This window comes from Netta rufina, assembly GCF_964035555.1.
Source record: "Netta rufina genome assembly, chromosome: 2".
NCBI lineage: Eukaryota > Metazoa > Chordata > Aves > Anseriformes > Anatidae > Netta > Netta rufina.
Window position 1 is genome coordinate 114,921,232 of NC_140124.1, and position 72,089 is coordinate 114,993,320.

The 72,089-nt window shown below is 37.1% G+C and overlaps 1 protein-coding gene across 1 annotated transcript; it reads right to left on the reverse strand.

The window, feature by feature from the left end:
- Positions 1–623: 623 nt before the first annotated feature.
- LOC311206388 (desmoglein-4-like) lies at positions 624–21,237 on the reverse strand (the record flags this gene model as incomplete). The annotated part of the gene is made up of 16 exons (XM_084281668.1): positions 624–1,589; positions 2,629–2,837; positions 4,451–4,511; positions 5,003–5,151; positions 6,936–7,316; positions 8,481–8,699; positions 8,837–8,979; positions 10,007–10,266; positions 10,446–10,631; positions 10,911–11,045; positions 11,298–11,461; positions 12,300–12,447; positions 12,600–12,755; positions 13,967–14,095; positions 14,436–14,471; positions 21,190–21,237. 16 exons carry the CDS (start codon positions 21,235–21,237, stop codon positions 624–626), a joined length of 3,390 nt encoding a protein of 1,129 aa, XP_084137794.1.
- Between the last annotated feature and the right edge of the window lie 50,852 nt (positions 21,238–72,089).

Below are 72,089 nucleotides of genomic sequence, written 5' to 3' on the forward strand. Positions count from 1 at the left end.
AAGCGCACGTTTTACTAAAAACTTCAGAAAGCGATGAAAATACATTGTGTTTATATGATTGTAATTTAGAACTTGCTGGTGATAAGAGAAATAATTCAAAGTGCTGTTTTGCAGCGCACCTGAAATTACATGCAAAGTAAAGTGATATGTTTGAAAGTGCCTATTTAGTCTTGTGTTGACTAATTGCTAATTGCATTCTTTTCCTGTCCTGCCAGTGAGGAACCATTAACCCAAATCTGCTTGTCTTGGGAAATCACTCACCAATATAGTATTTTAACACTCTTTTGTGTGACATTAATTCATGCTGATACTGTATGTGGATCCCTTCTTACTGCTCTCCTTACTTATCAGATCTCTCTCTAAAATCGTTAGTATCTGTTTGCACAAGTTTATCGCTCTGTGGAAAGAAAGAGAAATTTAGAGCTCACCTCAGCTTTCCCTTCACTGACAAAGTTTTTGACCTTGAAATGGGGCACCCTTCTGAGATCCTCACTCAAGGAGGAATTCCTGAAATTTCAGTGCTGTTTTCTAGTTGTAAAAAATGATGATATTCTTGGTGGGTGGCAGCTAACAAATGCTGATGCAAGTGCCAATTTCAGTGGGGAGGTGCGCTGGCAAAAGCCTTACTGGCTGGAGTACTGCACGGTGCTGTACTTTGTCACTCTTCTCCGGGAGGTGCCAGGGGATGCTGTGCTCATTGCCTGGCCAAGGTGGCAGTCGGTATTGAGCATCTGACCTGTGCTGCTCAGGCCCCCCAGGTTTGCCCCCCCTAGACCTCCCCCTGCTAGGCCGGTCATCCCAGACCCTGACACTACCCTCTCAGTGACCACCACATTGTGGGTGTTGGATAACTCTGAGGGAATATTTATTAAGCTGCCCGGCATGCCAGAGGCAGGCCTGAACACCCTTTCTGTCACCACCACATTTGACCCATCTACCAAATCGGGAATGCTCAGAGACGTCGGAAGCCGGGAATTAGGTGCAATGACTCTTTCCGTGACGATAACGTTGGACCCGTCTGTGAGATCGGGAATATCTAACATGCCACGCAAATCAGAGGCAGACGCGGGACCAACGACCCTTTCTGTTACAACAACGTTGGATGCGCGCAGCGGGTCAACACAAGGAGAGCCGGAGGTGTAGGTCTCTGTCACCGTCACATTGCCATGGAGCAAAGGATCAGGCATGGGCCGTGGGGGCTGTATGGTAGATGCAGATGTGTAGGTGTTTTCAGTAACAACCGTGGTAGTGCCAACCGGGGGAGCCATGGGTGCAGAGCCATTGACAAGGATGGTGGTTCCAGGTGGCGGGAGGTTCAGGTCACATTCAGGGTTGGGAAAGGTGACATTAATGCCTGGCCAAGGTGGGTTGACATCAGGGAAAGGTTCGATCTCCTTGCCCAGACAGATCTCTGCCAGGGTCTTAAATTTTGGTCCTAATGTATCCAAATACGTTTCATCTGTGTCTTCTCCAATAAAGCTGCAGCAACCAACAGAGCCGACAGGAGTACCTATTCCTTCGTGATCATATATTAATAGGCAGTCATTTGCTGGCCGACCTTCATCTTCATCTGCATACACAAATGCTTTCTGTAGGTTGCAAAAACAGAAAGGTGAACAGAGTGACTTTTTGTCAGGTTGCTACCTGTGATGACTAAAGATGTAGTAAAGTTTCCCCAAGCACAATAAGGCCCAGATGACTTGAAAAATGGAACATCTCAAGACAAAAAAAATAATAATAATAATTGTGTGACCTTTTGAAGACATATGCAATTATAGTATTATGCATCACAGTTCATGATAATTGTAGAAATATATCCATTAAATCCAATTTATATCCAATAAATCCATTAATCATGTAAACTCCATAGGATTTTATCCCATATGTAAAGTCAACTTAATATTTTCCCAGTTACAAAACTGTGTGTTTGTGTCATTTGCATTTCACAAGTCTTTTACAGAACAAAAAAGGTAATAAAAATATGGAAGAAAGTGAACTGGTATTCACAGTTCCTTAAGACTTAAAGTTACTACATTTAACGATCTCTGAAAAAGTATTTGTGAACAACTTCACAACGTTATTATATATCTGTACACTGAAAACGGTGGAAAATGGATACATTTGATGGTCATTTATTAAGCTGAAATAATTTAATTACTGCCCATACCTGCAGTGCGTCCATCAGTTTTACAGAAATGAATCCTACTGAACAATCAAAACTTCTGTGCCAACAGCTCAAAAGCAGCATTATTAATGTCCTGGTTTTTACTACTAGTACAGTGAGCTTTGCTCTTACACCAGTCTAGTATCATGGGAGTTTCAGTTGAGTGGAGTTGTTTGTATTTAGACATTGGAACAGACTGCCCAGAAAAGTGGGGAGTCACCACCCCTAGACGTATTTAAGAGGTGGTGCTTAGGATGTGGTGCTTAGGAACATTGTGGACATTGTTTCATGGTGGACTTGGTACTCTTAGGTGATGGCTGGACTTGATGATCTTAAGGGTCTTTTCCAAACTATGGATCCTAAGATTCCATGATTCTGTGATGTTGTATTTTCACAGTGTCACTTGGGGAGGATAGTGTAACAGCAGACTCACAGATACAACACAAAAAAGACCACATAATTACCTCAGAGAAGTAGTTGTCTAGGAAGGCCATGTTCACCCCTCCTTCTCGATACTCTTTTATCGTTCCTCCCGTTGACCCTTTTACTTCCCCTGTTCCAGAAACTCCTCCAGCTGTTCCATAACCAGTACCAGTGGCATAGCCAACCCCTGTAGTTTCTTCAACACCATGACATACTCCTCCTCCTCCTCCATATGTGTTTGTATATATATCTGAGAACAAGAAAAGAAAAATTCTGTCTCCTGTGTTCTGTGAAAATTTTCACAGAATTTTCCAGTTGTTTTTGCAAATAATATAATGACACTGCTGAGATTCTAAAGATATTTTAGAATAATTACAGGCACAGATCTACACACATGTGCCAAACACTAAAACTGCAATAAAAATTAAGTGCATACTAGCAGACATCTAAAAATTCGATTTTATTTGTGATGTTAAAGCTAGACATACGTGCTTTAAGAAATCATTGTTTGGCTTATGCAATTGGAGAGATTTCTGTCTGGTGTATGCATATGCTGCCATGGGATTTGCATTGGCAAATATGGTAATGCTTATGGATATTTATGCAAATGCATGGAAGCATATTTATAACCCCACAGGGGTTAAAATTGTTTTGTCTGAAACTGTTTACTAAAAGAAATAGCTTTTTAACTCCTCTCCAATTTTCTAGTTCTTAGATTGTTAAAGGGAATTCAGGAGAACAACAGCTGATCATAACAACTGCTGGTGTTAATAATACAGAATGAAAATAACCTTTATACTAAATTATAAAATCATCCACACAGTTTTATCTTTTCCACATTTTTTCATATATTTTAGCAATGAATGCATGGCCTTAAATATTAAAATGTAATATAATAAAACAATTACATGCAGTAGTCTTTTTGACAACCTATAATTACATTAAGAAATATAGGCCAAATTCTGTTGTTTTTCTATTTAATCTCAGGTGATAGAATTTGAACCTGGGGCTCTCACTGTAGCAGTACCGAACAGTGGAAATAACTAAATCACAGGTGAAAGTCTTAAACATTTCTATTGCCATGGCAGCAGAACTTCTCTGAGAACAAAGACATATTCAAATTTATGACCCAAAATATTCTCTTTTCTTTTTGTCTAAGGATAAGAACATTTTTGGCTAATCAGTGCTCATCTGAGAAGTTGTTGCTTGCACAGTGACATTTCTTCCTGTCAGAAGCTAGAGGAAATGGATCTGTGCCAGCATCGTTACTTCCTGTTGTGGAGTAAGGAATGGGGAAAAAGAGAAAGTGGAACTGCAGAGCTAAAACTGCAGAGCTAGAGTCTATGCCCATCAAATTCCTGGGGGAACCTTATCACAGAAACATGTATTTATTATATGGTGTGCCAGCTTTGTATTTAGGTTGGTGCACAAATGGGCTATTTGATAAGTCCTATTCTCCCTTGTGCTAAGGAAAGCCTTGAAATTGGCAAGGGACAAATCTTCCACCTCTGAGTTATGAAAGAAAATATCCTTATTTTCATCTTCAGATTCATTTCTGCTAAAACTGGTATCTTCAAAAAGGCCTCCATACACTAGCTGGAATGATCAAGAAAAAATGCCTGAGATTTGAAAACCTCAGCAAATATTTCAAAAGAAATGTATCTGCCCATTTTCAAGGCTCTAGTCTCAGACCCTTCACTCATGCTGGAAGTTCTACTGGCATCAGTTTGACAATCTGCAGAGGTAAGATTGGAAGGGTTGTGTTGTAGCTGAGAAACCAATGTGCTCCCTGAACCAGAAGACATGAAGTGCTGAGAGACAGCTTTATGATAGCACAGATAGAAAATCTTTGGATATTCTTACCAGAAGGTTCACCAAAATCACCTCCAGCAGCTGTTGTTGGGGCAAGAATGTGTGAGACATCCTGGAAAACAATATTTTGATTCCTTGAATGATAACTTTGAAATTTCCTTATGAAGGTCAAGGCTTTGTGAATCATGCTAAGGAATTACCACTCTAAACTGTTAATTATAGCTAAGAGTCACCACTTCCATTAAAAAATAAAATAAAATAAATAAAATTTTCATTTTCAAGGTAAGAGGTGATCAGTGAAGATGGTTTGCGTTATCTTGCCCTAGCTTGCACAGGAAAAGCTTGCTAATTACACTTCAGCTGAGGGAATCGTAAGATCAGACTGTTGGGCCAAGATAACCAAAAACAACTTAAAGCACACAAGCTCCATCTGCAAATCTTAATTAAAAATCAGCTTTCATACCTGCCTGGCAATGACTGACAATGCCAGGCTTCTTTTACAAGATGACATAGTAATATAAACACTTTCTGGCTTCTAGACAAACGTAGTCTTTTCTGTAAACAGAAATTACTGCAGGGTTTTGAAACATGGGATGTACTGACCCTATCTTCAGGCTGTGCACCTTCTATTCCCCATGGATGAATTGCCCCTTCTGTGCATTCAGGTACAGGTTCAAATCCAGTTCCAACTCCAGCTGCAGCTCCAGGTCCACAGCCACAACAGTCACTCATTGACATCAGAATTGGAATCACTTAACAGGAAAGAAAGAATACATAGGGATTTAGGACATCCTTTCTTCATAGGAATTACTGTTTTACCCAGAGGACAGGTGCTCAAGAACTTCAGAAAAAAAGTCTTTTGAAATGTTTCAAACCAATCAGCCTGCACGTCTGCCTGTCAGAATCATTATCTGTTTTTGAAAATGTATGCATTTGGATATTTGGAATAATTTGTACCTTTAGTTATAGCAGAGTAAAGCTGGGGTGGAGTAGGGCTGTTACTCCAAATTTATAGCTATACATCCAGGAACAGACTTTGATGTACCTCAACTGAATGAATATAAGATGTTGATTTAAGAAAATTAAACAAACAGAACCAGTCTTGCTATGTCTTGCAGTCTTGCATTCAGTGATATTCATTCTTGACACATAAGCTTATTTTTCTCTTCAAACATTGTAATTTCTTTTCAGAAATACACGTTAGTAACAATAAATTTATAAAAATCAATAGGATACTGTTCATGTGGCTACAGTGATCTTTAGCTAACACTCCAGTTGCAATATTCCTTCCCATCACCTATATATGATGCTTATTTGAAAAGCAAGAGTCAAACCCTCAAAGCCTGGCTTTAAGAAATGATTAGACACAGTGAGTCAGATTTCGCAGTGTGGTGCATTATGCTTACTTCTTTCAAGAATTCAGTGTTGGAAATTGCTGGAAAAAAAAAAGAATTGCTCATTTTTGGAAGGGGCTGCAATATTCATTCCATCTGTATTTAGACTATTTACCTAGATAGTTAAGCTAAAAACCTAATATTGCTGCAGAGTTACTGGGGAGACTCACTTGCTTACAGCAGACTAGCCAAAGTATCTAAAACTCCCAATTTAACATCAAAGTGAAACAAAGACTAGAAAAAAATTTCTGAAGGCAGAAAGGTGGCCTTTCCTGTAGATTAACCAACTGGGAACTACAAACAAAACAGTCTTTTTTGCAGCTTCAAAATTTTATCTTTGTTGATTCCCATTTAATCAGAGACCAAAAACCAATACGATCACTCTCTTCAAGAGTCAGGTTCTCATAGTTATTTTAGTCAGTACTTCTGCACTGGACAGTTTCAGATGTTGACTGCTTGATGCCAATGCCATGAAAGAAGAGCAACCACATCTGACTGCAGCAGTCAGAGAAGTAATTGCTGAAGCTCACATATTGAAAATCACATATTGATCCTTTATTGTATACAGTACTGTTTTTTAACAGATGTCATATTTAGCAGCAATGGCAAAAAGTTAAGATTATGATCTTCCTCATTTTACCACTGTAATCTGTCCTACAGTTCAAAGGAAACTCGTTCCTTCCTTACATCTTTTCATACCCAGTTTGATAGTTGCCCATTTTTTTTAGTAATTTAACTGAAGTTCAAATTGCAAAGTGTAAATTGTAAAGTAATAGGGGCAGCTTTTGCCAGAGTCTTCTGAATCTTCTACTAAACATTTCTACTCTTCATGGTAGTCTGAAAACTGAATACCTAAGGAATAAAACCCTAGATCTTAGGATAGAGAGAGTTATTTCTGAATGAAACATATGTATGTATCCTATATTCTACATATATATACCTGTGTTAGTACATGTACATACATCCTATATGTGTCCATACAATTCCTATAGTTTTTGATTTTGTTTGTGTTTTTGTTTTGCCAAGTTGCACATGGGAGCCCATGAGTTAACAAATGACCAAAAAGTCACCTTACTTTAGAAGAATAAAAAATACACTTTGTAAAGGTTAAAAAATATATATTTTATAAATTTAATACTTACGAACAAATATTAAGCCACCAAGAAACATCAGGCCAATGGCAGCACCGCTAAGTGTAGTAGAAGATGGGCCATATGTGAGAGGATAACCATTTCCATCCTCACCAGTATATGGCTCATAAGTTTCAGTGTTAACATTCCAGTATGTCACGTCTGTGTAGTCTTCAGTAACAGGCCTATCAGTCCAACCAGCTCTGTCACCACCACCAATGATAATTATTTTTGTGGCCCCACTGCTGCAATAATTGCGACTGTCACAGCGACAAGCTTGTAGAGGAATTATGTACGGTTGTAAGCAGCTTCGGCCTTGGCTATCTCTTACTCTAATATAGATCTTATAAAGGTAGAAGTCCATGTTCTGGCTCACTAATTCTGCAGAGGTAGCTTTAGGGGAAAAAAAAAAAATAAAAAATATTTAGATTAAGATGTTGACTTTAAAAACTGCTCAAATCTATAATTTTGGTGAATTATGTTAATAGTACAGACTAAGCATTTGCATTAGATCTTCTTATGTATCTACAGTACTTATTCAAAGCTGAAACATGATCTATGCTGGTAGTTTTTATTTGTTTGGTTGGTTATTATTTTTATTAATATTTATTTATTTATTTATTTATTTATTTATTTCATTTGGAGAACCTGAGCAAGATCAATCTAGTCATCACTTTTTAACTTGAAAAATATAAAAGGGACAAATGCACTTTTTTTATATATCTACTGCTGATTTTCCTCACTTTTATTTAAAAAATTGTTAACATATAATTTGCAAGATTTACACATTTTCTTTTCTCTCACTAGGAATTTACATGCCAGTTTTGCTTTCTATTTTTTTTTTTTTTTTTCAAACGGTATTTCAGTTATTTTAAAATATTTAAAATTATGAATTTGCATCTGTTTAGGACAAATAGGAGTTACAAGGATAGTTGCAAATCTGATATTTACCGTTTAATAAAGCCTTCTATACATACAGTAAATTATGCAAATTCTGTCATTAAGAAATGTATGAGATATGATTAATCAAAAAGCAAGCAGAATTTGTACCATACATTGCAAAAGCTGTAATCTTTATTTACCATTTTCATGAGACTCTCATAAAAATAAAAATTACAAAGAACTTTTGCTCTCATATAATTAAAAAAGCTTTGTCATATGCTTAGAATAAAAATAATTAAAATAATTAAATAATAATATAGAAATAAAAAATATCAACCTGTCTTTTGAATTACCTCATTAGGTTTAGACCAATAAAGCTGCTTATTGTAGTTATCACACTCACATACCATTTTGCTGCTCTATTTGTATCAATATATTTTTAGTTTCCTTTAAAAGATAACTAGGTAAAATGCATGTAATAATATTCATTCAGTACTAACATATATAGAGAGCAACTCTTTGGATTCAAATGAATATAAAATCATATTTAAGTGAGAAGAATTGATTTTAATGACTGTTTTGTATTGTTTCTTATGAAAACATATCCTACTCTGTAATCTTAGATAGGAGGTAATTACTATGATTTATTCTGTTATAAAATGTAGTTTAACTTACCATTTATTGATCTGATAATCCATGTAGTTTGAGGTTCACCATGTATGCTGAATGTAAAGGGGAGCCCATATAGATCACCATTTACGCTCTTTGCTGTGATGACCACTGATGGGGAATGCATACATACTTTCCTTAATGCTGTATTAATAGTTGGACAATTGTCATTAATGCCTTGCATTGTAAGCACAATGGTGCCAGTGGCAGTATATTGAGGAACCCCTGTAAGAAGAAGATATTTGTAATCAGGAGGCAATGTTGATACTATAAATAATGCAGTTCAGGTGGGAAAATTTGGAATGGAAAAAAAAATTGTACAAAGTGTATTTTATTTCAGAAAACTGAATCTGTTTTCTTACCTCTAGTAATAGCCAGAACCTCTGCTCTGTACTGCCCATGGGATACATAGGAGGATTCCCAGTCAATAACTTTGTTCAGTGTGATTTCACCAGTGTTTTGATTGATTCTGAACCAGGCACCTGGATCACGTCCTATACTATATCTGTATTTGTTCAAATAAAAATATTCAGAATTATGTTTAATATGAAACAGTATAAATGCAGACCTAGTTATGTGGGTGGAATAAATTATTCCAATTAATGTGGACTCCGTATGGTATAGTGGTCTGCTATATATTCATTTTGCAAATAATGTTTGTCACTTTGGAATATTTTTTCTTTAGATTATGCTAGACGCCATTGCATTTTAGCCTTTTCAAACAAAATTTTTGTAGGTGTCAAAAGATATACACCATAAAAAATAATTGTCAACAAAGGAAATGCATAAAGTTCATTATATTTTGAAAGTGCTATCATAGTCTGAAAGTAAATAAAATCTGTCTGGTCCCTGTAAACTTTTAACAGAACCTTTGATAACATCAGTAGCCACAACTCTTCCTACAACATACTGTGGTCGTATGTGGTTATATTTGCTAATATTTTTGTCAGTTTTATGAAAGCTTTTCAAACCTTGTTAAATTGGGTACATTTATTTCTGCATATGTTAATAAAACAAATTATTCGTATTAATTAACTTTCATGAATTTCATCAGAAATAAATGTCAAACCATTTTTTTTTTAAACTATAGAATGACCTGTTAGTGACCTCTTGTGTTCTGATTGTATAATATTGCCCATTATTGTGGTTTTCTGCTTGCTTTTTTTTAGAGATGCAGGCAGATTCTCTTTCTGTGTTCTTAAGTTGGTTTATAAAAAATCAGTTTTGATTTATTTAAATTACAGATTGAGAGAAGAATGATATCTTGTTTGTGTTGTGCACAAGGCTAAGGAAAGTAGGTCAGGAAACAAAAACAACCATATCATAAGAACATAGTATTATATTTCTATTATTCTATTGCTATTATTATTGTCATTAATTTTTTCCTGTTATTTTAGGAACCCTTTTTTTAACCCTTTGCAAGATCCTTTTCTACTTCTTTGGCTGCAGTAGAGAATACCTATTCCTAATCTCATTGTAATCTCAATTAAAAGAATTTTTCCATCCAGGAGTTTAAGCAGATCAGAGCTTACACAACATTGGTTGCAGTAGTCCCTGTGTCCTCATCGATAGCTGTATATGTTCCCACAACATAGTTCGCCCTCATTTTTTGTGATACAAAAAAGATAATGGAAGATGGATTAAACCTTGGAGGTTCAATCACATTTTTTACTTCTACTATGAGGGGTGTTCCGATGACTTGGTACTGAGACATAACAGAGTGGTGGAATTCAGCTTTGTTCCTGACACCGATACTCAGTGAGTGAGTTCGGATATGTTCATAATTCAGTTCCTAAAAGATAAAACATGGAAAATCAGAAAATAAATAAAACTTCCTGGACTGTAATCTTATTTAAATATCTTATTTTAAATGGTTGAGTGTCATTGTTGTTAGTGATATATATATATTTAACAATTAAAATTATTTTAAGATGATTATTTCAACAGCTGAATCATATTATTTATCCATACCTTAATTACTCTAAGGATTCCTTGATTTGTAGCTGGATCTGTAACAATTTCAAAGCAATTATCTTCATTACCAGATATAAAGAAAAACTCCGCTAACCAATTGTCAGTAAACTCTTCATCAGCATCCAGAGCTTGTATTCGTAGCAGTTCTGAACTGAGTGAATTTTCTGAAATAGCTGCTGAGAACTGTAATGACAGATAAATACCTATTAGCAAACACTGACATATATAATGAGGGAGATACAGCTGACCACAGAGAAATCTTTGAAAAATGTTCTTCCCTCAGTTAATACTAACTTTAACAGTAAAAAAAAAAAAAAAAAAAAAAATAAGTATTCTGTGTAAATTGTGATTCTGGTTGCAGATCTGAAGAGCTGCATCACCTCACATTTTTGCAGATGCAGTTTAGCAGAAATGGATTTGTGCTTTCTAACAATAATGTTGCATTTGATATTAAAAACTTACGGAGCTTTGAGCAAGAGTTGGGAAGTTGTCATTGACATCAATAACTTTCACATGACAGCTACAAAGGGATGAAATTCCATCTCCAGCTCCATCCCGATCTGATGCTTTCACAACGAGAGTGTAGCTACTGTGTTGCTGTCACAAAAAGAGAAATGACTATGTTACAAGCATCTGCACATCTTATAAACTACAAATACTTATGTCATGCTACTGTTTCCTAATACGGGAATTTGCTGTAGATATTTTAACATATATAAAGAAATGCATTTACCAGTTTTAAGAAACAAAGAAAACACACTTTCTCACTCTCTCTTTCTCTCTATTTTTTGTCACTCTCATAACATGCACACACCATGAAATCATGTTGTTTGACTTTGGAAATGTTACCTCTCTGTCAAGATAATTTGCCAGGTGGAGTTCTCCAGTAGCCTTTTTCATAACAAACATTGGTGGGCCTGAAGGTTCCTGACTCTCTATCTTGAAGGCAATTTTAGAATTCAAGTTATTAGGTTCATCTGCATCTGATGCAATTATTTTCATCACCAGTGTGTCTAAGAATAACAATCAAAAAAAAAAAAAAAATCAGAAAAAACCTGTTCTGAAATCAGAAATACTTCATGTATAAAAATGACTGAAAGCTGTTTGTTGACATTTCTGAAGCAAATGGAAGTTTAATTTCCTAGTACTGATTTTGACTGAATGTGAATGACTGTAAAATGCATTACAAATTAAAGTCAGGTGGAGTTAGGTACATTTTCTCTGAACTTCTTTAAGTCACCATAGGGAATATGTAAAAATTGTAAGTTTTGAGCCTGAAGATATTCACAGAAGATATCTCCACAGTTTTAAATGAGAATTTCTAGAATGTAGGACATGAGTGTAACACACTCAGTGTTGTTCTCATGTTTAATGATGCTTGCAATGCTTTTGGTAAAAAGAACCATTTTAGGTATTTAAGAAAGAGCTTGTTTAGTAATACTCTAGTGTAACTTCAATACTCAGGCTGAAAAAAAAAGTAATTTATGTACCTTCACAGGAAATAAATGTAGTTGTAATGTTATTATTATTATTTAATGAGAAGAAATGGACCAATTTATTTTAAGTTGTCACATCTAAAGGAATTTCATGATGGTACACTTAGGAACTAGAATATTCAGCATTGTTGTGTGGGAGGAAGGGGGAAGCATTGCTGTTTAATTTTAGGCAATGATCTTGGGCCCTACTCCAGTAACACTCTGAGAAGCATCTCCTGCTCCTTCCTCTGCAGTAGCCTTGGGAAAAGTACGTCATTGCCTAAAAAAATGTTGAATGAACACCCCAGGTTTATATCAACTGTACTATTGGATCTTCACCAACTTTACTATGATAGGCAATAACATAGTTACTTACTGTCCATACTGCATTCTTCAACAGCTCCTGTAAATACAGATTGTGCAAATATAGGAGGATTATCATTTATATCCAGAACTCTGACTCGAAGTTCAAGAGGTGGTTCCAAATCTATACCCGTCACTGAGTGTTTAGCAAAGCAGCGTATCTAGATAAAGAGATTACTCATTTTAAAACCAGAATTGAAGGAAGCAAAGCTACAATCTGAAACAAATGAATTAGAGCATTATTCTCCTTGTGCTTCCCCTGCACCACCCTGAATTCATCATTTTAAAGGAAAAATAAAATGGGAGTACTTACAACAAATACTGGGGTCACTTCCCTATCCACTATTGCTGTTATATTAATATCTCCTGTTCTTGGGTTAATAACAAATATTCCATATGGGGCACGATCAATTCCGACTCCAGAGATGCTGTATGTGATTGGATTGTTTTCTTCACAATCTGATCGAATCTACAATAATACATAATGTTATTACAAAATATGACTTATACCATTTTACTGAGAACATCTGCAGTGTTTTCATTTTTCTGTAATTAGTCTCCTTAAAAAAAATGTGTATAAGTTTAGTTTTCCTCCTAACCACATTTCACAAGATTCAATTTATAGAACAAATTGAAGGCTCTTCTACAAAACAGGCAGCCTATAGCTATGTCTGCCCTTAAATACTGGACAGGTTTTCTCTTTCCTTTAAATCTTCTGGTGGTGAAGTGAAAATGCTTGGGGAGAGAAATTTCCACGAGTATTATGCTGTGGCTGGACCTTGGAAGCGGTATGGACAGGGGGAGAAGAAGAATCACAGAATCACAGAATCTCTTGAGGTAGAAGGAACCCACAAAGATCATTGAGTCCAACTCCTGGCTCCACAGAGAACTACCCAAAATCAGACCATGTATCTGAGAGCATTGCCCAAATGTTTCTTGAACTCCAGCAGGCTTGGTGCCATGACCATTGCCCTGGGGAGCCTGTTCCAGTGCCTGATCACCATCTCAGTGAAGAACCTTTTCCTAACACCCAGCCCGATCCTCCCCTGTCCCAGCTCCATGCCATTCCCTTGGGTCCTGTCCCTGGTCACCACAGAGCAGAGCTCAGCACCTGCCCCTCTGCTCCCCTCATTAGGAAGCTGCAGGTCACCATGAGGCCTCCCCTCAGCCTCCTCTGCTCTGGGCCAAACAAACCAAGGGACCTCAGCTGCTCCTCATACTTCTTCCCCTCCAGACCCTTTACCATCTTCATAGCCCTCCTTTGGACACTCTCTAATAGTTTTATGTCTTTCTTTTATTGTGGCACTCAAACTCTTTGCTCTGTTGTCCACAGGAGTCAGACATCATCCTTGACTTGTGCTTGTTCAGGGATTTCTCAAATTGAGAGAGAAAAGAAAAATATCTCTATCTAGTACAGACACTAAAGAGACTATGGTTGGAGCTCTCCAGGAAGGGGTCTGATTGCAATGTTCTAGGAAGCCTTTGATCACTCCTCAGCGGCTGTGTGGTTTCACATATGAGACTGTCAGCAGAGCTGGAAATACTGTATCATTTTTCTTTTATTCTACATTCCTTGCCTTGACTAGTCTAAGCAAATGTGCTCTTAAATTTCTCTGCTTTTATCTGTCTTTAGAAAAAGCTTCCTTGTCAGTGAACAATTCTGCTATACTTTCTACTTACTCTGGCAATTGGATTCCTCTTAGAATTATCTTCTCCTTCTCTACAAGCTGCAGCAAATTTTATCCATTCACGTTTTTGTCTTCTGAAGGTTTTCCATCTTGCTGTTCCATTTTCACTCCATTCTTTTACCTTCGACATAGAGTACCATTAACATATGACCACCAACCTCAATACATTTTAAATTAATTCAGACATAAAGAATTTCCCACAATAGGGAGGAGAAGAATACATCCACAGGTCCCAGACTCTAACACTGTACATGTGTACTTTAAACTTATTTCTAGGTATTCATATAGGTTCAGGAGAACTTCTGAGAGGATGAGCAGGTTATTACTACCTGTAACCATTTAATACATACATATGTTTTCAATCTTCAAGTTCAGAAATATCTTAGTCTAGTATTTTCCATGTCATTTTTACATTGGTTACATTTTATCAGAAAATTAGTTTCTAAAGAAATATATATTACCTCTACATGAAATCCTGTGCTGAAATCCAAGAACACCTGCAAGAATGATAAGATGATCAGCATATAAAGACACAGGACATAATTCAATAACCAAAACTTGGCTGCTATACACTGCTAAATTGCGGAGTAGGAGCAGTATGTTTTCTGTAATCTATCGTAATAACTTATATAGGTTGTAGCTGAAGAATTTCCATAAATTACATTACATGGTTCTTTTTTTTTTTTTTTTTTTTTTTTTTTCCTTTATATATCGCTGTAATTTTTGAAAGTTAATGCTTTTAAAATTATTTCTGTCTTTCAAGGCACTTTCAGTTTGAAGGGATGTGCCATACAAGTTATATCTATATAAAAATGCAACTTTTACACAGACTTTACATTATACCATCTCAGCTGAAGAAAGAAGGGATTGCAAGATTTGTTCTAAAGAATGTGTATTTTATTTTTTGTTATTGTTGTTGTTGTATCTTATTTAGAGAGTCCGCAGTAGACCTGTAGTACTTTGATATACAGTTTAACCAAAAGGAACAAAAAGTTTTCTTCAAACATCCCACTGAGGTTAAAGAGATTCCAGGTAAAATGGAAAAGCAACTGGAATAAGGCAGATTTTCCTGGAGTTCAGTGGGCTTTAATTTGAAGTATAACCATGCAACTAAAGACTCATGTAAATATAGTTTACAGAGTCAGATGCAATGAGTAATTACTTTAAAATCATATAGATTCATCAATTTCTTAATTAGCACAATTTAAAAGAAAGCACAGTTTAATTAATCTTCTTCCTAAATAAATTGTGACAATAAAGCTCACTTGGTCAATGTACTTTTTCAGAGCACTGTTTTTGATTCAGGATCTACCTTTGCTCTTTTCAGATGTAAAGGTTGAAGAACATGGGATCTGAATGACTGGATTCTGGTTTCATAATTGGGAGAAAACATAATATCTATGTGACTCAAAAAGCGATGCAGAGTTTGTCTTTTCTCACCAAACTTGATGAATGGTTGTAGTTTTCAATTTTTCATGTTTTTGTAATTTCCCAGTACAGTTCAAGTTTTGATTGTTTTGTTTCTTGGTCTGACGCCTTTTGTCTGGTAGATTTTGTGACAGATATTGTATGGATATAATGTGAGATAACTTTTCTGTTTGCAGTATATTTACCTCATGGGACTTTCCACACTTTAAATGTACTGCGTTGCTGTTCTGTCAAGGACTTTTTTCCACTTATTTCATGTTAAAACAATCTCTTACATGCAAAAGATAAATGAACAGCACCTTCACCTTCATTTAAACGATGTCTCTAATGAACTGATCTTCCCAAGAACACTCGTTGAAACCTCTTGTAAAAGCTGCTCTAATGTCTATGAAGGAGGGTGTTTGGGCTGTGTATCTACCTCACATATATATATATATAAAACATTTAAATTTAAGGGACCATTCATAAGTAATATGAAGTACTTAATCATGTATAAGTAATAAAGTAATAGGAAATAAATACTGAAGTAAGAGTAAGTTTTTGTTGTTGTTGTTGTTTTTTTTTGTTGTTTGTTTGTTTTTTCCTGTTTGTTTCTTTCTTTGAGCAAGTTATTGACACAAATTGTTAAGAAAAGTTCTCTACGGGACAATCATTACAAAGCTGCATTAGGTCTTTGGAAGGGAAACAGATATGTTCATATTGTATTCAAAACATCAATACAGCTTTTAATCTGAGTTTATATCTTGAGGACTGTTTAAATCTTTGGCTTCAGAATGGGATTCATATGAGTCATTACCTCAGAGAAGGCAATCTGCAATATCGGACTCATTTAAAGTGTGGAGTGGTTTCACCTCAGTAGAACTTAAACCCTAAGCTTTTATAAAACCCCTTGTGGCTTGGGAAAACATGGGAGAGTAGAAGGTGCAGATTACACCCTCACCAGAGAGACTGACTGACAAAGTCCACCAGAAATGGCACTGATTCAATGTTTCTTATCAGTTGATCCCACCTGCACAACAGAGAGTCCTTTAGCAAGTACAGTGAAATCCTCTCCACCCTTAGGCTGAAATCTCTTCTGGCATGCAAGCAAGGAATTGTCTTGACCCAGAAAAGTATGGCTATACTAATGCAATACCACTGAGTCTCATCTTCTGACTGCATCCTATGGCCTATTCTGTCATTTAAGAGTGAAACTGTATCACATCTGTTCATGTCACTCTTGTGTTTAACAGGGCTACCTGAAAAACTGTGTTGGACATTTCTGTAAAGAAAAACTTGTGGAGAATTCTGTTCTTTAAAGACATAAATATTAATTAAAAAACTTGATTTCAGTCCATAGAGAGTTCTGCTTCCAAGCAATGAAAATATCCTTTTTACACTGCAGTTTCATCCACTGGAGCACTGATAATAAGAATGCCAAGAATTTGGGAATTGTAAATTAAGGCCCAGTATTTCCAAATTTGTCCCCCACTGACAAAGGACCCTGCTGCTACATGCTGCTAATTTCTCTTTAAAGAAATCTTGATGGTTTTGAGTACAGAGTCCTTAGTACAGTTTGTCATGCATCTTTAAAATGCTGATCTAACAAACTTGAGGTATGCATTCAGCAAGACTTTCTCAGTTACTGCTGTATTATAGGAAGGAGGGCAGGCATACACCATATAAAATTTTCTCGTTCATCAGATAAACCTAGACAATTTTGAAGTGACATCTATCCAACATGACCCAGAGATGCCTCTCTAAGCAATGTTTTCTAGATCTCCACTATTATTAGCAGTTAAAAGGCTCTCCCCAAAACCCAGCTGTCTATTTTTAACATCCGTGTGATGCAAATTCTTTATCTAATGGTGTTTCGAGAGGAGAAGTACATTTAGTCATCTGTCTGCTAGCAGCTAACTTTGGTATTCTTGTACATAATGAATGAATTTCCTTTCCAAACTAGTATCTGAGTGCCTGCATGCAATACTTTCCATAGATTCAGTGCTTAACGATAATTAAAGCAATAGAAAGCACTGAAACCTGTGAGATGTATCTTAAGGACCTTGGGGCAAGCAAGCTGATCAGAATGAAACCACGATTTCCTGTCCTGTTTGTCTCTGAGACACCCTGAAAAAATGGAAACTGTGCTGAAAAGCTATAAACTAGTTGCACAATCTGCTTCTGGTATGGACTAAGAGAGGTGCAAGCAGAAGACATATTTATTGTGGCTGTCATTCTCACAGTAGCCTATCTGAAAGCTTGTATTTTATTGCAAAGAACCTTGTATTTAAAATGATGCTTTAGAATCACACTGGATTTATGCTGGATTTATTCTGATGTAACTGGGAAGAGAATTAGGCCTATAGGATGTGCATGGTTCTTTGCACCTTCAAAGCAATTTGCAAACAAAAATTAACTAATCATTAATTGACTGCCAAGCAATATTATACGCAATTATGGAATCCTCCCTCCTCCACCTACTTATATCTAAATGACTGAACACGCCTGTAACATCTTCCCAGCATTATTCATATTGGATCTGATTCCCATTCTTTGAAGTCAACAGCGGTATTGTTATTGGCCATGATGGGAGGAGTGCTGAGAACTCACATATATTATATGAGTCATCAGGGTGCCATGGTAGCTCTGGTTGTGTCAGCATTTTGGGACTTTTACGTCTTACTCAGCCAAGCTCTGTCTAGTAAAAGGTTGAAATAATTAATCCCTCTCTTTATGCTTTCTGCACCTCTTTGAGAAAAGATAAATCTGTGCATTAAGTAATAAGAAGCACACCTGAAATATAAGACACAAACTCATTTTAAAAAGAAACAGTATATTCACTTTTAAATCAAAACAAGGATAAGTTTTTGTCTGTACTTTCCATTTTTGCAGGTCACTAATGATGTGCTTTCACTTTTAAGGGGATGATTTTCAGGTTAATTTTTCATTTTTCTGTCAATTGCTTTTGTAATTCTGCAAAAGTTAGGTGTTTCTGTTGCTTCCTGTCTTAGGAAGTGAAGTCAATATTTTGTATTGCACCTGGTATGGAGGACCCACTACTATTTCAACAGAAATATAATAATGTTCATGTCAGTCAGAAGAATAAATTCTAAAGTTGTATTTATTTTAAAATATATTTACTCAAAGAACTAACCACTTTGGGAATGTTTCTGAGAATGTTTCTTTTCTACTGAGAAATACAGCAGAGGACAAGTCGTACAGAAATAATGAATTTCCATATATTACCTGAGCTTAACCATTAGAAAAATGAATAGAAAAGTAATTTCAATACAGGGTGTAAGCCATTATCATTCAAATTTTAGTTTTTCAAATTACACATGCTCTAATTGTGCTCTCCTCAATAAATATCCTCAATAAAACCTGAGTTCTAGTTTAGAGTGCTCCAGGTGCAAATACACATTTACTTAGGGGTCATTTTTACTCAGGAATGTAACTGCAAACTTAAGAAACTCATCTTGCATGATAATTCCTGGTGCAGAATTGCTTTAGTTTCTATTTCTATAATATTTTTTCTTCTGCAGAAGGGCCTGCAGTTTTATGGCTACATCCTTGCAGATATTTAGTATGCAAGTGCAAGTAGATTATATGGTTCCTTAATATTTTTATATGCAACCAAGTTATGAGTAGGAGGTGTAACCAGAGCCTAACAACTGGGAAAAAAAAAAAAAAAAAAAAAAAAAAAAGATAACACATGGGAAAATGTAGCCAGACAAAAGTGCATATGAAAGATGCGGTGAATTTAAAATTATTAACAGTCACCTGATGGCTGGCAGGAGGAGAGTCATACCTGATCAAACAGGTTATTTCCATAAAACGTGTCTGTGCAAGTACCACAAGCAGAACTCCCTTACTCATGAGAATAACACCTTTGAAGTCACATGAGCAAGGGTTGCAGAATCAGTCCCACCAATGGTGAAATGCATATGGAAAATTATTAGTTTCAGAGCTCGTAAGTTTTCTTTTTTTTGAAAGTGTGCTAGCGTGCTAAAATATGTGTAATTCCACAGCCATTTTATTTGCTACAACTTATTAGCAATATACTAAGCCGATACACTATTGAGACAGGTAATTTTCATGAAAGATTAATCAAGCTGAAAGCCAAGACACTTTCTCAGAATGCACTAAAATTATATACATAATTTATAATACGGTTATTCTCTACAGTTTCTCTATCAGCTTTCTGTACAGTGCTGAAAAATGCAGTTAGGCTGTACAGGCCACCATAAATGCTGTCATTCAGGAAAGCACACAACAAGAACAACAGTTGTTTCCTCTGGGTAGTAAAAGTTCATATATTTGGTACTTGTCTAAATGTAGTGGCAGTTTTCATAGTCACTCCTTTTTCTTGACATGCCCTGGTTCAGTCACAATCATAATGATAATATACCAAAAGAATGAAAATTGCTCCAGAGTTGACAAGAAAAGTTAAAGCAGTAAAAGCACTTTTGGAAAGACAGATTTTAAATACAGTACAGCAAACTTGATTTTTATTATTATTTTTTTTAAACTTCAATACATCAGAACTATGCATCACCAAGTAACAGAATAAAATAAATAGTCAGTATTGTAATATAAAAATCCAGCACTGTTAGTATCATGTGCAACACGCCAATCTCACAGATCTGCATGCTGCATTGAACAAGCAGAAACTCATCCGAACCATAACTTGCTTTTGCCAAGTTTTGACATTGTTTGCTTGGCAGCTGCCCTGCGCTGCTTAGTTCTACTTTACTGATTGCCAAACTGTGACTGTTTAAGCCTTGGGATTTCATACACTATAACAACAAACCCTTCTTCCCTGACTACCGCATTTCCAGAGGTGTCAATAATACGGAATTAACAAACATTTGCGCTTACTAATATGTTGTGTAAAGTGAAATACACAAAAGGATATGACTATACTCTAAATTCTACCTTTATCAATCTTCAGGACCTTAAACCTCTACATAGTTTTAAAAGAGCAGCACAGATGAGTGAGAAGAATCCATGTAAAAATCATAATGTGGGAGTAGAATTCTTTTAAGTCATTTCTCAGTAATTTCTGTGCCTTGATGAACACACTGCACAACTGTTCCACTTGACCATACCAACTACTTTCCTTTTACCATAAGAAGAACAAACCCAAAGAGCAACACTTTCATCACGCATTCACTCACTAAGCACATGGCTGCTCTGACACAAACGCACACTACAAGGTAGGAATTCTTTGTAACGTGAAATCATGGGCCAAGTCTTAATTTTTGCTTGGCTACAGTCTTCACTATTTTTTTTTTTTTTCTTGAATGTAGCCATAATACTCACATTCAGCTCTGAAACTTATCAGTTTAGGAAACAATAGTTGCTCTCCATCTTCTCTCAATTGATCAGAAAAATAAAGACATAGAAGGAAATAATATCCAATCAGACTTCGGGGACTTTTTAAAAAAAAAATATTTTTATTAAGAAAAGCAACTCCTTAAACTGTACCCCTAAACATTTATCTGAAAATTCATGCATTAAACAGAAAGTTATATATTAAGCGTTAAAAGACTGCAAAGTCATAATCAAAATAAATATTTGCCAGCATTTAATGAAAACCTAAGCTACTTGTATAGGATCTTCAGAAACTGAGTTTAAAACAAGCAGAGCTTTATTTCTTTATGCTAAATTCACATTTATTTATTTATTTTTTCTGTGGGGAGTTGGGAAAGTCAGATTAGTTTACAGTGTGAAAAGTAATGGTCTGCTGAGGAGATTCAACTGACACAATCATAAAGTTTACAAATATTGTTTTAAAATTTCACTTACCAATAAAAGGAACAGAAAAGCAGTTGTTCGGTGAGGGAGCCAATCCATTGCATCTGACTTCTCGGATACAAGTCCAACTGAGTTATGGTTACAGGTCTGTTCCTTTTCCCTCCCCCCCCCCCAGCTCTGATGTCTATGTAAAAAGACACTCGGTAGATGTCCTTATACTCAGCCTTTCAAGGTGCCTCTGCCTCCCTCTGAGGGAAGAACTGAAGATGCTGTATAACACAGTGTGTTTCCCCACCCCAAAATCCTGGGCTGGTCTCACCTGAAACGCTTGACAACATCATTATTGCTTGCAGGTAAAAGCTAGGAGACACACCTTAATGCTTATTGCACTGAAACCCTTTGTTGGATACAAAAGGGTACGTTTTAAAAACAGAAGGCAAGCTTTGCTCGGAAGATACTGAGTGATTTATAAATTACTCACAACATAAGGAATCATTAAAATGGTAACTTATCATTGCTTTGAATACAGTTGCCAGTTTTCTCCTTACACCAAGTATAATAGAGGAACTACATGAATATTGGTGTGAAGAACACGGACTTGAAGAAATGATTAGTCTGAGAAAATGCACGTCCATTTTTTTTACTGTCAGGTGAGAAGTTAGTTCTAGTCACATTGCCAATGGAAGTGTAGTACTCAGAGCAGAACAGGTTGCCATTAAAAAAAGTAACTTACTCATTTGAGGAAAAGAAAAGAAATAATAATAAAAAAGAGTGTTTTCTTCTTTGGCCCACAAGAGTATTCAGAAGCAGAGAAAGGAGACTTTCTGCTTTCACTACCTGCGAAGTCTCCTCATGCCATACCTCTCCCTTCCTATGGGTTGTGCTCTTGCTGACATAGCCAGCATGGAGATGTACACATGCCTCCAGAGAAACTGGAGAGCTGCTCAAACTGACAGGCAGTGGAGTGCAAAGGGTCCTCCCCTTTTAAGGGTCCTCTTCTGTGTGCTGCACAAATGAGAACAAATATGTGTGGGATGGATAAATCTCTGCTCGTCAGTGTACCCCTTTGCTCTGCACTGGAGGCTTTGTAAGTGCTTCCTTGCATATTTTGGACAACTAAATTGTCCCATGATGGGAAAGGTGGGCATCTGCTCTGCTGGTGGACCTGTGAGGAGGGTACAAGCTCTGTCCCCTGAAAGTGCAATACAACTGGCATGCTCTTGCTCCTTGAACCCACCAAGGTGCTCGGCATGTCCCAGGACTAACTTCAAGCTGGGAAAAGAGGTCTCAGCACTTCTGGGGCTATGCAGCTGCTACCGGGATGAAACCCCATGCTCTTGCTGGGAGTATGACATGCCTACCTACATGCCTCTTTGCACAAGTGCCTTTCAGCCTTGCAGCTCGCTTAGGCTGCCGAAGCCTATCACACATCTCCCTGCTGTCACTCAGCCTTTGCCACTGAGCGCAACGTGCCTGGCAGTGAGTTAGTGAGGAAACCAGGACAGGAAATGTTAAACAGATCCCACCTTGAGTTCTCTATTTTCTGGGAAATTCTTTTGGATAAAGACAAAATGAAAAGTTATTTGTTGCACGTGTAGAATGTGCATACTCCTTATGGACCAAAATAGCTTATTTCAGAACTTTTGCTGAGTTACATATTCCAAAATATGTCAGTTTTGAAACATTTTCCTTTCTGGGTTTTTCACCTGTTTGGTTCAGAGTTTTATTTCATTTAGCAGAATTATTAACATTGTTTTCTGTAAGTTTTTGAATATTTCATACCCCAATGATATCATCATTAGTGCAATAACATGAAAAATATTTGTGTTACTATCTCAGTAGTAGGTGAAGTGAGCCAATGTTTTGGCAGTTCAGAGTTAGGTCTATACTTTCTATATAGGGGAAATATATTAAAGAAGGGCAAACACAGTTTCAAAATGAGTACTCTTCTCAAACTTCTCTACAGATCATCGGAGAGAAGAGTCAGTAGATTATTTTTTGAGTATCCTTTAAAGAAGTTAGATAAAAAATATGTTATATTTTAGATTATCAATATATCACAGCATGTGAAAACTATATAGGAGACATGGTAGGAACAATTCAGAAAACAAGAAAGGCTGAAAGTATTACTCAAAAATGCTATTGCTATTTCTGTATTTTCATTTTGACCACTGAATAAAAGTTATTTCTTGCAAATATAAAATATACATATTCTTTTACAGACAAAAGCATCTCATGTTTGTTGTGTCAATATTTTTATTACAAGAAAAGTTAACATGATATATGAAAGATGATAAAATTCCTCAAACAATAGTAATAGTCCCAGCAACAGTGAAAACAATCCCCTTCCCATCCCCCCTCCCCAGCTATTACACTGTATCTCTCTGTGACATATCGTGTTATGAAGTACACTGTATGTGGACTTATCAGAGAGGATAAATAGGAACAATTGTTCTGTGTGAAAACTTGTTGCATGAAATTTCAAATGTGGCTTCAAAAAAAAAGGTCAAAATTGGCAAAATATTATTTGCATATTAACAATTACTAATAATAGTTTAGTCTAAGCATAATGACAAAAGAAAGTATAATGATTTGATCTAGCTTGAAGAAGAACTCCTAAACCACTGATCATTATCCTTTGGGAACACGAGGGTTGATATGACAGAACTGGTGACATTCACCTAACAGACATTTTATGCTCTGAGAGTCTTTCTCTCTATTATATTTTATCTGAAGATTTTTTATTTTCTTCCTCTCACACCTCTTAGCACCTTACAGAACAGCAGAAGGAAGGACCTTGGATCAATGTGTAATCTGAACTGCATAATTCAAAATACAACCGGCATATAATGCACTAAGTTAAAATTTCACTTTTCACAGAAAGATTTTAAGACATGTTTTGGTGTCTAAAAACTCAGCCAGTTGATAATGCAAAGGGGTCCAGTTTCTACTGACCTCTATTTGCATAGGGTAGCTAGTTCAAGTGCTTTAGAAAGCATCCTTTTCCTACTGTGATGGCCTCATTACTTTTAAGACTGTTCTTGAGACACTTTTGAAAATAAGGTGTAAGCTCTTATACATGAAGTCTACATCATCAGCCCAAGCCTACAGCCAATTTTAAACTTGGCTCATCTATATTTGATACAGCCTTCTATCACATACAGGTGTATACATACATTGGAACTGACTTTCTGATTATCTCACAGGAAAAAAGTTTGTTCCTGAACACCTCCTGGCACACTCTTCAATATAATTTATGCATGTTCTTCTGCTGTGGCTCTGGAAGTTCTTGCTTCAGACCTAGTCCCCCACTCTGCACCTTTCTCCATGGTCAGAAAGACTTCTCTACCTTCTGCCCAGAAATAGAATTTATTTTCATACCCAAAGACATTGGATAACCATTTTTTTAAACATTTTCCAAGGTACAAGAGCAAAAAAATCACTCCAGTTAAAAAAAAAAAAAAAAAAAAAAAAGAACATGAAATAACAAAAGTTAGATGATGAAGTAATAAGAAATACCTTTGTCAAGAAACATAGAGATATTCTCTTATTCTGATAAAATGGTATTTTTGAACCTTGGATATTTGATAACAATTTAATGTGGTGGGGTAGCTTTCCTGTAAAATGGCCAGATCTCATTAAAAAAAGGCAGATTTTTTTTCTCAGAATCTGTAAGATGTCCACTGAGAGGGAGATGCTCAAAAAAAATTGCAAGTTGTAAGTTAGTGTTGTAAGATATATATAAATGTAGAAACAACGGTAATGCTATTTTGCTCTGCACCAGTGCATTTCAACAGAAATTTTTGATGGTTAAAAGTACAACAGTTTGTGTCTCATCTGGACGGCAAAACAGGATAAATGTTTTCACTTGACAAAATTTCTGACAATACTCTGTGATTGCTAACTGCATCTCTATGTTAGTGCTCTCAACTGAAAAAAGGTTGATCAACATAACCTGTCATTTGCAAAATGTGTGAAAATCAAATTAATACGATCTGAAGTTATCCATGAGCCTGTTCTTCCTCTAGTTGTGTTGAAGAATCAGTATTATCCTACAGTGTGATACAACTACAAAAGAAAAGGCTATATAAATCTTTTTTTGCTTGTTTGTGTCACAGATGAAGGAGGAGGGAGTCACTGATGATGAAGAGATAACTGAATTGCAGATAAGAAATTCCTGCTGGCGTAAATCCATTGACAGCACTTGCTTCAGTGTGGAGGCTGGCAAAAAGCCTTTCTCAAGGAGAGCTGCTCAACAACTCCTTACCTTCAGGCCAAGTGATGTGGTTACATGTTGGGAGTGTTAGTGGATGCAGAAAAATGGGGTGGCAGCTAGTGATCTTCCTATATTTTCTTTTCATGCAGCATTTAAGTAAGGCAAACAACAGCTCCAGGACAATAGCACTTTTCCTCTGGAGCACAAAATACTTCCTTCTGTTCATCACCTGATAAGGCCAGCAGACACTTGTGAGTCTCAGCCTATGTTGTAGGTGTTTTTGCACGTGCCTGATGTTAATGTTTCTGTGTTTTTAGGCTCAAGCTCACAATCTTAGTTGAAGAGTCCTACTATAAAGAGAAAATACATGAAAAGTTTTTTTTTGTTGTTGTTTTGTTCTAGAAGTCTATGTTAAAACAATGTTTTCACTTAAATGTTTTTACAATTTTTCTGTCTGAACTAAGCGTATGTATTTATACAATTTTACATTACCCACATCTGTAAAGAACGTGTATACTCTGCTTGTTTGAGAGGATGTGTACTATTTTCAGATTTCCTACATGGCTTAAAGCCTGCACTTTCTAGTGATACTACGCCTACAAAGCAGATAATGGTAAGGAGGAAGGGTTAATGGTGACAAACCAGGGGCAGAGAATGGGTAGGCCAGCCCCTTTGGGCTGTAGAAAGAGCTTGGATCTACTTGAGATAAACACAAAAACACACCCTAAAATTGAAGTTTGAAACAGTTCTCAGACATAGCCTTGAGTGAAAGACTCCTGTGTGGGAAGAATAAAAAAAAAATTAAACTTTTCTGCTACAGTTTTACCTTCATGATTAAAGGACGTGTGTTTCTCCAGCAGTTACCTAGAGGATCTGTCATTTCTAAGTCAATACAGACCTCCATTCAGAAAAAGCAAGCCAGCCTAGGACTTTTCTGGGAAGCAAGCAAGAACATAGATTTAAATTATTTTATCAATGGCATATTCAGATCTACATGGAAGGTCAAAGAAGAGAGTTTCTGTAATAGAATATGTATGCCCAAGAGAAGGCAAATGAGAAATATCATTAGCTCCATCAAAGCAGTGTATGAAGAAGACAGCTCTATTAGCTTTATTTTAATATGAGGAACCCGAGGAACAGAAAGATGAAGTGACTTGTCTGAAACTCAACAAAACAGGTACAGAAGTCTGTCTCACTTGTTGCATTTTAGGATATATGACAAGTGGCATATGGCAGTTTACTTACTTCTGATATTCCTTATGTTAAATTTATGGAGCTGGAGATTTTGGGAATTGCTTGGAATATAAGACACAGACAGACTCTGTAATCCTTATCATATACGGGGCTATATTGTGTTATATACTTTATATTATGATGTGATTTGGGAATCTGATTTGAATATCATCAGGATCACTTTTGTTGGTGATAAATTTGTTTTTGGAGTATGGACTTATGTTAAGATTACTTACAACTGCTAAGTATCCCTTTCAGTCCAAAAGAAATTCTCTCTGACAAAAATAGTTGCTAGAATGGGTAAATATCTCTTGTTATCAGCCTGATTAACAACATCTTGCATTATATTATCAGTCCTTCCGTGTGGATATGAAATTGGATGTTAAAATTTAATTAGACAGGATTGTGTAAGAGGCATTTTTTTGACTTCCTCAGAATAGATGGTTTTTGCAGCCTAGTCACTTCATCTTACTGCCGATGTTCATAACTGTTATCACAGTAATCATGGTGATAACACTGTCACTTTACAACAAAAGCAGAAAAATTAAACGTGATCCAAGGTGAGGAAGAAAAAAGAAGTATGTGGAAATTAGACTGGTTAGAGCAATACTGTCATGAAACCTCACTCTGAGATGACGTCTATCTTCTCTACCAAACCTTTAGAGTGAACAGAAATGGAAAAATGTTTAAGGTGACCTGGGAAACAGTGGCCTGCTACTTTTTCAAGCAGTTATCATGTCCTGGGGGTCTTCTTATTCTTCTTCTCCCAGTCTGGAATAAAATTTTCCTTTTATTTATATACTAGCTTAAATTTTATTTTTATATTTATTTATATTATTTTATTAGTCTATTTATATTACTAGTGAATTTTGTCTTCTGGTGAAGCCAAATTGAATGATTCCAGGATTTGCAGTAGTGTCTAGGCTTAGCTGCAGTAAAGTGTTGCCTGCATGAGTTATCGCCATGAATCCTTCTGAATGATGAATGCCACCACTGAATGCTCTATGGAAGGTCAAGAAAATCTTAGGGGCCCTCTTTATCTGTCTCTAATCCTAAAGTTATCCCCTGTTATCCCTTATTATCTCCTGAGAAAGAAGTAATTCAGAAGGGAGGCAGAATTAATCTTTCCCTCAGAGCCTTAAGAGAAAATGTTTGGTTATAGAAGGGTATGGGTGGAAAAGCTGTGAATATCTAGCATATTCACATAGCATTTGTGTCTGGATTCTACTACTGAACCATCCACTGTACTTAGAGGAAAGGAGGATAAACAGATTTTTTTTTTTCTCTCAGTGAGTTTACTTAGATTATCTTCATTGTCTAGAAAGAGAGAACTGAAGAGGAGAATAACAGATATCAAAGAGGCTCTAGAAACCAACAGCAAGCCAGAGGCCGTAAAGATCAAAGATCTTTTCTCAGGTGGCAAGGTTAATATGCGGTGGACTCTCAAGTTATCCCTTTAAAGATAGGGGCTACGGCCACCTTAATTTATTTCTCTGGGTTTTTCTGCTAATTGATGTCTTTTTATATATATATATATTTATATATATATATATATGCCCCAGACACAGAGCCTCCCACTCTCTTCAGCGAGATATAAGGCCGTTTGGCCTTGCAGCAACCTGGGTCTCTGAAGTAGTCCCATTTGAGTATGTGTAGCCCCATTACGTATGTAACACTCAGATGTTCTGATAAAACAGGAGAAAGTAAACCTGTACAATTAAGACAGCAGGTAGAGGTTATGTGAGTGCAAAATAGATGGTTTATATTACAGTTTTTTTTTTTTTTTTTTTTTTAATATTCACAATGGTTAAGCATTGTTTGTAATGTATAATTCACTTCCTTCTTGTTCAAGTGTATTTTCTTTGTTCATGGGTGAATTTGATGAACCTTCCTCTGCTGTGCCAATGTCTCCTCAGCAGTTTGAAGCTTCTGGACATAATTCACCAGAAATTTCTATTTTGATGTAGAATTGGAGACAAAGAACCAAACTTGCGCTGCAGATGCAGAGATTCAGGAGTAAAGGTGATATTGATATGTTTGACTTCAGAAATACTGGAGAGCAATAAGTCTCCCCTCTTAAAATGCATGAAAAATAAAACACAGATTTGTAGAAAAAATGTGAAGGAAAAACATTATGATTCTGGAATTATCTTACAAAACATCTTACTTTATTAAAAGCTATTGGGAAGTTTGTCTCTGCATTACCTGCAACATAAGTGTAGACAGCTACATAAATAATGAAGGATTACCAGAATTGAAGAGACTAACGTTAGTTGAAATGTCCACCAGAAGCCACTAGGTGTGCCTTTTGTTAAAGGTCAGTACTCTATTTGTCATTACACTAAGCATCCAAACCAAAGTGAAATCACTCTGCTATAACATGCATAATTGAATCTGTGTGTTGTAGCAGCACACGGAGACTGCCCACAGGCTGCTCTTGGCATCAGGCTCCATTGTGTTCATTGCTAAAAAAAGTCATATTAATAGCATCTCTATTCCTAGGAGCTCACAGTACAGAAAAAGAATTCACAAGTTTAGAAAGGACTTTACAACCCCAAGTCAATGTTTGAAAGCAGTTAAAATCCACTCTTGCACTTCTAATCCTGCTTCCCTTTCTTCTCCACATCAAATTATATAGCTCAGTATAATACCACAATTTCTGAAGAAATTATGTATTCAACCATATGAATGATGTAAAGGTTTTTCAGGTCATATTATGTCCCATTGTAGTGGGTTTACGTGGCAAGGTTTTGGTAGCAGGGAGCCATAGGGGTGGTTTCTGTGAGAAAGATCTAGAAGCTGCCCCATGTTTGGGAAGGGCCCCATTGTTTTCCAGATCCGAGCCAATAAGCGATGTTGTTTTGCGCCTCTGTGAGAGCATATTTAAGACAGGGAAAAAACGCTGCGCCACACAGCAGCCGGGAGAGTCAGTGGAGCGAGAGAACAGCCTTGCACCAAGGTCAGTGTAGAAGGAGGGGGAGAGGTGCTCCAGGCGCCGGAGCAGAAGTCCCCTGCGGCCTGTGGTGAGGACCATGGTGAAGCAGGATGTCCCCCTGCAGCCCATGGAGTACCACGGTGGAGCAGGGTTCCACGCTGCAGCCCGTGGAGGAGACCACGGTGGAGCAGGTGGCCCTGCACCGACGGAGGCTGCCGCCTGTGGAAGACCCCTGCCGGAGCAGATTCCGGGCCGGACCTGTAGCCCGTGGAGAGGAGCCCACGCAGGAGCAGGTGACCCGGCAGGAGCTGCTGCCCGTAGGGGAGCCAGGTTGGAGCAGTTTTCTCCTGAGGGATGGACCCCGTGGTACGGACCCATATCTGGGGCAGTTCTGGAAGAGCTGCTGCCTGTGGGAAGCCCACGCCGGATCAGTTCATCAAGGACTGCATCCCGTGGGTGGGACCCCACAGCACAGGGGACGAGAGTGACCGAGAAGGAGCGGCAGAGAAGAAGTGCTGTAGACTGACCATAACCCCCATTCCCCGTTCCCCTGCGCCGCTCGGGGGGAGGAGGTGGAAGAGGGTGGATGGGGGGGGAAGGTGCTTTTGTTTTTTTTCTTTGTTTTCTCACTTCTCTCGCTTGTTAGTTGTAGGCAATAAATCTTACTATCTCCTTATGCCGAGTCTGTTTTGCCCGTTACAATAATTATTGCGTGATTCTCTCGTCCTTATCTCAATCCTTGAGCCCTTTTCACATATTTTCTCCCCATTCCTCTTTGAGGAGGGGGAGTGAGAGAGCGGCTGTGGTGGAGCTCGGCTGCCCACTCGAGCGGAACCACGACACCCATGTATCCATATCCAACATGTCCAGAGAATCTGTTGAATGGCCTGGAACACAAGTTCTATGAGGAGCAGCTGAGGGAACTGGGGTTGTTTAGTCTGGAGAAGAGGAGGCTCAGGGGAGACCTTATTGCTCTCTACAGCTACCTGCAAGGAAAGGTTAGCCTCTTCTCACAGGCAACTAGTGATAAGACTAGAGGGAATGGCCTCAAGTTGTGCTAGGGGAGGGTCAAGTTGGAAATGAGGAGACGTTTCTTCTCAGAAAGAGCAGTCAGGCATTGGGACAGGTTGCCCAGGGAGGTGGTGGAATCACCGTCCCTGAGGGTGTTTAGGGAAAGGTTGGACTTGGTGCTTAGAGACATGGTTTAGTAGGTGACATTGGTAGTAGGGTGATGGTTGGACCAGGTGATCTTGAAGGTCTTTTCCTACCTTAATGATTCTATGATTCCATATATATACATGGTTATGCACATGGTATGTACAAAGAAGCAGAGCAGAGCAGGAAATGTGTCTCAGAAGCATTGCCCCTTTGCTTCCCTCAGAGAGGATGTAGTACTTTCCAAAGGCTTTTGACTTATCTTTAAAATATAATATACATACACATTTGGTTCCAGACATCTTGCAGCCATTATAACTCATTAAACAAAAAAGCTTACTATTTATATTAAATTATAACAGTTTTATCATTCCTATCTATTCAATTATTTATTTCAGTTTTCTGAAACATCAGAATCACATGAAAGATAATTAGTGGTATCTGATTCCATTTCTGGAATTTAAATAATGTCAAAGGTTTATATTATATACACAGACGCCAAATCAGGACGTATGTGTGGGCAAGGGAAATTAAAACTAGGATTTGGGTATAGTAGGGCTGGGCTGGCTAAACAAACATGGATATGTAAGAGTCTGTTCTAAAGAAATGTGTTCTATATTTTATTGTTTCGATTAGGCCTTTCAGTGGATGAAGAGTGAAACACCAATATTCATTAGAAAACATGCTCTTATTGTGTATTTTGTTTAACTGAAATTCCATTAGAAATCTCATGAGCTATCCTGTATACAGATAAAGCAGAGAGCCTCCATGCTGGAACAAAGAATGGCTATGACCCTTGATTTGATGGAGAAAAAAGCCAAAGAAGCAAGAAAAGAAAGAAGCTCCAGAAGCTATGGGAGCAATCTAGACCTACCCAGAACTGATTCTGTGTCAAATCAAGGCTCAGATTCAATCAAAATTTCCAAAAGCTCTTGCCAGGTAACAGGCTTGTAAAATCACATTCAAACATCTACATGTAAGTGTCATGTCTATCAAATGTGCCAAGCATCACCAGAGTAATGCTGCTAAAAAAGATCAGACTTGCTAATTAAAAAACCATACTGGGTAACAACATCACTGAATCACTTCAAAAGAAATAAGATGATTTTAAGCATCTAACTTCATCAGCCACTAGAAAGAATAAAGAAAATATTGGCTTGGCAATCTAAAGTATGAACCTCTGTACTTATATGATTTGAAGGTGAATCTTCTATAGAGGGTGCAAATTTAGGTATCACTTTCAACACGTTTGACTGTTGGTGAGTGGAAGAGCAAGAGTATACCTGAGTATAAAGGAAAAAGTTATCTTCCTCACTCTGCCATCATGCCTCTCAGCTGACTTGCTAACCTTTTGTACATAGTAAGGAGTTTTTGTTTTTTTGTTTGTTTTCTAGGCTTTTGGAATAATTTCAGTGAACTTCAGTGTTGAGATGTGGGGTATTTGCTTCAATTTTGCAGTTTGTTCTCTCACATAAAAAAGAAAAATCTATGCTGACATTTCACACTTCTACAGTGATGACACTAGGAAGCCCCAAGAACGTGCATTTAGCCTTTTGATATCAGCTGCAGCTAAAAATTCTCATTTTACCTCAAAATAAGCTGCTTTCTGAATGGCAGTGTTACCTCACGTACCCTGATAAAGTTCTGTCTTCAAAAGTGAACCGTATGCAAAGACTCATGTCACTTAAGAACCAGAGAACTACACACCAAGGATAAAATCTGTTATAAGCTTGAAAATTTGAAAAAAAGTGTCAGGATACTTTGGACTTTTTAGATGTATATTCTAAAAAAACATGTGTTTTTTATATATATAAATATATACATATATATACACTCCAACCCCAGGAATATGAATCATATATATTTATTTATATATATTTTCTAAGCCCACGATCAGCCCCAAATGAGCCAGGAAAGAATCTCTAAATTCACACAAGCAAACTTTCCATCTTAATTTAAATATATTGTACTAAAATGTCCATGGTGTCTAAAATACTGAACAATGTTCTATTTTTATCCAGCTTTGCTGTTTAACATACCAAAAGGCAAACAACCTCCCTGAAGCATAGTGCTTCCATTTTTTTTTTTTTTAAATTCTTTTTTTTTTTTTTTTTCCCCACTTTTATCAAAGGAAAGCTGCTGAGCAGAATGGGCAGATGAAAAGGTGCTGAAGACAGGAACTGATAAAGATGATGGGTGTGAGGAGGGCTGTGTGAGGAGTGGCACTAAAGCCAGGCATCTTCAATGGCAATGGCACGCTTCTTCTTACAGGAGTGTTAGCTCTGGACAGCAGCTTGGAGGAGACATCTTCAGGATTTTTACCTGTAGGTTTTAAAAAGCATTTTAACAAAATTGTCCCATCCTAATCTGCATTGGCTAGCACCAGACATATCTCAGAACATGTTGCTTTTAAACTTATCACTTCATACATACTCACTTGTTTTTCTGTTTTTAATTAACAATGAAATTCTTGCTCAGGCTACCTGGTATGGTGTCGCGTCCTGCCTCTGTTTCTAGCACCATTTGATAATATCTCTTCCTCCAAGCCTACATTCGGCTCTGGCCATCTGTTTCCACCTGCAAGCTCTGTGTGCGTGAGACACAGACAGGCATGCTCTTCCTCCTGATCACACTGCTACGGAGCTAGAGAGGGTGCAGGAACTTTCATTGGGTGGATGATCCTTGCAATGCCTTCACATGTGGTGGGAGGACAGCTAATCTCTTAACTGCCCTTTCTTACTAGGAAGAGGGAGGGGAGAAAGGAAACCTTTCTGTAATGCTTGCAAGTGATTACAGAAATCTCAACAAAGGCTTCAGATAGAAATAACCTGATATATGTACACAGTGCTGCAGGGCATGGTCAGCAGTCTTCATGTACTGCTTTGCTGAGGCTCAGTAGGCATTTACTTATCCATAAAACTAACTAACCAGCTGTCATGACACTATTGGGAGTGTGATCCCTTCTTTTCAACTGATTGTATACAGCAGGTAGGTGAACCACGAGCAAAGCATGCAGTTTCTTGTCTAATCTGACTGCTCAGGCAGTGATTGTTGTGTGGATCACATGACTAATAGCAAAAAGCCATTCTGAATCCATCTTCATTCAAGTATGAACCGGGTCTCTCAAGAAGTATCTGTTTGCTTAGATGTTTTGCTGTCTTAGTCATTATGGCGTTGATAATAACTTTAGGTTCTGCCCTGCCCCTCCAAATTATTTTGGAGGAGATGGATGTTAAATGCTAAATTTTTAAATTTAAAATGTTAAAGTTATGTCTTTTATTAAGAGCAGATCTTTGTGGTATAGCTTGCATCTGAATGCTGAGGCAATGAAAAAGTGGAAATCATACGGCTCAGCAAACATCAATAAAATACCACCATTGGCAACAGCAAAGCAAAAATATTTATCTAATGCAGTAGTTTATTTAAAATTAGACATTAGACATGAAATGACTGAGTAACATTAAGATTATTTTCTTTTACCTCTGAAGAGGGAGAATGGTGGTATCTCAATATATTGTGACCAATGGAAAATACTGAATTCCTAAGTACCGTTAATTTTAGCAACTAATTTTTGTAAAATGATCACAAATTTCTACATCATCCACCAAAAATATTTTAAGATGTCAGAATTTTTTATTTAATTTATTGGGAAAAAGACAATGTATATTTTAGTGTTTTCTACAATGTAATACCTATTTTACATTTTATTTATATAACATATTGCACATCATCTTCTTTAGTGCAAGAGCATTGCTATTTTCTGTTTTTGTATGAGCACTAGTAACACCAGCATCCAAACTCTTCTTGTGCCTCAAACAAAGCCTATAAAGTATTATATCTGGCCAGGGATCTTTGCATTTTTGGTGCTTTTATGCTGAATTTGTAAGATGTCTGAATAAAAAGTATTAAGTAGAGATAATGACATGAGTATGCATCACATCACTACCTGTAGAAATCAGAACAAGTTTCCCTCTAGCCTAACAGCTTGTCTTCAAGAGTGGCCAACAGCAGTTGCTTAGTATAATAGTCCAGCTCAGAAAGGAACTCCCAGAAAAGGGTCATTGGTGGTTAGGAACTTCATGAGCTGGAAATTGCATCCATATGGCTATGTCTAATTGTATTTGATGCACCTTTCTTCCATTAATTTGTTTTAACACTTTTATGCCACCAAAACATCCTCTGGCAATGAGTTCCATAGATTTATGTAATGTTAGGTGCAATGTGAAAAAGTCCTTCCTTCTGTTGTTTTAAACATGAGGACTGATTATTTCACTGAATGTACCCTGTTATGAGAAGCAGCAAGTAGTCGTTCATTAGTCATCTTCTCCATGTCACTTACTGGCATCCTACTGAATGGGGACTTACACAACAAAATGAAATGCATACCTTCTAAGAATGGCAGCTGAACTTTTCTTTTAATCAAGATTCAACCTTCCCTGTAAATGACAGCCATTATGCACCATTAAGGATGAATATAGTGTGCTGCTGGAAATTAAGATTGGCTTGTTTTATCTTCCCAGTCATTCTGGATTCCATCTTTCATCTGCAAAATGACCGACCCAGAGTATTGAATTTACAGGATCTCTTTGAGTTTGCTGAACTTTGGAACAGGTCCCATGAGAGAAAATCTGCTTCTGTAGGTGAGGTGGGTATCCCAGATTCATGTAATCAAGAAGAGCAAGACGGTTCTCTACAAGAGGACTGAATACAGATCGATGAAGACTGAATCCTAAGTTATGTGAATCATCCTTTCAGTTGCAGCTTCTGAGCTGCCACAGTTACATTTGAACACAGTACCAGCAGACCTGGAACAGTCACCCTAGCTAGGCCTTGCCAATGCTTCACAGAATAACAGATGGTGGAGACTACATGCATTTAAAATGCAATAAATAAATCCCCATGGAGCCTGAAGTGGATCACCAGTGAATAAATAGCATTTAGTAAATTTGGCTTGTGCTGCTATTGGTACTGATGCAGCCCATTTCCCTTAGCCTACCAGGCCTGCTTTCTGGATCAGCTTTCCTTTATATTCATCCAAAGCCTAGATTCATATCACCTGCCTAGCTTAAGCAGCACAAATATATACATAGCCAGTAATGTGTCATGTGCTCAAGGTAATTCAAAAATGAGCCTCCAGAGATGGCTCTTTTTGGTTACTTAGGACATCAAATTTAATGTGCTTTTAACCTTATGCTTTTTGCCCTGGTGCTTTCATGTGGTGAACTTTTAGTCAGGCAGATGAGGTTTATTCAGGCCTGAGTTACAAACTGTGCAGGAACTGAAGATGTGGCAGGTACTGCAGTGGTCACTTAATTATGGATAGGCTTACTGCATGTGTTGCTCCATCGTTCCTGTGTCAGCTCCTGTTGCAATCTGGCTCACAGACATCTCAGACAAGTTGCTGAAGAACAGCTAGACTGGGCTGGGTACCTATTACACGTCTAATTAGAAGGAAACAATTACCAGCATTACGTGGTGCAATTGAAATTCCATGCAAGCAAACAGCAGTTTTGGCATTTATTAAAGCTTCTCCTTTTAAATACTCCTTACATACTGATTTGTCTATTAATTTCCACCAACTGTGTATACAATGCAGAGATTTAGGTTTGTTATAAAGTTCTGTGTTATCCATGTGTCTGTATTGCATTTCAAGATAAATCTTGGTTTTGTTTCTTGAATTTCAAGAGACTAATTTTCTAGTTTGGTTACCGTAACTTGGAAGAAAGGCATTGCCCCTCTCACAAACTTTCTGTTTTTATTGCTCTCCAGTGTGATTAGTGCATTAATTATTTTTTTTTAATTAATTGTTAATTTTTTTTTTTTTTTTAATGTGCTTCTTGAAACTACTTGTTGTGTACTCAGTTTTACCATATAACACCTACCACAGCAGCCACAGTTTCCAATGCTCTCACTGACAATGGGCTACTTCTTCAGACTGGGTGAGATGTTCCTCTCGCCTCACTTCCTTTGCTCACATGGATGCGATGGGAACCGAAAACCTGCTCCCCTGAAGCATGACAGAAATACATTTCTACCTGTCAGTCTGGATAACTGGGGAGTCTGAGTTGTGCCCACAGCAGGGGTCACTCTGTTCTGTGGAGATGGGTGAGAAACAAGTAGGATTTGTGCACTATCTGGAAAGATCCTTCTTTCAAATAAGATGGCTGTTCCAGGTGACGTACTGATATAGGCTGCTTCCAAGCTTAGCCTTTTCCTAAGGTTTTGCAACAGGACTCCCCAGCTGAGCCCTGATCCAAATCTCAGCTCTACAGCCTACTTCCCTGATGTCAGTGGGTTTGGATCCATGAAGCCCCCAGCCACTCTGGATCCATGAAGCTCTTTTACTGCTTAGAGACACATAGTATGAAACATGTGGAAGCTGTGGGGGAAGAGAGCTCTTTACTTTCATAGCAGCTCTCAGAATCCCTCCACCAGTGTGGAGCACCAGAGCTTTGCCCAGGTCCACTGGTGCAGGGAAATTCAGTAGAGCCTTTTGTGGCTGAAACCCTACTGACTATTGCTGAAGACAGTCAGCAGTATCTCATGTTTGTTCTTGGGGTCACCTAGTGCTTTCAGTCCTGAGAGGTAAAAGTTTTCCAAAGTGTTCTCCTGAAGTTTTGCAATATCACAACTTGATTCAAAATAAAAAAAAAATAATAAAAAAGTCAGAACTAGTTGACTAGTTGGTTAAAAAAAGAGTTCCAAATCAGACACAATATCTATATGATAAAATTCAGTCATTTTCAAATATTTAATTCATTTCCAGTTCTGAGCAGCTTGTCTTCTTGCATGTTTAAAGAGACTTTCATTTACATAACAAAAACAGTGATTAGCCTTCAACAAGGAACAATATATATATTTTTTTCCTGCAGTCATTTTTCCCCTTTAAAGACCTTAACATTTTTATTTTTAGAGCAGAAAAATATTGATGTGAAAATTTGTAAATTACACAGGAAATGCACCTTTATATGTAATTCTGAATTCCAAACTCACAGAAAACAGAGGAAAGACCCATCCCTGTCAACACAGAATTGTCCATAAAATTGCATAAAGACTTATAGCAGTGGGGGAGCTTTGCTCTAATGAAGCCAGTGGGGTGACAATAACTGATGCCATTTGATCACTGTGTATTTTGTCTAAAGGACACACTTCATTTTCATTTTACTTTAAGTCACTTGAACATACATTCTCAGTATACTAGAAAATCTAAAGTATATATTCTCCTCATCCACTATTTCCTCTTATTTTCCCCTTTCTGGTGGTTTATGTGGGAAAATTGCTTCTAGAAAACCATTTTAAACCTGCAGATATATACTGTTCTAATTTTGTTTGCACAGCATTCTGGATAGAGAGGTTCATACTAAAGCCATTCAAACCTAAAACTGACCCTTCTTCAGTAGCACCTGCAATGCACTCCCAGTGGCATGGACTGGTGATGAGCCCTGTGGTTTCTCAGGGGTCTCTTGGAGGTTTATTTCAGATGGACAGATGTTGTGTAGGTCCTCCTCTGACAGATGCTATTCCCTAGGATCTTAACCCCTCAGACCTCTACAGTCTCTTTGAGCTTCCTGTTCTGGTATCCTCTAGGAGGGCTTTCTTGCTGCTGTAGAAGACACACAAGTTATTTCAGGTGTTATTCCTGATCATCTGGTGTATCTAATGCATGCATAATATATGACAGTGCACTTGAACATACATTCATGAACATACATTCACAAATTAGTGAATATAATAAGAATGCATAAACAGCTTGCACCTGCCAAACAATGAGTGAGACACCTGTGTAACATCAGACAACATTAAATTGTTTACTATTTCACTGAATTCACATGAGGTCATTCCCCCATCATTCCTCACACTCCATACATCAGTTCAGTTAGCTAGGATACTTCTCAGCAAGGGATGTACTGAACCTGGACCTGGAGAGAACAGTGACTCTCATTCTAAATTAAAAACAAACAAACAAAACAGCAACAACAACAAAAAAACACTGAACAATGATTGCCCTCTCTGGGTTTCAAAATTGCTTTAAAACCATTTGGGTTTCTTCATACATATAGGGTGAGAAAGTGAAGCCAAGGAAAAGACAGATGTTAAGAACAATTATAAGTTTTTAAATGTTGGATTCCACTCAATCAGTTTGCTTTGAAAACAAAATTCATTATTATGATCATTACTGGCAGTTTATGACTTTCTGACTGTAATGAATAATAACTCCTGATGTTGTCAGAAGAAGGAAAGATTAAACACTCAAAGTGTCTTAGTCATTGTTAGATATAAAATTGATGCCTCAACCTAAAAAAAAAAAAAAAAAAAAAAAAAAGTTGTCATGATATTAGCAAGTTGTCCCCTTGGTTTCTCAAGAGTATGACGACGCACATATAATTACACAGGGAATGAGAGTGGTGAGAATGGAGAGGTGTGGCCTTATAGAGCACTGAGTACAGGCACACACCTAAGAAAACAGCCAGTCACTCAGGAAACTGATAAACAGTTTCTGTACCTCACATCCAAGGCGATAAGCAGCACTCTGGCAAGTCAGAATGCCTCATCTACCATTTCAGCTGTGTACCTGAGACGTGCAAGTCTGCCAAACTAACTTTAAAGGGTGCATGAGCCATAGGCATGCTGCAGTGAAGCACTGCCTTCAGGTCGACTGGGAGTGAGGCAGGAATGCACGGGATGCTGCTCTGCCACTCTGCTAACAACAGATATTCCCTTTTGCCACCCCTTCTCCCCCTTTGGACTGTGATCTGAGTTTCTCTTTTTGTTAATTAATGGCATACCTCTTTGGGAAAAAGAATTTGTTTTTAGCCTTGTTTATAAAAATTACAGCACTGTATAAATGTTTTGTATTAGTAGTAATGGTATTAATAAGGGTAATAGCAAACTGTGAAAACAAACAAAAAACCCTCAACTTTTGTGAAGTGTGCAACGGAGACTTTCTTGAAAATAAATACATATTTTTACCCCTCTAAGCTCAAACATTTCAGTCTTGAAAGTAACAACAGACAAAACAAGAAATGTAAAAAAAATCTATAAGAAATAAAAAAAAAAAAGAAAAGAAGAAAACAACATTAAAATAAATGATGCTGAATGTTTCAGATAATGGGACTAGGCACCTATAAGTTAATAGGGGAACTTTGGATGTTATAAGCAGTATTGGTTCTTTCTGCATGAAGTAGACTTTTTAAAACAACCTAATATCCTTCTTAACAGTTGTCAAAAATGTTACAATGTCAAAAATTACAAGAGTAATAAAGAAACCTCACTCTACTGGTACAACTTGATTTAGGAAACTGCTGAGAAAGACAGTGATGCAGCCAGTAGTTTGGTATAGAAATTGCTATGAAAGAAAACGGCAGGCTGTCAGTCTCCCCAGTGAACGTTTTTTTCAGTTTACAGAAAACGCACAGATTAGGAGCTGAAACAGTTTTTTAAAGAATCCTGTTAAAATTCAATCATGATTTACAGTGTATAAAATGCCAATCCTTCAGTAGAAAAAAATAACTATTTCTGATCTTTTTTGCTGTTGACCACTATAAATCTATGGATATATTGTTGTCATAAACTTGAAATTTTAATTTTTCTGGAAGAAAATTAACATTCTCAAGTAGGTTCTGCTATAAATTGAAAATGTCTTCAGATTTGATTATTTTTCTTTGATATGTACACACGGCAGGTTCAACTAGTTTTTATATATGAGGAGGAGATACAGAAAAGTTTGCAGTATCCACAGATAAGTATTTTGTAGTGTATAAGCTTTGTATTTGATTTGTACAAGCTTTTCTGTTTGATATATTTTCCTGTGTCCTACAAGAATGGCAATACTAGCAATGGCAATACGCTAGCTCCAATGGAAGAACCCTGGGTTTTGTCCTCAGCTGTGATTTCCCAGATTTTCCTTCTACTGCTCATCCTGCCACTGCTGGTGCAAATAGTATGAGTACACATAGTAGGGTAGTTGAGTCCTCTATTTGTATTGGTCACTGTTGCCTTTCATTAACCTACTGCACCAATTTCCTCTCAAGCACCTTTCCTTTGATGTGTGGTTTTAAGAACAAGTGGCAACAGCTGGTATAATAAACTCCTTCTTCCCTCAGCCCGCTGTTTTAGGTTGCTACACTAGAGCAAGTGGTTAATGTATTTTAAGGCTAGAGGGGACCATTATAATAATTTCATTTACCATGGATTAGAAACAGAGTACATACTTCAGAAAATACACCTGGTGTACATGATTCAGAGATATGTGTGGTCTTAACATAAGCTTTTGTAGGCAGAGATCCCATCACTTAATATTTGTTACACTTCCACACGAAAAATTTGCACAGTGCTTACAGCTCATATTTCTCTAGAATACAGATTTCAGATTCTTAGTCTTGCTTTGACTTTTTCTTTTTTACTGAAGTTAAAGAGCCTGCTAATGTCAACATCTCCCCCTCATACGTGCAATTATGGCACACAAAAATACCTGTGGACCTCTCTGCTCCCTATTATAAGTGGTATCAGCAGCCATTTCAACAGCTATTTTTTTTAATCTTTCTTTTTTTCTTTTAATTTCAACTCTCTTTTCTTCCTAGAAAAAGTCATCGCCAGCTGCAAAACCTTTTCATCAGACTCTGATTACTTAAGCAGTCTCCATCTTTTAATCAAGAGCACCCTTTTTTCCTTCTCTTTGCATCTAACTGCAATTAAATATATTTATGGCTGATTACATTATATCAACAGCAGACTTTGAGAAGGCAGAATGTGAGATGTGGGCAATAATCATTCAAAAACTCATAGCAACTTTTTGTCTTCGTTAGAGTGATTGATGAAGGGACATTAGTCTGTGTATTCAAACAGACCCATGCCATTTCTTTTCTACGTTCTGTAATTCCCACACATGCCAGGCCACAGTCTGCTTTGCTCTCCTTCTACTTTCCTCATTGTGCAAAATTTCGTCATGAGAGCAATCCCTAGAAGAACATATTTCTCCCTGAAGGAAGTACCCAGAAAGACAACAAATGCACCTGAGGTGGAAGAGGGTTTTTCTCTCCTTCCACCATCTAAACTAGGTCCACCATCAAGGCTGGAAAATACAATCTTAGAAGCACGAGATTTATGGCTAAGAGAAAAGAGGCTAGCTGGCTCCAACCATTCCCCAAATCTTTGGGGTAAAGTCTTGGTGCCATTGAAAATAACAATAAAAAAATCCTTATTGTCTCTCTCCTACGAGAAAACGATATCATCCCCAGCCTGTGTCTGCACGGATCTATCTCATTTGTGGAAAGGAATAAAGGTATTTTGAATACAAATCCCATGTAATTTGGTTTCCAGAAGAAAAGAGAAAACAAAGAGGGAGAAATGCACTAGAATCCCCCTGGCTAGTCTGAAGTAATATTTACTTCACTTAGCTTTATGCACCCATCTCTGGAAAATCAAACTGGAGCACATCCTCCTTGTTAAGTCAGCAGAGATGAAATCACCTCTAGAGGATGAATCAGAGCGTCCAAAATCTGAATTACTTGTTGGACATACTTATCTCCTCCCAGTGACTACAGAGGGAGTGAAGGATGACAACACTTAACAAGTCAGAACATCCGTTAGAGGCCTACGGTGAGGTGGCTTTCCATAACTCTGAAGAAATCCACAGATATTTCTATGGTTATAAAAGTTATTCCACATCATATGACTATAGAAACAACGTTGCATGACTTAGGCAAGCTGCATGGTAGGTCCAACTCTAAACTTTGTCTTTTGCATGTTTAAATGAATTCTTCAGCAGCATATGCAGTGAGCTGTATCCCGTTGCCATTTTGACTGTGTTAAAATTAAATATATAAATCAATAAATCGTTCTTAACTCCTAAATAGTTTGCAAATAAAACTGTATTAGCCACAATTAGTCATTCCTGTCTTCTCTTCAAAGTAATTTGTAGATCTTTGTGGACATTTAACACAAAAGTAAAGCTGACTCCTAAAAAGAGAGAAGGATGATTCTGCGGTTAGAGTGTACATGTGGCTTGCTCCCTCTCTTTACACTCTTCTTTGACACAGGATCAGATATCTACTTACATTTTGGTTTCTGTGCTTGACCTATCCATTAAATGAGAAATACTGTCCTTTTATACAGCAATTATTATAAACCATTCTGGAGTCAAGAAGACCAATAAATTGTTCATCCCTGACACTATTTTAAATGAAGGACCAAACTTCTTGTTTGGTGAACTCATGAATTTGAGCAACTTGTGTAACTGCAGAGGCTCTTCCTCCTCTGCAGCTTCTTTTATCTCTTACTGGAGTTAAGGACTTTGTCACTTTGTAGCTCTGATTCGTCAAGAAGGACTTGTAAACTTCCAGAGATAATGAATACCACACATTCCATCAGGTTCATGCTCCACAGGCCTTTTAGTGCCTTAAACATATGATAGTTTCAAAGCTGGCTGGAAAAGAAGCCTCAAGGCTTATGCTCCATTTGGGTATGTTACCAGCCCATTTCTGTATAGCTTGCAAAACAAGTTAGTGTCTAAGCTGTGGCTGAATTTACAAGAAATTCCACAGAGCTATGACAAGGCAAAAGAAATCTTATCATTTGCAGATTACAAATTTAGCCAACAAAGAGGCATTCACCTCTGTCAAACTTGGAAAGTAATCACACAATCCACAGCAATGGCAGCAGAACCTTTTTAGGCCTAGGAAACATACATGAGTCAAAATATGCTGATTTTGAGCATGCTTAGAGACATGGACATGAGAAGGTTGAGTCATCTCTGAGAGCTGGCATAATTCAAACTGCCCTAGTCAGTGTCAGCAGCAGTGATGGAGCCTGAGGGACAGCTGAGCTCCTCGAGAGGGGCTAGGAGCCTGCACAGCAACTTCACAGCAGTAAGCAAGGCAAAGAAAGCCTGAGAGAGTTGTGCCTGCAATTCCTGCATGTCCAGTTGCCACAGCTATATCTGTTACAAGGTTATGCCAGCTGTCTGCAGACACCATAATATATGAGAGATTGAGGGCAGTGCATTGCACTGGAGTGCTCTGCTAGAAAGATTACCCTTGCTAGGGACTGCATATACCTGCATAGCAGACTTCCTCTGGGTTGCATTGTGTTTTAATATGGTTAGAATTGGAGCAATGTTTCCCTCTGCAAAACAAAATCCTGCTTTTCCTCCTCATCTGAGCAGTCTCACTGAGCCAGAGGAACAGGCTGGGCTTGTAGGGTACATGTATAGACAGCTGCCTTTAAACTAAACTCTACCCTCAGTTATACCTCTGTGAGCTGGAACAAGCCTTGCACTTCAGTGACACCAGTTGGGAGGTTTCATTGCTATTACAGAGGAAAGTAGACAGCTCTAGACTTGTTCGCTCATTCTGGAGTTCCAACAGCATTTTCCTAGTACACCAGCTATAGGACCAAATTAAACATTATTACCATAATCATTTGACCATCCTTGCTTTCTGACCACACAAACATAGTAAGGCATTCACTGTACAGAATTGAGCTTCAGCTTTAAATAATCCCAAAATGTTTGGTTTAGAGGTCTAAGGAAGCTTTTTCTGAGCATTTATTTGATTTACTGATCTTGTACAAGCATGTTTCTCTTTCTTTCTTCTTCTTTTTTTTTTTTTCTCTTTTTTTTTTCTCTTTTTTTCTTTTTCTCTTTTTTTTCTTTTTCTTTTTCTTTTTCTTTTTCTTTTTCTTTTTCTTTTTCTTTTTCTTTTTTCTTAAAAAAAAAGTAGCATAACTTTTTCACAAGAGTTTTATATATACATATATATTTTATATATATATATATATATATATATAATAATAACGATCATAAGAAGACAGACACATGATGCCTTGGAGTCTGCTATGAACATTGTGAGTTTTTTTGTTTTCCCTAAAATAAATTATTTTAGTATAATATATAAAATAAATATTTGTTTTAAAGATGTTTCACAAAGAATTATATAGTAACAATAATTTTGGCCGAAAAGCGTAGGGGAGACCTATGAAGTGAGAAACAAAAGCATGTGTAGAAACTTTAATAAGATCAAGTTTTGCCCTGCCATGTTTTGAAACTATCTGGAAGAGCCTGTTGTCTTCCACAAAGAACAAACGCTGCTAAAATTACTAACGCAATGACTCTACTTAACAAACAACTTAATACCTGCAGACTTTCTAACTGGGCGTGGAGGTGTAATTGGCTCTTCTGAATCTTTCTCCTTGGACAGAAGCCAAAGTAAACTCCCAAGCCAAGTCACCCTGATTTAAAAACCATTTTTCTGAAGCCCTTGTTTTCCCATGAAGGCCTGGTATCTATGTAATAATTGGAAATTCAGATATGATTGAAATACTTCATTTGGAGGCTTTGTCAGAGTAAAGTCCATAAGAGCAGAAGTACAAATATGCTTTAGGACATGTGAACCTCTGTGTAGCACACAGCACACAGTTTTTGTAGGTTACTGAAATGAAATATTTATAAATTGAAAGTAAGGGTTTACATGCATTAGGTCATCAAGCACAGCCATGCATTAAAAAGATTTTTGATATGAAGACTGCATTGTACTTCCAATGTCTTTGAAAATCAGGTGCTGTTTATAATTTGACTGGAGAAAATCTCTGCGATGAATTCCAGCTACTTTCAGATTGTCAGAAAAATATTACCAACTTGTTTTGGAGGCACAGCAATGAGATACAATGCTGAAACTTTCTATTTATGCCTAAAAGATTTTGTACATTTCTGTTTACATTTTCATAAAATCTTTTACCTTTTTATCTTTAACTTAGCAATGCTGGAAAGGCTCCAAGGTGTGAAATTTACATTGACTTTTTTTTCCCTCCCAAATACAGATTCATTTCCATTCACCAAAATATGTGATATGCATTTATCTGTCATGTCAAAAAAGGCAAAGCATTAAATTAAATTAAAAATACAAGGATCAGTATAAACCTTTGGAAAAGCTTTTGTACAGCAAGTAATTAGTCAAAGCATTTATTTATTATTTTTATTTTTTTATTTTATTATCATTCAGCTAGATCTGAATGACAAAGCAATTATGGCTTATAGTCATAGCCCAGATGAAATCTAGAGGTAGAAATTGTGAAAAAAGATTTCTGAAAGTATTGCTTTTAAGAGAAAATGGGTTCTTAGAGAAAAAAGAAAAAAAAAAAAAAAAAAGAAGGAGGTATAGGGATCTGGTATTCCCACCTTTGTGGTGTGACTGTCACCAGAGATGAGCGGCTACAGTAGCAGAAGACAAAGTGCCACTGCAAGAGGGGTGCTTAGGAAGAGCTGTACTTCAGAAGAGGCTTGGGGGAGCCTGCCTCCGATGGGCACAGTCCCATTTAGACAGCTGATGCACCCAGGGCTCTTCTAAAAGTCTGAGTTTGTTTTAGAGAAACTAGAGGGTCATAGGCCTCATTTCCACTTCATTCAACTTTTTCCCTTCATTTTATATATATTTCTAAGTATAATAATTATATTTTTTTATGCGGATGATTATTCAGAATGACAGGTAAGTAATGTGTGCCATTAGCTGAAGCAATACTGCTTAGCCACCCCAGTTTTCTTTGTGATACACTGCGACACATGTCCTATTTTCTATGTCTACAAGCATCTCTGGAGTGCAAAGTGGCTCTGGTGAAAACAATCCCCCAGCTGTAATACCGGCTATAGTGTAACCACACCAGAGATGAGTTAATTCTGCCTTGGAGGTATTGGAACCACAGGCAATTCAGTAGACCTCTAATATTTGCATTTGAGCCAGATTTTTTTTTTTTTTTAAAGTGGAATTCTAAAGAAGCTGCATCAGGAACTCCCCAATAAAAATGACAGGCTGTTAGCATTTTAACTGTTTCATTTCAATTATGCTAATTTTGCAGATGCTACAGCAGCGTATAAGATTCAGTAACAATCCTGACTTTACTGAGGTTACATACACATTTTTACAGAGCTAGCTAAAGTCTTCCCATCTTATCTGTTAAACCAGGGAATGCTTGCTGTAGGAACTGAAAATAATGAGGGTAAATTGTAATGCTAAAATGAAGGAGAAAAAAGTCTTTTGAAGTATTGCCCTGTGGGACTTGCTTAGACTAGTTCAGTCAGGTTTGGGAAGCATTAGAAGACGAAGGATGTGAAAATGCAGAGAATCTGGGTTCTGCCATGAGGGAAAAAGCACGCCACCCATCTGATCACTGACAGATGTAAAGCTGAGCAAGACAGGGCTAAACCCTCCAAAGGATTTCGATGTGGAGACCATGTGACAAGCAGGTAAGTTAAGTATTATTCATGCTATTTCAACATTTTAAGATATACTGTCTCCTTTTTCTAATTAAAAACTATGTGTTTTGTGGAGCTAGCCAGTTCCTGGGTGCCCCAAGAGAGCAGGATGTGGGAGAGGCAGAGGGCATGGGGTCCCTCATCATATCATGGACCTGAAGGCTTCTGCTCCAGGGGCCTCACAACAAGAGGCCTGTGCTACAGCAGGGAAGGAGTCCTGTTAAACCAGAAAATGAGCTGTGTGCTCTAGATAATGGCAAGGAAGAACTGAGGGCTAGTTTGCAACATTCAGGTGTAGCCATTATTAAGAAATGATGCAAATTCTTTCTTCCAGGAGGAAGCACCCGGGAACATGCCTGCATACTGCTTTACCTCTCTGTGGCAATGCCACATTGCATGGGGTGGTTTGCCCTGCTTTACTCAAATGTGAAAGGCTGGACTTACCCTCACTGAAGAGCTTGCTTTTTCCAAGGAGGTGGGGATGGAGTCAAGTTTACATTCCTCCGGGAGCAGAGTGAGACTCTTTCTGACTGTCCTAGGGTCTTTGCAAGAGTAGACTGTACCTCTTCTCTGCTTTTTTTTTTTTTTCACTTTTCAGTCTACTTAAATCAAAGGTTTCTCACATAATCATTAAGCTTAATGGATTTTTCCCCTGATTTCAATACAATCTCAAGTGTTTGCTATCAAAGGCATTTTTTAAATTTATTTATTTTTTTAAAAATTGCTTATGTAGAAAAGGGTGATTCATGCCTCTGTACATATAGGGACATGGGTAGGTGAAACTTATTCCCCACATTGTTATCTAACCAGCCAGCCTACGCTGACACAGCTAGCAACTATGAATAATAAAGTCAAATAAAACCACTTTCAGACAAATGGGGACTCCCTACAGATTTCATTTTACATTTTGAAGAGGTATTGCGACTCCTTTTTCTATGCGTGTTTTATGTAAAATGACCTTTGTGAAACAAAGAAACAGGCCAGAAATGTTAAAAAAATCACTATTTCTGGTATGCAATACATATGATAAATCATGAAGAACAGTAGTATGAACTGCTAAAAGGCATCAAAGGGAAAGGATGTACTTGTTATGTTTTACAGCTCAGGGGAAACACATTGAAAGTACTCAGCACAAACCTGTCGAACCTAATGTTAGCACAGAATTTACTCTCAGCTATACATGTTCATAGGCACTACTATTAAATTAACACATAATTGCATGGTCATATTCTAGATTTCTGCATGCACTGAAGGGTATATATAGATTTGCTTATGATACTGCCACCTTCAGGAATTAAATTTTATGTAAATTCGAAACAACTGTAGTTGTGAGATGAAATAACACTAGAGGTAATCTAAATTTACCTAATTTGCCAGGGTAAACCACTCAAGGTTCATGGTGGATTCCCTGTACATCTGACAGGTCATCTCTGAATTTAGCCTTTATAGTCTAAGGCTAAGAAATTCTATGGCAATTTAAGGCTGGTTCAAGTGAAGTGCCAAGGGACCAGATAAGGGTGTGCCATGTTAAGCAGATAACAAAAACTCTATGAATGTGTAATGGAAAGCAACTCCCCTGTTAAATTACTCTGGCTCTGTTTATATATTCTCCCAGATGGATCAGAAGGGTTAGATGTTCAAACATGCCTTAGAGGCACAGCTGTGGCAAAAAAAATGTTGTGGAACTGCAATGAGCAGAAGATTTTTTCCATCTCTTTGAATTATCAGAGATTTTTCAAATAAATCCTGCACTGCACTGGAATGAAAAGAGGATCCAAAGTTTTAATAATCATTCATATTGAATATGGATTACAGTAGCCCTGTAATCAATGCAGTTTGCAAGAATGTATTGTGATTTCAGTTGTTTCTTTGAATAATTAAGAAGAAATAATTAAGAATATGTATCACCTTCTGCTCAAATAAATAAGAATAAATAAGAAGAAAGATATGTCCCAAAGTTTTTCAAGAAAGCAACCTAAATGGTTGTCTATTTTATACTATTCCTTGCTCATGCTCTTTAATTATATTCGTGTAACATATGAATGAATCTCACAAAAACTCTGTTCACAATATCACACAGGCCAATATTAATTTATCCATCTTTTGGTGTCTGTAATGTAGATATCTGCACCTGAGATAGTCACACAGGTGAGCTAGTGTCACCTAGTCACCATTTGTATTCAATGGAAGTACAGTAAACATGATCAGTGCCACACAGGGCAAAATTAATCTGACCAAATGTAGGCATCTAGTTTAGGATAAGACACATGCTGGCCAGATCTCTGCTGACTATAAAAAAAGTCTAAGCTCAGACATTTTGTGTCTGTGTAGTAAACACACATTTATTCAGCTGTATCTCACACAGTTTCCCACATCAACAAATCTCAAGGATTGGCTGTCAGTTACCTTGGTGTTTAGAAACAAAGGTTGAATGTTTCCTTTACTATTTTTTTTCACATCCTTCTAACCTATCAGACCTGGTCCACATTGTAAAAATAATTAAAAATTTACTGGTCACCAAGCCCAGTTCTGTGACTGATCCAATTTTTGTAGAGATGACCCTGATCAACAGGCTGACATCTGTTCTATAAATCTTACTTTAATGAGAAATTTCCTCCTGATGAAAAAGTTTCTCAAGTAATAACATCCTTTATGGATATCAAAATTTATATCATTCATGATCTTTATATGAAGAGGATGGATATTCAAAAACTGTTATTAAATGTTTTGCTACTGACTTGATGACTATGCAAATTTTTGTGTTAAGACTGTGATTAAATATTCTTCCATTAAAGCACAGATAAAATGGTCCAGACATGATTCAGAATGTGAGAAAACCTAATTTATTACTTGTTTTTACATTTTATTTACTGTCCATATCTGGTGACTGTTGAACTGATGACTGAATCTAATCACTTCCTTCAGTGCTATTAGCAACTGTGTAGTTGACATAGAAAAGCATACCAAATACTTTCTTAATTTTTCAGAATCTCTCCAGCAAAAGATGTCCCAATTCTTTTGCTATCCTTTAAGCCATGTTCCATCTGAAATAAATATATATATATATTTTATCATGTAATTTTCCTTTAAATTTGCTTAAAAATTTGAAGTTTCCAGAAAATTTCCTAAAAATGAGTATATGCCATAAGAAAAACATTTAATCTTATGAAAGATGTTTATCCTCATATCAGAAATACAATTAATTATTTCTTTAATTATTTTAAAAACAAATCTTATAATACAGTATTATGACGTCAGTGTATCATAACTTTAAAGTTATTAAAATAAGGGAAAAGTAAGGGAAAAGTATTAAAATAAGGGAAAATGTAAATATCATGAATACTATTGTAACTCTTTGTTAGCCAGTCACCATCTTACGCAGTCCCTATTCTAGATAATTATTGGGAGAAAAAAAAAAAAAAAAAAAAGAGAGAGAGAGAGAGAAAGGAAAATAAAAAAAAAAAGAAAAAGAAGAAGAAGAAAAAAGAAAAACAAAGAAAAACCCTTTGTAATATCCTTGTGTACCACACAGATTTTATCTGCTTTTAACATACGAGGATCTCAGTTTTATAATTACACACAGATAAAATAAGACTTTGCTTTGAACTGCTTGAAATACAACATAAAAGAATTGCACACTCCAGATGCAGTATTAGGTTGGCTTGCTATAATATTGGAAGGTAGCATGCAGGTAAATTAATTATGGGACAGAGGGCTTGTGTCTCACCCAGAGCTACACCACAAATCCAAGAAAGCCCAATTTAACTTCTTGCTCAAGCCAGAGTGTTTTTTTTTTTTTTTTTTTTTTTTTTTTTTTTTTTTTTATCAGGCATCAACCACTCTGCCTTGACAGGAACCTGAGACATGTATCTGTTTGAAGAGTTAGTTTCAAGGGCAAGCAATGATGTGTAAATTGATGGTGTAAATACATGCATGCCACATCTTCACCAAAGATTCCTTCTAGATCCTGCAAAAAGGCTGCAGCAGAAGTTTTCAAAAATTGCATTTATTTATTTATTTATTTAATTATTTGACCACCACTTCTGTTGTGGCAGTATTACACCTCAGGTGTAACAGTATTTTTCTTTCTTTTTGATGTGCAAATTTAAGAAAGAGTGTGAATGAAGGTGGAAATGGAATGTGTTCAGCTGGAAAACCTGTGGAATGATAATTTTTATTTTAGTATCTTTTCACAGTAAGAAACATTTGTTGTTAATGTGCAATGTTTTTGTCTTCTCAAAACCCAAAGATAATTATTTCTAAATTGCCATATTTTATACAAGAATTTATTTGAAACGTATGCCAAAGACACAAAACCCCAAAAAAAACAAAAACCCAAAAGTTATCTGCATTTTCATAAATGATTATTTTTATTTATATAAAGAATGTGAAAGTTGTGCTAAAAAGCTTGGATGTGACAACTCATTGAATATGGCTCTGGTTTCAAAATTACATGCAATAATAATAATTTTACAATGGTAAGTGCTAATTTCTATGTTCAACAGAAAATGAGAGATCCCTGCAAGGTACTTTGTGATACAGAAATGAATCAAGAGACATGTTTGAAAATATTGTCCCATTAAAATATTTATACTCTTATCCACCTACTCTATTGGATTTGGATAGATAAATGTAGTTTAAAAAAATAAATTATGAAAACCATTAATTCCCTAATTTAAATGCAGATAAAATTTTATTTGTGCTTCTGCTTTCATTTCAATTTGCATTAATCAGGAGGCTATCTACACTGAGAGAAATTTAGGACAAATTCATTACATGAATACATTCTGAGTTATAAAGAAAAGACAGAAATAAAACAAACAAACAAACAAACAAACAAAAAAAACCCACAGCATTTAAACTAGGCAGCTAGATATAAATATCTTATTAATCAGTTTCTGATGATAACAGTGACTACTCCAAATTCTATGAAGAAACTGTGAAAGGCTAACAATATTTGTCTTGTTCTACACAGTACTGTGGATTAACTCAACACCATTTAATCATTTCAGTATTACCACTGTATCCAATAACCAATGTATGAAGGGTTTGATGAAATTTTATCTCCAGTCCATCATCTTCAGGATATAAATATTTCTTCCGCTTTAGTTCTTTCACTTTGCAAGAGGAGCAATCATTGTCACTTAAAAAAAATAAAAATATGTATACATATATAGAATGAAGAATGAAGAGTTTTGTCAGAGGAAGTTTCATTTTGTACAGCATAGCAATTCAAGTTCAAAGTATAGATACTTGCAGTCATGACTGAAATGTGTGATTTATTCAAAATGTGGAGTAATATTGATTCTTGCATCTACTAAGCAATCAAGCAAACTCAAACAAAACAAACAAACAAACAAATACGTTTCTCACATTTTTGTTTTCTAGTCACTATATATCTCTCTGAAAGCTAAAAAAAGGATTCAAATATGATGTAGTTCAGTAATTTAGCCTGATTAAAAGAAAACAAAATTTAAAAATGATATCACATCTAATCTTATATTCATAGGTAAGAGAAAATATTCTTAAAGTTTATGAATCTCATAAAATGTGGAATAGTTTAACAAGCATTTGATAACAAATGAATGTGGGGTCTGGTTTTGATTCTTTAAAAAATGAGTAATGATTTTATGATGTAGAGAATGAAACTGTGTTTCAGTAGGGACAAAGTAATTTATTATGAACAGGTAATCTAAGCTTAGTTAGAAATGAGAGAAAAAAATTGTCACTGAAATCAGTCAGTCCAAATGTACAGGAACTTGAAGTAAGTCTCTTCTTCGTAAACATTTCAGACCAGTTTTCAGATTCATGAAGATATAGACTACTGAGAGTAAATCTGCTAAATATATCTGTTCGTCTGTCTGTCTATCTATCTATCTATCTATTTATTTTCCCTAGACAGATGAATTTACTATTAGGATTTTAGAACCTGAGGCTCAAAGTCCTGGAGTTCCCACCTTTTATTCTCTTCCTCAATTTTAATTGCTTCTGTGATTGAAGAAGTGTGGTAAGATGCACCAGTTCCCACGATCTGTTTTCCCTCTAAAAACCAAACTGACCATATAACTGTATTTAAAATGCTGTTGTGAGTGGTAAAGTAGTTAATGTTTCTATAATGCTTTAGGCTTCCCCAAAAACACAGTAGCAAGTTATGGTGTCCTATGAGTAAAGCAATTTCACTAGTTAAGTCCTCCAGGACCTTCACAGAGAGCCAATTCAAGGCTTTTTGAAAATATATCCTTAATTCAGGGTGGTGTAAAGGAAGGGACTAGTGGTAGGAAGGGCCATGGTGGTTTGGACTGTTCCTGTGTGGAGGAGACCACAGAGAGGCCAGTGGTGCTCTTAGGGAGCTCTGCCTCCCCAGAAGGGATGGGAGAGGTGGTTCAGGAGGGTAAAGGTAAGGAAGGAAAGCAAGGCAGGCACACCACACATGCTGAGGGACTGGGAGAAGCTCATAAGTGGAATGGAAAAGGGTCTGTTTTATCACAGACCACTTTACTTTTCTATAGAGATTCTCCCACCTTTTTTTTTTTTTTTTTTGAAAGTACTTTCCTCCTCTTATACTTTGACTTCAAGTTAGACTTCAACTTCTTCCTGCGGCACCTTGGAATGTTATGGTGTCTTTCCTTGTCTCTTCTCCTTCAGGCAAAGCAATACCAGTTCTTTCAAACTGTTATCATAGGCCAAGTTTCTCAGGCCTTTGATCATCCTTGTAGGATGATCACCTATAGGCATCTTTCCAATGACCACATGAAATGAAGCCTTATCAGAGATTAGGAGGTCAGAAAGTTGTGTTGTACATATTACAGACAGTGCTTCTCTTTATAAATCAGGGTTATCAGGATAATATTTTTGTTGTTCCTATTTTTATTTTCTTCAGTAGTTGAAATCCTTGGATCCAATTCAGCTTGTGATCTTCAAAAACTTACAGCTTATTTTGCATATTTGTTGCCTGGTTATGTCTCATATTTGTGAAGCTAAGTATTTTTATCCAGAAGCAGTGTATTTTTGACATAACTCATACAGGTGGAATTACTTGCTCCTTTAAAATTTAAAGCCTACATACACTGGTGAATAACATTAAAGCTAAACTTACTGTTGTTACACTGAACAGAGTTTGTTCCCATAGAGACAAGTTTTCTAGTAATAAAATTGAACTTGCATTTTGTGCTTGTATGTGTTGATGTGGGTTGAATGGACTACTTGTGTGTGTGGAAATCACATCAATAAATCACTACTAGCATTTATATATAACCATGCATGTTGCATCTTGGTTTTCATAGCATTCCACTAACATGGATTAGAGCATTCGTTGTTCTTTTCAGTACCTATTAGCCTTGTTTAGGAGTACAACATATCTGCATATCTTGTTAAAAGAGGGGTGGGGAGAGAGAAGGAAAAAAAAAAAGAAGAAAAAAAAAAAAGGAAAGGGAAGCCTAAACTGGTAAGAAAGCTTTCAGTTAATACAGATTTCTGAAGGTGAAATACATTTACTGTTTAATGTTCATTTACAGAGTATTATTTTCATCTGTCTCTTTGCAAAAAAAAAAGGAGATAAGGGTGGGCAAAACTAGCTGGAGGTAATTTGCTTTGCTAAATCATTCCTCCTGGATTTCATTTTATTGAACAAAAGGCAATCGAGTGTTTCAGATCTGAGTTGTATTTTATATGATTTTTGAAGGAATTGTTATCAGGAAAGTGATACACACATTAGAAAAACATAAACAGTGACAAGGGCAAGTTGTCTTCATTAGGTTTGATGTGGTTTTATACATGTATGTTGTAAATACGGTAAATTATGAAGTCTATCATCAAGTTCTAGAGAACTGCAGAGATTTTGCATAACTTTATGGCATACAGACTTTAAGTAGACAGCAAGATACTACCTGTTGCTTGGCTTTGACTGAATAAAGCAGTCCAAGAAAATGCCAGAAAAATAGTCATGACAAGTTACTTTCTACTTAATCAGTATGCAATCCAAAATGTTTCATTATGCATATTAATATTTTTGAAGAATAGTGAGTTGGCTTGTTTCTCAATTCACTTCACTACCATCAATGTTATTAAGAGCTGTTTCAAAAAAAAAAAAATCAATAGCATTATTCATATGTAAAAAGATGTAATTGATGAGTAAACAAGGCCCACTGTGCTTACAGTTGTTCACAGGAGGTGTCATTAAGTAGTTACTGTCTATTTCATTACTCTCTACCACATCTTTCCTTTTACAGTCATTTATAAAGTGAGAAGTAGCAATTATATGTTTATATATTATAAGTCTTTATGACAATAATTATTTTTCTGCTTACTTTCCACAGGGAAAAATGACTACAGAAGCTAGAGTGTTTAATTTTGATGATCATTTTGACTGAGCTGCAGTACTTGTCTGTCAATCAAAACATTTTGAAGGACTGCAAGTGGAGTTCAATTGTCCTGAAGACATCTTTCTTTTTATTTTCCAAAGAATTTCCTGTCTAAATGACTAATACAGAAAATGACATATTACAAGATCATACTTATATAGTATGTGTGAATGACAGTGTCCTTCTTGGCTCAAAATTGTTTATTATGCATTAAGGTGACTAACTGTAATAAAGAGAAAAATAGCTAATATTTCTCATGTAAATTGTGTTACTGAAGTCTTAGTAATTAACTCTTTCCTGAGAGTATCTTCTTAGGTAGAAATAAAACTTTTTTTTTTTTTCCTAGTAATTGAATGGAATTCTAAATTCATCATACAATATTTTGACAGTTTATTATCTCCTAAGATCAATCATACCTTGAGAGTCTTCTTTAGTCATGTTTGTGACATCAGCCATTTTTGGCTTCAGATTATAGAGAATGTGCCGCAATATTTGGAGTAAAATCTTTTGTTGAATAGTGTGATTGGAGCTGAAAGAGAGAGCATCCTGAGCCTCAGAACTGTCCCATGAGACTGAGACAAGAAATAACTGCAATTAGAGGCTGACAAAAAATAAACAAACAACAGATAAGGACTGAGATAGTATTGGTTGGTAACCAGATAAATACTAAAATCAATTTTATACAAACATGTTTATCTTTTCAATACCTGGCAGTAGACGTATGTTAAATAGAAAGCAGCTGACAAGTTTTCTGAAGCAAATACAGTCTCATACAACAACAACAAAAGACTTGAAATGGTAATATAGATCAAAGAACTATCTACTCTAAATGGCTAAGTTTTAGTATTAACTACACCATAAAACAGTGTACAAAGCAATGTAAAGGCTACACAAAGGACAGCATTTGTGAACTTGTTTTTCAATTCATTACCTATTTAGAAAAACATAGGTTTTTGTCAGCTGTTTTTATTATCGACAATCAATTGAAGACACATTCCATTTTCTTCGGAAGAAGAAAAGCCCAAAGAATTTGATGGGCTTTCACATTACACCTATCAAGGCAAAAAAATAAAATAAAATAAAATAAAATAAAATAAAATAAAATAAAATAAAATAAAATAAAATAAAATAAAATAAAAATCACACATTTGTGGATTACATGCACAATCCAAAAGGCCGTTAAAAAAAAAAAAAAAAAAAGTAACAATGTTACCAATTTGGCATTTGTAGAAGCACTGAAATTTCATATGCTGGCCAAGGGGATATGATCATCTTCTCTATATTACTCATCACATCAGCAGTAACTACAGGCTTTGATAATTATTCCTGTGAATTTCCATTTTTGCCCAAGCTAGCATCATGCTGACAAGGGAAGCATCCTGCCGGTGTGTTTTTGCTGAGCACTCTTTTTCCCTAGCTGTCACCCCAAACGTCCAACCGGCTGCACATCTGACGCAGGGCTGCAGTCCTCACTTGACTGAGTGACGCCTGGGGACACAGTGCAGGTGTAACGTGCCCTGAGCCCTGCCCAGGTGTTTCAGTGGGCTGGGACAAGCCCAGTGCTACTGGGAGCTGCCGTGGGTCTGCGTGCCTCCCCGGTGAGGAAAAGCACGGAGGCTGAGTCTACCCTGAGGAATGGGGTGGGTGGGGTGCTTCTTTTATCAGAGCTAAATGACCCAATAAAACATTATTGCTGTTGTTCTTCTGATTACATACAAATATTTCTGGAAGAAAGGATTCCCATTCAGTATCAAAAAGACTTAGATATATTGCTGGAGGAAAACATGCATGCTTAATAATAAATGCAGATATTTATTTATTTATTTATTTATCTAATGGACATTTGATTACCAATGCAGGAATCCTTACACTTAAAATAATAATGGTGATTTAAATATTTATACACATATATATCGCATATATGTTGCATTTCTGTTTTACACTGCCATACAAAATCCATATATAAAATACACATTTTCCAACAAACCAAACAAGAAATATTTTTTTTCTTTCAAGTAACCTAGGTGAAGAGCATGCTGTATTTAATGTCTGAAGGTTATAACCACAGAAGAAAACCAAACACAGCACGATGCTAAAATATTTCACCCCTGGCGTGCCTGATCTGTTCCCAACAGCACAGGGCTGAAATTTGAGCCTCCTGTGAATGCTGAGAGGCCCGCGTCTGCAGCCTCAAGTGTGGCCTGGGGATCGTCTCTCTGCGCTCTCATGAAGTGCCCACAGCATGCAGCCAGGCCGAGCACATACAGTGGGGCTGTGAAGCGTGTGGCCTAGTTAACCACAGCACGCTGCCTACAACCACGCCTCGACAGGGAATCCTGCAGACAGGCAAACTGGCTGGGACAAAACAACAGCTTTGCTTGTTTAACTAGTTCCATTCTGTTTAGAATGAAAAGTAGAGTTTACTCTGAGATCGGAAAGCCTAATCTCCTCTTCCTGTATTTTCTCAGTCCTGTTGTACTTTCTAGTTTTAGCCAGTTCTAGAAGCACTAAATAAGCGTGAGACACGCTAAAATAAGTCTGGAGACATTTTAGAAAGCCGGTACTAGGGTGGCTGGCCCCACCTCACTGCTCATGGCAGGCAGCTCACCGCTGTGAGTGTGAACCAGTTTCTCAAGCACGGTAGGCCACAACCCAGGTAGGCCACAACCCAGCATGCTAACTTACACCAAAATCGATGTCGGCTTCACTTAATGCACTCAACCATGAATTACAACGGCCAAATGCTGGCCTGATCTTGCTGACTCTGTGAGAAATCTGAGGGGGAAGAAATTTGTTCATGTTCTACTATCTTGTTCATCTGCTCTGATGGTGGAGGTTTCTCATTTTTTCCCACTGGGATTTTATTTTATTTTTTTTATTTTTATTTTTATTTTTATTTAATTTTATTTTATTTTGCTGATGGGCATCACCATTCTCCACCCTGTACGTATGTGTGAATTGTGTTTCACTCAGGGCTCTTGCTGCAGCATGCACCATACTAATGCCTAGCTGTATAGGATGGAGGTTTAACGGAATGGGGAAATGAGGAAGAAAGAAAAAAAAAAAAAAAAAAAAGAGAGAGAAAGAGTAGTAACAGCTTTTAAAAACCATTCTTGATGTAAGGGAAAGCACACCATACCCACAGGATAAACGAGAGACTTGAAAGAAGGAAAGAAAGAAGGGAAGGAAGGAAGGAAGGAAGGAAGGAAGGAAGGAAGGAAGGAAGGAAGGAAGGAAGGAAGGAAGGAAGGAAGGAAGGAGGGACGGACAGTTCATGTGTTGTGATTGGAAACAAGGCTAATAAGGAGACAGGCAGCACCCTAGCTCTGAGCTGTACCTTAGACAGATCAGGCAGTCCTCCATTTCCATGGCCACCAGGCCTATTGGCAAAATTTTTAGAGCTCCTGAATACATGAATGCCAACCTAAAATGCTAACTGAAGTGGATTATTTTAGCACTGCAACAGTTGACCAAAAGCATTTTTGTAGGTCTTAAAAAGAAACCATGCACTGAACACATTACTTGATATCTCAGCCTGAGAGTCAGCATATAGCCAAACAAAACCACATTTCCCTACAAGTCTCTTAAAAATTACTGCCCATTAACTGTTCGTTTTCTTAGCCTGAAGTTGAAACCACAGCACTGCAAACACTGCTGTTAACAAATGCTACTTGAGGTTTTGACTGAAACCTCACTCAGATGCGAGATTTGTTGGACATTCTCGGAGAATCAGCTGTGAGTCCAAGCCCTCACAACAAGCCCAGGCAATAGTAGAGTGCAAACATTGCACTACAGGAGCTGTGAAGTCACAGGTGCTCCTCCTGTGTGCCATTTCTGCAGGGGGACCTGGGGCTGCCCCCCACCAGGGGCATCCCAGGTTGGCCCCACTACCCCTTGGGCAGGACCCACTCCTGGGATGCTGTGTGGTGGAACCATCACTGCTGAGCAGTGTGCAAGGAGAAGGATTCACCGTGTTCTGCAGCTTGAAAATAAGGAAGCTCTTCTATTCATGGCCTCCTGGCATCAACAGGATCAGAAGATCAGTTTTTGTCCTTGGGAATATGGAGGATTTTTAAGATAAAAATGGACAAAACTGCTTAGTTTACTTAAAAATGATCAAACAAAGGTGAAATTTAATGTATTATTCTTTTTCTATTCTTTTTTAGACATTTAGTCCAGGCCTAATATGAAATTTCATAGACCTTATGTTAGAGAATAAACCACGCTGTGTATATGATATAGCTTCATAAAAGCTTAAGTGAAAAGTAATACATGAATATTCATAATTTATATTGGGATAGAAGTATAAGAAATTCCTGAGTAATATAAAAGGGCAGTGCTATTTATTATTCTAAATTTTTGTAGCTCAAAAACATTTTATTTTTGGTTTAATTTCAAAAGAATGCCAGAATGTGTAAAAACTTGTTTTTCTTTGAATATGCCAGTAGTGAAAGCAAAATGAAATTAAAGTTTCCTCACCTTGAGTTTCTATTTGAATGTGAAAGCTAGCCTGACTGTTTAACAATCTAAAAGAGAAGAAAGAACTACAGCTCACAGATACTTGCCTGATGATTTATCCACTACTCAGGTAGTTACTTCTCAGTGGCACCTGCAGCATCAGTTCAGTAAAGGTGAATATTCACACAAGAAGTGTGACTGAAACAAGTTCATACAGGTACACAGGTACACTAAAGAACAACAGATATCAAAAAGTTAGTATTTACAACAATGGTTTCCACTGAAGCAGGCTTATTTTATTAGCTGAATGCAGAATGGCCTGGTGAATTTCTGAGTTAGTGGGTGATTTTCTAGTAATTTTGCATAAGAATAATTTTTCTAACTTTCCTAGAGCTTTAATACATACTTGACATGCAATTTTATTTTATTTTGTATTCAATAGAAGGAGTGATTACTACACAGGAGGGAATCATAGAATCACAGAATGGCTGAGGTTGGAAGGGACCTCTGAAGATCGTCTAGTCCAAACCCCTGCCGAGCAGAATCACGTAGAGCACGTTGTGCAGGATGGCATCCAGGTGGGTTTTGAATATCTACAGAGGAGACTCCACAACCTCTCTGGGAAACCTGTTCCAGTGCTCTGACACACTCACTATAAAGAAGTGCCCTCTCATATTCAAACGGAATTTCCTGTGCTTCAGTTTGTGCCCATCGTCTCTCATCCTGTTGCTGAGCACAACCAAGAAGAGACCATCTCCGTTCTCTTGACACACTCCCCTCAGCTATTTATAAAGTCATAGAATGGCTTGGATTGGAAGTGACCTTAAAGATCATCAAGTTCCAACCCCCCTGCCATAGGCAGGGATGCCACCCACTACATCAGGTTGGGCAAGGCTCCATCCAGCCTGGCCTTGAACACCTTCAGGGATGGGGCATCCATAACCTCTCTTGGCAACCTGTTCCAGTGCTTTACTACCCTTACAGTGAAGAATTTCCCCCTAATGTCTAGTCTAAATCTGTCCCTTTTTAGTTTAAGACCATTCCCTCTTGTGCCGTCATTATCTGTGCAAGTAAAGAGTCCTTTTCCATCCTTTTTATAAGACACCTTTAAGTATTGAAAGGCTGCAATGAGGTCTCCCCAGAGCCTTCTTTTCTCCAGGCTGAACATATAGATAGAATCAAAGTATTTTATTCTTGACAATTTTTGTAACATTGGTGTTTCCTCAGTGTTTTTGCAGAACTTAATTATACAAGAGCTGAAGCATTAATAAGTATGATGGTGGAAGTTGGGCTTGAATTTCTCTAAATTGTACAGCCACAAATTCATTAAATTGAGATATTACATTGGTGTAAACAAGAGAAGAATCAGGCTAATAATCTCCAAAATGGAAAACACCAATTAATTCCATATTATTATAATTCTTATGGCATGTATAAGATAGACAGAGGAGCTCAGGGATTTGCCCGAGGCCACAGATAGAGCTGGAAGTGAATCAAGGATTAAAACAGAGGAGAAACTGATTATCATTCAACTCATTTTTTCATGTAGAGTATCCAGTAAAGACCATACATAGCTTGATCAGATACATGAGACTGCCTGACCCTTTTTCTTATTTAATAAAACCTGTCTAAAATAATGGCATTTTAAAAATACATACATGTGTATGTTATAAATGATTATTTCATTTTACGGTCTTCGATAAGTGTAGCTGCTAAATAGGTCAGGTGCAGATCCTTCCCTGTCAGCACAATAATTATTGTACATATTGTTCTTAAAACTGATGCTATCAAGAAAGAATGTGTCACTGAGTTTCATCTTTTACATGAAAGAAAGAAAAAATAACAAATCATATAAGTGATTAAACCACACCAGAATGAACAATGGAGAAACATTACATTGAAGAGGGAGCCTTAGTATCTACTGTTACCATATGTATATATATACATATATACATATATATATATATGAGAGATATAGGCATGCACATACACACAGTGTGGATGCAAGAGTAAGGATTTTATCGCCTGCAACATCAGGATAATAAACTCTATAATGTGGTTCTAGCTGTATAAAGACAGATCAAAGATTCAACCCAGGTGTGGCTCCTGAGTTTCATTGCTCAGGGCTAATTATTCACAAAAAGTCCCCGCCTTAGAAAGTTGTCTAGCAGGTTTATCTTTTGGCCTGTAGACATTTTAGAGAAGACACTACCTAAGCTCAGCTATTTTGTATGACACACTACAGCACCCAAAACCATTTCACCAGTTTTATGAGATATTTGACCAACTGCAGTTATATGTGAATGTAGTTTTATCTCCCAGAAGCAGACAGGAGTTTCCAAGACCTTAGCTTACATTGACCTCTATTTAAGCCCAATTGCAGTGAAAAGGCAAAAAGCACAATATTGTAGGCACTGCTGAAACTTTTAACTTTATGAAGAGCAAACTTACTAAAAACATTTTTTTGTGAACATGACCACAATATGTGAAACATTGCAGTACTTACAACAATATAAGGTAATTCATTTATGAATGCACCAACTATCACCATAGCTTAAAAACTATGTCTTTTAGAGACCTTTTTTTAAAGAGAGAATTACCTTTATTTGTTCATGAGTCACCAACCACAACGAAGTCTGTCAAAAAAAACAAACAAACAAACAAAAAAAAACACCTCTGTCATGGGCAGCAACTTAAAGCTGAAGTATCAGGGACAATCCTGTTTCTTGTTACAGTGCTGTGAATCAATTCAACATTTTCTTCTGGATTTTTTTTTTTTTTTTAAATTGTACAGCTGAACCGTTCAGGATCTTCACTCAATTGTTTGAGCAAGAACTTGGTAGAAAACATTAACATTATTTCTCAATAGTAGCAGCCCATTTATGAAAATAGTTTTCAATAATAAATTTTAATAGAGTATTTTTTCTAACAGTAGAGATTATGGGGATACTGGTTCTGCCTGCCTCTGCTCTCATTTGAAATACCGACATTTTTCTCTTCTCTGCTCTGGTGTTTGTATATCTACTTGTTAGAAATCACTTCACAGTACTGGAAAGTACCAGCATCTGTCACATGGAGTTTTCAAAAGATAAAAAAGCTAACCAGACATTTTGAATGAATATTTGAATTTAGCAATACAATATGAAATTCTGAGTGAAAATTCTCTTGGAAGATAATACAATTTCAGTCTGACTCAGGAACGAGTAATGATTTCACACAAGAGGACATCTGAAGAGCTTTTCATCCTCAAATGGTATTGCGAACATCAACAAATCAATTAAATATGTGTTTAAGGAAGGTGTCATTGTGCCTGTTTCATGATGCAGATACTTTATTACAGGAAAGAGAAATATATATGAGCAATTATGTGAGCTCTTATTAGGATCAGGAAGGCTGGACTTTTAATGCTGTGTTTAGTCCACTAAACTACACCTGCCATAAAATATTGTGTCTGGTTATTAAGGGCTATCCCTACACAGAGACAGGTTGACTGGGTCACTGGACAGGATGCTCTGGTATGGCTACAGGCCACCAAAGACTGGCTTCCTCTTTAGGCAGGGAAGTATCCTCTCTTCCTCAGTAAAAACAATATTTAGCCACTTAACTTTATTAGGTGGTTATAACACCCATGAATAGGAAAACAGAAACTGTTTCTGTGTCTTGTGGCTTCACAGGATTATTCAGCCTTTTGGGAAGATAGAATCTGTGCTGGAATACCAATGCACTTAATACTTTTGATACCAATAAGAAAGCTTTGTATGATTATATATATATATATATATATATATATATATATTTTATTTTTTTTTTCTCAAGAGGGTAAAGATAAAGTTCAAATAAAATAAGTAACATTTTTTTTAGCTAATTCTGATTCCAGGTGTGATTTTCCCCTTTGGTCAGCTTGTGCATGATCTTGGCTATTTGTACCAGATTATAAAATCACAAAGAACTCTTCCTGCCTTTTCAGCAATGAATTAATTTCTTCCTCAATTTCCAAAGCTTGAGATCCATGCACTATGCAATTGGGAAAATATTATATTACTACCTTTTGGATGGCACTATCCATAATTTTTTAGAAGACCAGTGTATCTTTATGTTATTTTTTTCAGTTCAACAATAAAGTAATTCAAATAATAATAACCCTGTTAATTTTCAGGTTTTATGTACATATAGTTATGTACAATAACAGTTTTTATGTACATGCTTTCCTCATTATGCTACAGATGGATTTTCTACAAGAGTACAGTTTTCTTGTAATCCTAAAGAAAACAGTAAGTTCAAAAAGATTCTTCATCATTTTGTCAAAACAGATGTTTAAAGTGACATCAGCTTGAAGAAGAAAGGAGTTCTGGAATCTGAGGGACAGATACATGAGAGTGGCTTGAACCATCAGACTAAGGGTTCATCTGATCAGAGTCTTGGCATAGATAGAGAAATAACATTATCTGAAATAAATAAGAACTTTAAATACTTTAAATACTTGATTTTCATATCATTTACTTGATTTTAAGTATTTGGGTTTTGCACGTGATGTAAGATTTCTGAATGATGCGATGCTTAAGATGGTTTTAACGAGAGGGATTAGGAGGTCTCTTACCAACTGGACTGTTAATATAGATTTTGATGACAACCTGCAATCTCCATTAGTTAAAAAGCAAAGTGTTATGAGACTTCATATGGATGGTGGTCTGAAAATTAATCATGGACTATTAGCTATTCTATATTAATTATTAGCTCTTTTCTGCTCAGTAAAACCAAGTCACTGAAAAATATACATGTATAGAAGTAATATCTGTCACTTGATGTCCTACCTTTAGTGCTACTTTTTTTTTTTTTTTTTTTTTTCAAGTATCTAGTAGTAAAAGGCTAGATTAATCTGTATCATATGTTAAGCAAGGTGGTTAGATATAACTTTCCTGACCTTGGGCTCTAATACACGTGGACTATAATAAATTGTATGGCTGGTAACTCCGTTTGGATGGGTGTGGATTAAGTAAATGCTAAATAAGTAGTGTTTATAATAGCCTCTACATTATTTAGTGTAAATAACTCTAAATAAACAGCATATAAAGCAGCAAAACAAGATGACACAATTTGCTACTGTTGTTGTACACAGCACATAAATCATTCCTTCCTCTGCGAAAAGGGAAAGCAGAGAGAGGAAGAGGTTGCAGAGAACTTCTCAGGGACACAATGCCTCCTGAGGGTACCCTAAGGTGAGCTAGAGCACACTGCCATGCCTGGCTCAGAGATATGACCTGAAATGTCTGTTAAACTAGTATGGAAATAGGAACAAGGAGAAGATTTCATGTGAAAAGATTGGAACAAGCATAGTTCACAGATGCATACATGAAATTAGAGATAGAAGATCAGAATGGGAGAAATACTGTAGACTAAAGTCTTCAACCGCAACTAGAAATTTCTAGTTTTCTTTTAAAGTTGTGTGTTTCAGAAGGGAGAGGAGGTAAAAAAAAAAGGACTTCAGAAAGAGAAACTGTGGGCTATATTAACACACAGTGTTTTCAGGAATTTTGGAAGTATTTAAGGAGTTAAAGCTGGTAAATGAGAACCAGAAAGTTAATGTTTTCATGAGCTTCTGCAGATGACACACCTTATTTTAACTGATTATTATTCAAACCATGAACTATGAAGATAATTGCTTTCCTGGCCAAATGACAAAGGAATTCTTATTTCCAGTATATGCACTGTTGAATGCCAAAGGCATTGTACATGCTAAGGCTAATGCTTTGCTGTATAATAGACACCTACTGATTAGTAGTTCTCAAGCTTAATTTGGTTATGGTATGATAAATTAGGGAGTGTCTTTCTAAGTAAAACTGACATAATGCCCCCCTTCACCCCCCCCCCCCCAACTGAAACTAGAATAAATTTGTGCTTCCGATACAGCAGCTCCAGAAAAGTTAATTACATTAAAATTAAAACATTTTTTTGTATTCAAATATTTGGAATTATAAAAAAAAATAAAAAAATATATGATTCTATTCTTCTCGTGCTTCAGTACTGTGCCTAATTGTTTTCCAAAGTCACATTAAGCAACATGACTACCAGGCTCACGTGTGGCTCCTTTGTCTATACGTTTCCTCAGGGGAAATTACATTTTTTTCTTTACATTTTACTAGTGCTTTTATTTGTCAGAAGCCAAAGAAGAATGCCTTTAATGATTGGACTTCTGAATGGGATACTCGCTTTTCTCTAGTTTGAACCCTAGCAAAGGAAAGGAAATTCAATATATTTACCTGGGGGAGGTTTCCAAGAACATTGATGCTGGAGTGTCACTGTAAAGTGACTGTATTGATGGAATCTCACCAGTAGCTGAGGGTAAGAGAGCTTAATATCTCCTGCTGAAATGAGGCTGGGCTCTTTGTTTTGGGAAGCATTCATAAAAGAGAAAGGGCAAAGTGTTTTTACATCTCCTGGGTCTTGGACCTAAATGTGACTGCCTAGCAATCAGCCAAGACATGAAAGAACATGCAGCTGGCAGTTTAGTTTATCAGGATATGTATGTATTTCTTATTCTTGATAAAGATTGATGAGTTTTTAATGCTTGTGTAAAGTATACCTGTTTGATCCAAATCAAGCTTCCCCTTGTAAATATGATTTACAACAGGTTGACCATGAGCCAGCAGTGTGTCCTGGTGGCTAAGAAAGCCAATGGGATTCCAGCGTGCATAAAAAGGAGCATGGCCAGCAGGTCAAGGGAGGTGATCCTCCCCCTCTACTCTGCCCTGGTCAGGCCTCACCTGGAGTACTGTGTCCAGTTCTGGGCTCCCTGATACAAAAAAGACAGGGATCTCGTGGAAAGAGTCCAATGGAGGGCCGCAAAGATGATACAGGACCTGGAGCATCTCCCCTATGAGGTAAGGCTGAAAGACCTGGGTCTGTTCAGCCTTGAGAAAAGAAGAATGATGGGGGATCTTATCAATGTTTATAAATACCTGAAGTATGGGAGACAGAGGGATTTGGCCAACCTCTTTTCAATGGTTTGTGTGGACAGAACAAGGGGCAATGACCACAAAATGAATCATAGGAAGTTCTGTGCCAACATGAAAAAGAACTTCACAGTGAGGGTGACAGAGCACTGGAACAGGCTTCCCAGGGAGGCTGTTGAGTCTCTTTCTCTGGAGATATTCAAGACCTGTCTGGATGCCTACCTGTGCAACCTGCTCTAGGGAACCTGCTTTGGCAGGGGGGTTGGACCCGATGATCTCTGGAGGTCCATTCCAACCTCTACAATTCTGTGATTGACACAGCCTTTGACTTTGAGGCTGTGAGAAAAAACAAGAGTTTGGGAACTGAATCCAGCTTAATCTAGTGGGACTGGGCAGTCACATATCCATAGATCTACATTGGACAGGAACCTGGACACTGTGGGTAACCACAGTAAGACCCTGAGGTCTGCTCAGATGAGCAGATGCTGAGGAGCCTCATGGACACCAGAGGACCATGCACAGTGACACGCAAAGTTTTGTGATTACCCTCATCCATCAGTTACCCCTGGACAAGGCTAAACAATTTGATGTGTAGCAATCTGTCTAGAGTACACTGGAGTACTTTCTTAATTAGTATGTGCATGTAGTATTGTTTACTATCTGTCAGCTCTATTGCAATGGATCAGCCCAGGAAAGACAGTATGACTCCATGGCTAGATTCATGATCCCCTGCCTGGTTTCTGCATCACTTCAGAAAAGAACTATCCCAGTTTTCCCCTTCTGTCACACTCTCTTGCCTTCCTATATCTCAACCTTTCCCATCTTCTGCTGTCTACCTACCCAGAGGTTTATCAGGTGAAGTCTGCAGTCCTTCCTGTGAAAGGCATGGGTAGCAGAAAGTGCTTTTTATTTCCTTTCCTTCTGCTGGTGTTCTGGAGGTACCCTAAGTTCTGAATAAACGTTTCTAAAGCATAAGGACAAGGAGTCAAATTACTACTAAAAATATGCAAAATACATGCCAAAACAAATTATGAAACATGCAAAAAATATTTGTGCAGGCAAATAAGGGGCTTTATAGGCATCAAAGCAGTAGGAGGGAGAAACTTTACACCATCCTCTGTGACATCATTGCACTGTGGTGTGCATGTGGGAGTACTTACCAAAGATCAAAGGTCATATTTCAACAGAGGAAAAGAATAATGTATTCACGCACACGTTTATTATTCCCACTTAACTAGGAGATAAACATAACAGTTATTTATACATTTTATGGATTCTGTCTTTATATTTGCAAGTCACAGTGAGAACCCATAGACATTACCTGACAGACTCCGCCTCAAATTTAATATCCCATGAGAATTGTAAGGCTCATATTATGGGAAGAAGGTGACTATTAAGTGTTCTTACCATTGGAACATTGCTGGCCTAATATTATAAGAATATCAAAATAAAATGGAGTCAGTACTTAAATAAGTGATATTTTTTATGGAGGTTATAAATCATATTTTTAATAGCATGTACTTCTATAGGTATTTCAGCTTGGCTTCTCTAGATGACAAGTATTGTCTTGAGGAAGATATCATAGAATCATAGAATATCCCAAGTTGGAAGGAATCCACAGTGGTCATCGAGCCCAATTCCTGGGTCCCCAGAGGACCACCCAAAAAATCAGACCCTCTGAGAGCATTGTCCATACACTTCTTGAACACTGACATGCCCAGTTCTGTGACCACTGCCCTGAGGAGCCTGTTCCAGTGCCCAACCACCCTCTTGGTGAAGAATCTTTTCCTGATATCCAGTTTGAACTGCCCCCATCGCAGCTTCAAGCTGTTTCATCAGGTCCTATGCAAAGACATGAAAGAGTTATTTGAATGTCATTAATTGTTTTCACAGAATCACAGAATCACAGAACTGTAGGGGTTGGAAGGGATCTCGAAAGATCATCGGGTCCAACCCCCCTGCCAAAGCAGGTTCCTCAGAACAGGCTGCCCAGGTAGGCGTCCAGACAGGCCTTGAATATCTCCAGAGAAGGAGACTCCACAACCTCCCTAGGCAGCCTGTTCCAATGCTCTGTCACCCTCACCGTGAAGAAGAAATTCACGGTAAGTAAGTTATTAAAAGAGTGAATGAAAAAGAAGAGTGAAAGAGATATGTGCCAAAATGATAAATTCATTAAAAGTAGAACCTTTTTCTAGTCACAGAAATACAAAACAGTTGATGTGGGAAGGGACTTCACGTGACTGTCTAGTCCAACAAGGCTCAAGCAGGGTCACCTAGAGCAGGTTGCCCAGGACCTAGTATTATGTTAGTTGTTTTACTTTATCAAGAAAACATAACTTCATGCTGCTATTGGATCTATTATCTATTTGAGTTAACTTTCTGTACGATTGGAAGTTATAGGTGGATTTTAGGAAAGATATATCACCTACCCTATCAAAGTACACAGCAAATACCATCTGTCATTCATTTTGGATAAATATTTTATCTATGAAAGTGCCTCTACACATGCCTGGAAAATTATTCAGATTTACACTCAGCAGTAAGACAAAGACTCTACCGATGACTTTCTAAAATTGCCATGTGGCTAACGGCCATAGGACATACGTAATGAAGCTTGAGTAGCTGAGAGCTGGAAGAACTCAGGATTTTACTATACATCCCAGGTGTCCAACCTCCCATTTTGGGCACAGCTGGTGTGCGTGTCCACCAGCAAGGTAACCCAAAGTCCCTGCTGGCTTGCTTCCATCCCAGTCATCACACTGATTTAAGACCATTTCTTCCTCCTTCACTTTTGAGCCCAAAGCTAATAGAAATTAAAGAATTACAGTGATTTAAATATTTGTTACTGGTTGAATAAGGAAAGGAATGATTGCAGCAAAGAGGAACAACAAGAACAATGTATTATTTCAAACAAATAAGATTGTGAAGAAAACAAAACAAAACAAAACAAAAAACAAACAAACAAAACACACACACACACAACAAAGAACCTTTGCAACTCTATTGCACCTTGAAACCAAAGCTTTCATAGTTGGAGAGTCCTGAGTTGAATTATCTGAGTTGGATAAATTTATTGTCCTTGACAAACATAAAAAGGAAAGAGAAATCAAAACAAGGTCACATTTGACATTCAGACAAACATCTCAGAAAGTGTCTACTACTTTTTTATCATTACTGCTTTATTCATGTCACAAATAATTGCACAGTACTTCCAAAAGACCAAATTCTCACTTCTAAACATTCTCCTTGGGTTGTGAATATATGATACCTGAAATACCCATAATCTGTCATAGAAATAATTGCTGATTCTAGTTGTTTAAAATATTCTGCACCTAGGCTACAAAATAATGAATCATTCCTGATAGAAGTGAATAACTGCTTTGCTTTATGTATCAGAATGTTCCACAAAGTTGATTTAGCACAAGGACAATGTATTGTTTAAAATTAAAACCAAAACAATTAAAGAACTCCAAACTACTTATAAGTACATCTGTGTGATGCCATGCAGCATGTGCATTGATGCCTGCTCTACGTGTGTTCATGGGCACATAATACCACCATGAAGAAACTCTAAGGTGTTGAAACAGCATAGCTTCTTTTCAGTTACTTAATCTGAACGCAATGTGCCACTGCTGCGTTTAACACTGGTAGTTCAGTACTAGTCTGTGGATTTCTGTTCTGCTGCACAGTAAGGACTCCCCTTATATTATGCATATATTATATTATTTAGGTATTTCTGCAAGTTCCCTGGTTGTGTATACAATTGCATTTCAAGCAGATTTATATTGAATAATATGTAAAATAGATTTTGTGTAAAGCATCTGGAATATGTGCAAAATACAGTTAATTCTAGATCTTGGTCTAATCAAAGTTGTTTGCAAACACCAGGTTTTAGGAGTGAGATCATAACCCCAGACAATCTTTTTTTTTTTTTTTTTTTTTGTACCCTTTCCTTTCTCCTTCATTGCAGGTAGGATGGAAAGTGGAAGGAATAGCAGAAAAGAAATTTCCTGTTACCCTCCATGGGCAGGCTCAGCATACTCTCTTGTGCTTTGAGCTGGCACCCTGAAAGTCCAACTCTACCAGTCAGTGCCCTTGCCAGAGGTGCCTTGGAGAAGGCCCAACAGGGACTCAAGTAAAGGTACCCTTTTTTCTCACCCCACAAATTGTACCAGACCCACACAGCTTTAAGTATATGTGTGAGAGAACTGAAGGAGCTCAAGGTGGAGAGTTCAGGGGTTTTCTACAAGCGCCTTGCCCCATTGCTGGACAAGGCAGGCCCACAGGTGAGCTGCCACAGCAGCAATGGCTCCTTTTCTTTATCCATTTACCAGGGTTTTTGGGTACACAGAAACTACCACAGCAACACCATCCTGCTTTTTGGTAGAGCAGCCCTAGCACGTGAATTGCATTCATATTACAAAAACTACATGTTTGGCCATCCCTGATACAGAAACCCAAAGGGCAGGGATGGAGTTTCCAAAATGGACAGCACTGTGGACTGTGGGTAAGAAGTAATCCAGGAAGGAGATGCTGGCTATAACCATACCATCACATCAGTTCCTTGATGCTGACTTTTAAAACGTTTTCCTTGATGACTCAATTAATGCTTCACTTCCCTGTCAAACTCTCATCAGGGCTTCTCTCTCTAGCACTCTCTGAAAAGTAAGTTTTAATGAAGACTGCCATATACAACACAGCCAAATTATTTGGCTTGAGTTAATCTTGAAACAATATTTTAATAAGTCAAATCAGCAAAGGGTTGAAGGCAGGACTAGGAACCAATTGACCTGCATCTATTTCTGGGCTCTTCCAGCAGAATCTGCAACCTTGGGAAAATCACTTCACAGCTCTGTACTTTCATTCCCTGTAGAACTGGATACAGATATTTCTATCCTGTGAGATACTTCAAGGAAATTTCAGATGAAGGATGCTACATATGAACTGAGACACAAAACAGCAATTAATCTCATATCGAGATTAATGGCTGCCCATCAATAAGTATAACAGTTATCAGCATGACCATGTGAAGAAGATCCAGTAATGCTTGTCTTTAGGATTACTTTCACTCTCCTTTCATGAACAATGTATTAACCTGGCATTTTTAACAATTTTTTCTTTGTTCAAAACAGTTGCCATTTTTACTTTGTCTACTTAGGTATAAAAGTGAAACAAACAAATGTGATCTGCTGATAATTAATTTGGGGTCTGGGAATACAAGTGAGAAAGCATGCAAGATTTCTTGATGTTTATCACCAGTTGGCTCTCTTCTTCCTTTCCAATAAAACCAGCTGTAGTATGTGTGCATCTCACTGTGCCTGAACACTGTTTCACTTGCTTATAATGTTCTACCCCTATCTGCCCCTCCTATATATACATTTATTATATAAATACCTATGAG